The 72,089-nt window shown below is 42.5% G+C and overlaps 1 long non-coding RNA gene across 1 annotated transcript; it reads left to right on the top strand.

Moving 5' to 3' along the window:
- The first annotated feature begins 25,498 nt into the window (after positions 1-25,498).
- On the top strand, positions 25,499-47,543 carry LOC149448803 (uncharacterized). The gene is made up of 2 exons (XR_016315486.1): positions 25,499-25,593; positions 47,140-47,543. It is a non-coding gene; the product is annotated as an uncharacterized LOC149448803 (long non-coding RNA).
- Positions 47,544-72,089: the final 24,546 nt, after the last annotated feature.

Genomic DNA, 72,089 nt, shown 5'->3' on the forward strand with positions numbered 1-72,089 from the left:
TAGGGTTTATTCTGGATTTTCCACAGGTGTCTTGGCAAAATGCCTATAAATTGCACCAAATTGCCCAAGAATTGTCAACAAGCCAGCAAGTGGATCAAGCCTGCCTTTTTCATTACCTAAAGCACAGGTTTTTATTGTGCGGCATTACAACCTTGGGCACCATGTATGCCAGTTGCTGGCATCCTAATAACCAATGACATCACCACTTGATAAGGAGAACTTTGGGCACTTGAGGATGTCCTTGTTTGCCCCTCCCCTGCCCCACTCCATCGGCTTTGGGGTCATATTAGCTGAATGAGTGTGAGAAACTTAGAGAGAAAAGAAATGATTGAATGCTAATCAATACCAGTGTGTAAATATGTATTTGTATTCTAGGAATAAATCCCATCTAATGTTGGTTGTCCTATGTGTAGATGCTGTGTTATGTAAAACTATTAGTTTAGTTTGTTACATTTTAGAATTGGGTGCCTAGAGATTGTGAATAGTTTTTAAAGGGTGCCTTGAATGAAAAAAAGAAACACTGGTCTAATATACAAAAGAAATTTTAGTACATAAAGTCAATGATAAGTCTGCCCATCTTATCCCTTACTAATGGTGGATATACATGATGGGTGGGTTCACTAACCAATATCAAGGTTTAAGAGGTTGGAGGGGTGGGCCAGTTATCAAAACAAAGAAAGTATTTACATAGCGGAGTTCCTCACTGTTCTGTGGCTTTTACATTTGCGCAGTCCAAATCCATTTCTGATTTAGATCTATGTAGGGGAAAGTTTGCTCTAATTGGATTCAGTTAGTACTGTTTCAAACTAGCAATCTATCATCGATTAAAATATCAACTGATGCAACACACTTGATATTATTTTGTATCTTGTGATCAACTGAAAATATATCCAAAATGATCTATCAGTTGTATATGTAATCAATTTATTAAAACCATAAATAAAACCTCTTCCAGTACACATGTGGATATTTATTAATATATCAGGAGTGATCAACGAAATCCCACCATGGCTGATCAACTTGCCAGAGTCAAAGCCAACAAAAGCTTACTAATTTGAATAAATGAAGGATCTTTGGTTTGTGATTTTTCAAGTCATTTTAGTGATAATAAAGGATAATTTGTATGGTTGCATCAATATATGTGTACACTTAAAAGAGTAGGGAGACTGGGTGCCACTTAAATTATATAGTTAAAAAGCAGCTATATTTCTAAATTTGTAAAAATGTAGGCATTCAACTCGTTGCAAGGCTTACAATCATGATCTTTAGGAGATGCAATTATTTACATAGGCTGTACAGGGAGCAGACAATGGGATTTGAGAGGGATTTACCGGTTTCCACACATCTACACAGGGGGGTTTATCACTACAGTTTTAAGCCTCTTGAAAACACTATTAAAAGTAAATAGCTGCTTTATGTTTAATACAGTGATTTTCCACCTATTAAGAACAGCTGGTCCCTCTCAGCAGTCCTTTTATTTGCCCAGACGTCTAGCGTCTTTCAGTGCTCTAAATACTATGAGTTAACTAAAATAATAACATTACACCACACGCATTCCCTCTTTTGTAGTGTGAAAAAAAAAATCATATTTAGTGAGGGAGTATAATAATAGCCAAACAACAAAAAAGTCTAAAAACAAAATCATTAGGTTTTAAATAAAATAAATGAATCTTTTTTCCTCACATTAGATCACATCGTTTTACAGAATTTTCATTTATAGAATTATTCAAGCCCCATCCAAAACCTGCTGAGATTTAAAAGAACAAAAAAAAACAGTCCACCCAAATGTGAAATTTAAATAAAGTGATATTAAAGGCATTTTTTTAAATAACAAATGTATTATACTTACCTAGTCTGTGCAATGGTTTTGCACAGAGCAGCTCTGATCCTCCTCTTCTCGGGTCCCCCATCAACATTCCTGGCCCTTCTCTTCTGCTGTGTGCTCCTAGAACAAGCAGCTTGCTATGGGGTCACCCAAGCAAGGCTCGCTCCTGAGCCTCTGTCCATTCACACACAGAGCCACTGATCTGCCCAATACCCTCTCTCTCCTCCTTGACTCACTGGCTGTGATTGACAGCAGTGGGAGCCAATAGCTCCTGCTGCTGTCTTAGCCAATGCAGAGGAAGAGACCCAGGAGAGCCAAGACTCTCGAGCACATCGCTGGATTGCGATGGGGCTTAGGTAAGTATTAAGGAAGGCTGAGGGCACTGCTACACACAGAATGCATGAAGGTGAAAAAAACCTTGAGCCTTTACAACCACTTTAACCTCTTTAGCGGTATTCCCGAGTGTAGCTCGGGGTAAAATTTCTATACCAAGAGCGGTAACCCCGAGCTACACTCGGGCTTACCATGCGGCGTTGCTTAGGGGGTCCCTGCAGCACTTACCTTGTCCTTCACTCCCGCGATGTGTCCCCTGCAGCGTCCCTGGCCATCTCCACCGGCCGATGCCGGCATCCGGCTTCCGTGTTCCGGTCCCTGTGACGTCGGGACGTACGGGCGCCGGAACCGGCGGCAAATTTGAAATTTTTAAAAAATTTCATTTTTGCTGTCATTGCTGTTTCAATGCATTTCACATATATTTTGTCCCTACTGCTTTGTCCTGTGCCCTGCCTGCATTTTGACTGTTCTTTCTGCCTGGAAACTTAGAAAGGTCCATGGCGTCCAAAAAGCGTCCCTTTACGTCAAAAGCGGTTTTAGAACAGCGATAGTAAATCAGAACCATTTGCAGAATTGAGTGATAATGATTTGTGGGGAAAATCGTCATCAGACACTGAAAACGATTTTGCGACTTTGCTCAGCGATGTGCGAATTTGCCTCTGTATTTCAAATTTCAGTGTTTTTGGTTTGATTATATTATTGAATTAAATGTATTATTATGATATTATTATTTTTTATGATTATTTATTAAATTATAATTTATGATTTCGTGTTTCAAATTTTATCATATCCGGAATGTTTAATAGACTCTTGTTCGGACAGATTTCAGTGAGTTATTCCTATAAATTACAGCCTACAATAAAAAACTACATATTTCCATGCAAAAAAATGGTACCGCTTTCAGCACAAAAAATCGGAAAGAATCATACCGCCAAGGAGGTTAAGTTGGATTCTGGTGAGCAGAGTCACCTGCTGACTTTTTATGTGTTAAGGATTTCTAGCATGAGACCTTCTCATCATAGTTCCTGGCTCTTTACCCTTCAATACTTAATGTTCCTGCTCACCTCGGGGTGTTCCAACTTCTAATTTTTGTTTTATCATTGATAGAGAATACATAAAAAAACCTCTTGTACTGGCTGTTGTGGGTATGCAGAGATCTCACCAAGGAAAAAACCAAAATGCATTATTTTGTTTAACTGATCAGCATCTACCAAACACTGGAATATCAGTTTTCGGTGGGCTTTACTCTTAAATGATAAGGTTCCTATTCTTTATATGAAACAGACAAACTAAATTTTTTTCTTTTCTTCTGCACAGTTGTAGGTGGGCCGTTTGAGCCCTGCATCTTTTGTATAATGGTCCTTCAGAGACTCGATTCATTCGGCATCCTAAGAACCTGCAAGCTAGAAAAATGTTATTTTTTCATTAGATTATATTCTGTTAGTTCTCAGTTTCACAGATAAGTAAATAATCAATGAGTGACTTCATAGCTGTAAAACATCACATATTTATAGACTAGAGAGGTAGGGTTTAGCAGAATCAACTAGATTACATTAAAGACACCAGATATCAATCAACCCACTCGGTAAATAAACTTTAAAATGTTACATTTTCAATGTATTTTAAATCTGAAGATTTAACTAAAGTGGGCCTTACAGTAAAATTCAAGGTCTGTTAGTATATCACGGTCTCCCTCCCTCTGTAAGAACTGCGGCATGATAGTAAAAAAATACACTTGTAAGGAAAAATGTTACAATAAAAAAGTACACTTACTTTGCCACCTTCGCCAGCGAGCCTGATGTTGAGGTCCTTATGTTTAGATCCTGGAAAGGATGAAGATGCCAAATCATGAGAAGTTGCTCTTACAACAAGAGAAAGAACCCCCCTCTCTCCCTCTCAGGGGCGGACTGAAAACTCATGGGGCCCCTGGGCAATTGGGGATTATGGGGCCCCTGTGTCCTTGCCCACACTCAAAACACACCCAAAAAAGCCTGTAAAAGGTACCAGGGGCATTTTATGGGGCCCCCTACTGACCCCGGGCCCTCAGGCAGTGCCCGAGTGCTCGAATGGTCAGTCCGCCCCTGCTCCCTCTCTATGGGATCCACAATACCTGGGCACATACAGACAATTTTTGGACACGTATACAGGGGATTTCCAAGATGATTAAATCCTTCCAACATGAAGGCTTAATAACCTGATGCCCTTTCTATGCTCCTTCTTTGCATTTTTTATGTGGGGATGGCGGCCTTCTCTGCTTTCCCCCATTAGCATCTTAGGTCTGCATGACTCCTCGTGGGTTCCTTTTTGGGTAATCTGGTCTGTTTTGGCACTTAGTGGTCCGGAGGGAGCGTCTGTTTTTTTAATTGGTTTGGTCACGTTCATTCATTATACAGGTGAAACTCAAAAAATTAGAATATCGTGCAAAAGTTCATTTATTTCAGTAATGCAACTTAAAAGGTGAAACTAATATATGAGATAGACTCATTACATGCAAAGCAAGATAGTTCAAGCCGTGATTTGTCATCATTGTGATGATTATGGCTTACAGCTCATGAAAACCCCAAATCCACAATCTCAGAAAATTAGAATATTGTGAAAAGGTGCAATATTCTAGGCTCAAAGTGTTCCACTCTAATCAGCTAATTAAGCCATAACACCTGCAAAGGGTTCCTGAGCCTTTAAATGGTCTCTCAGTCTGGTTCAGTAGGAATCACAATTATAGGAAAGACTGCTGACCTGACAGTTGTGCAGAAAACCATCATTGACACCCTCCATAAGGAGGGAAAGCCTCAAAAGGTAATTGCAAAAGAAGTTGGATGTTCCCAAAGCGCTGTATCAAAGCACATTAATAGAAAGTTATGTGGAAGGGAAAAGTGTGGAAGAAAAAGGTGCACAAGCAGCAGGGATGACCGCAGCCTGGAGAGGATTGTCAGGAAAAGGCCATTCAAAAGTGTTGGGGACTTTCACAAGGAGTGGACTGAGGCTGGAGTCAGTGCATCAAGAGCCACCACACACAGACGGATCCTGGACATGGGCTTCAAATGTCGTATTCCTCTTGTCAAGCCGCTCCTGAACAACAACAGTCAGAAGCGTCTTACCTGGGCTAAAGAAAAACAGACCTGGTCTGTTGCTCAGTGGTCCAAAGTCCTCTTTTCTGATGAGAGCAACTTTTGCATCTCATTTGGAAACCAAAGACCCAGAGTATGGAGGACGAATGGAGAGGCACACACTGCAAGATGCTTGAAGTCCAGTGTGAAGTTTCCACAGTCTGTGTTGATTTGGGGAGCCATGTCATCTGCTGGTGTTGGTCCACTGTGCTTCATTAAGTCCAGGGTCAACGCAGCCGTCTACCAGGAGATTTTGGAGCACTTCATGCTTCCTTCCGCAGACGAGCTTTATGGGGATGCTGCCAAAAGCACCAAAACCTGGTTCAATGACCGTGGGATTACTGTGCTTGATTGGCCAGCAAACTCGCCTGACCTGAACCCCATAGAGAATCTATGAGAGCTTCCATGCCACGCCGCATTGAGGCAGTAATTGCTGCAAAAGGGGCCCAAACCAAGTACTGAGTACATATGCATGCTTATACTTTCAGAGGTCTGATATTGTTCTATGTACAATCCTTGTTTTATTGATTGCATGTAATATTCTAATTTTCTGAGATTGTGGATGTGGGGTTTTCATGAGCTGTAAGCCATAATCATCACAATTATGACAAATCACGGCTTGAACTATCTTGCTTTGCATGTAATGAGTCTCTCTCATATATTAGTTTCACCTTTTAAGTTGTAATACTGAAATAAATGAACTTTTGCACGATATTCAAATTTTTCGAGTTTCACCTGTATATGTGGATTGGAACTGGTTTTTCAAAATATGGTGGTTGTCACAAACAAAGAAGAGAGTCCTTCGAACAAGAGCAAAAGAAACACATGATAGATACTTTAGTAGAATCAGAGCACATGAAATCTTCCGGGGACCCCTCAGTCCCACCCCACGGGGGGGCTGTGCAGAAGATGATGTCCGGCTATGCCGTCTGAAGAAGATCTAGACTTTTTTTTATTAAAACATGTTGGGGCTCTCGTCTGGATACTGTATGAGAACTATTTGTGAATTCATGATCAACAATATTTTATAAAAATTGATGTATACTGTACAGTGAATATACTGTATCATGCTGGAACCACATATTTCAGGGTATCCAATGATGATTGTTTTTAACTATCTATAAATAAAGCTATACTTTGTTTAAGGATGTTTAATGCTTGGTTGCAGCATTAAAGTTACAAGGGGTATCAGTAGCTTTGTAGTCAGTAGAATAGGATATTGTCACCCCCTGCAGTGCAGCAGATTGAGGTTAGGTAAGTAGTTATTCTAACTTTTTTTTGTAGGCACATTTTTTCAATTGCTATTTTGCAGTATTTTTTTACACTTTGTTCCTGTCCCCCAGCTGTGTTCCTTTGTTGTTACTTTGTCAAAGGGACTGGCCAGAAACCTTGATGCAGTTTGCAAGTTTGAACATATTTTACAATATGTAGTATGTGAACCAAAAATTCCTGTTTTTAATGCAAAAGTTTAGAAAATTATAAGGGTGTAGAGCAGAGTATAAATGGTTCATTCATAGTTTTCATTGTTTTGTCCTTGCCCCTCCGGTGTGCTCCTTTGTTGTCACCAAGTCACAGGGGCTTCTGATGGAGACTACAGGTGGCTGGTTTGACGCTCATCAATTGACTACTTTTGTCACCATCAGGAAATCTGCCCTGAGAAATGCCATGCAGCTATCGAAATCACTTCATTCTGTTTAAATTAAATTTATTCTAACCAACTGGTTTGCTGTTTAAATTGGACATAGGTTCCTTGGCCTGGTGAAAAATGGATACTCTTCTGTAATCTAGGCCTCTATGTACATCATATCATAGGAAAAAGGAAACATCATGTATAAGTGGAAGTATAAATTCTGCATTATTCTATAGTATCTTGTTAAGGCCTGGTTCTCACTAATGTGATTTCAGACCCGGCTTGATCTGCACAGAATTGCATGACAAGAGAAATCACATTGTTTTTAATAGTGCCCATTTACATCAATGCAACTTTGCAAGTTTCCTATACCACTTTGGTGCAATTCCAGCGTGATTTTGGCCCCGTAGAATATACAAATTTTATCAAATTTGCAGCAAAGTTGCATCCAAGAAGCACGATATAAACGTACTGAAAATTCAAGCATCAAAGATGGATCACAGCGATGTGAACGTATTAAAAAATTCTAGCTAAGACCATACTTTTTTAATACTGTATACAATATGCTGTATTGCTTTTATTGAAATTAGGATAGAAAGAGCTATATGATACATTGAAAGTAAGCCAAAACTGAATGACATTTAGTTTGCTAAAGCATTGCAAATCATAAATAACTGACATTTTTTCCAAATAAAATAACTGTTTTCATCTGTTTACTCCTATGTAATATGTGTTGAAACCACCACGTGTAACCCCAATCAGAGGTCAAAATAGGGTGACAACAGTGGAGCATAACTTGGAGACAGTGATACCTCTGAAACAGAAACTTTGTTAAAACAGTCCTGTGTATGGTGAGCACACAGTTCAAAAGGTGGGGGTCACATGCAGTCATTTAAAAATCTGAAACCACAATCTGTAATTTAGTGATTGGGTGAGCAGCAGGTTTGGTGTAACTGACAGCTATAGAAGTAGCCAGGCAGCACTGTAATGTTGTCACCCATATAACAAGAAGCGCCTAAAAAAAATCACCATTTATTATTTTAATGAATGCTGCATATTTTAAAATATTGAGAATTACTTTTATTTATTTCAGGTACTTATAGAGTGCTGTAAATATATGCAGTGCTTTACATATATATATTGAACATTCACATCAGTCCCTGACCCTCAAGGGGCGTGCAATATAAAGTCCCTAACTCACATTCATACATAGACCTACTAGGGCCAGTTTAGACAGGATCCAAGTAACCTACCAGCATGTCTTTGGAATGTAGGAGGAAAGTGGAGTACCTGCAAAGTGGAGAACATGCAAACTCCAGGCAGGTGGTGCCGTGGCTGGGATTGGAACCAACAACCCTAGTACTGCCAGTCGAAAGTGCTAACCATTTAGCCACTGTGCTGCCCACTACTTTTGAAATTACATTAACATATTCAAGCTTATATGAGATTTTATTGATTGGTTTTATATAACATTTTACCTGTTCCCACCTAGCCAATAGCAGAATGACAACTGAGTGGGACTCTCGTCGATCTGGGTGGGCATCATATGATGTCCTTCCTGGGTCACACCTCGCACATGCCCGCGGGGCCACGCTGTACCTTGGACACAGCCGATGACAGATCTGTATACCAGCCTGTTGCCAGTATCATGTAACCTGCTGTGACAAATGACAGCAGGTCACATGACAATTGTAAACAATGGATAGCTTCCTTTCATGCCATTCATTGTGTACAATTGTGTCACTAGCTGTGATTGGGCACAGTGATCACATGTACAGACCTGGCCAATCACAGCTCATCTGTGCCATGGCCAATCACAGCTATTCACAACAAAAAAACCTTGATTGAATTGATTTCAGTTAAATGCTTGCTTATAGCAAAGGAATTCTTGGCTATAAGCAATCATAATGTGTAAAAAAAAAAATTTAAAATACTGATCACTTCCCCAAGGTAGTACAATGTTACTATGGTAACATTATACTACTCTAGTCACAGTATATTAAAGAAAAAATGTAATAAAAATAAATAAATAAAAAATTGTAAATTATTATTATTATTTTCGTACTGTCACCAGTCAGTGTCCCTGACCACCACCACACCAGTTATATGATGACGCTGTACTGCAGTGGTGACAGTAAAAAAAACGTGAAAAAAACATTTTTTAAATTTCTTCATTTTCAAAAAAATATGACAAAAAAATTACAACTTCAAAAATCTCGCCATGCCTCTTACTAAATACCTCGCAATAAGGGGTCATTTGGGGGATTTCTGTACTGTTCTGACATTTTTGGGCCTCAAGAAATTTGACTGGCCGTCAGTATTCCAGGAGTGATCATTTTTCTGATATATCCCATAGTTTGTGAACTCTATAACTTTCCTACAGAATAAATAATAAATACTGATTTGGGTTAATTTCACCAAAGACATGTAGCAGAATACATCTTGGCCTAAATTTATGAAGAACAATTATTTATTTGCAAAATTTTATAACAGAAACAAAGAAAAACGTGTTTTTTTTATGTTATCGTTAATTTAGCAAAAAAAAAAATAAACCCAGTGGTGATTAAATACCACCAAAAGAAAACTCTAGTTGTCATTCAAAGTGTGAGAGTGCTGAAAGCTGAAAATTGTCCTGGGGAAGAGGGTGTAAAAGTGCCCGGTATAGAAGTGGTGTTAATACACTGTACATGTATCATATGGGAAGAAGCCCTAACCTAGAACTCTTTATTTATTTAAACAACTGCAACTATTAAATATTAGAGGTGTGTAAAAAGTAGTTTACAATCTAATTTGCTGTGAGGCGAAAAAAACCTTAACTTTGCTTTTAGGAAGAAACATTGTAAAAAATTGTAATCTTATAATGCACATTGTAAATACTATATTATGTTTAATTACGCAAACAGAATCCTTTGTTCAGATTATCAAACATTGATTCTACAATTATAGACATGTGCAAAATATTTTATTATGTTGATTTATCCATAATATGGCAGCAGTAAAAAGGTGAGAATTAGCAGAACACAAACAAATGGATATGAGACAGTGGAGGTTCTTAGTATAGAACATTTGCTGCAAATGAATTGTGGTATGCTGCCACCTGGTGGTCTGTGATGGGATTTCAGTGAGGAGAGTAGGGGTACCTGTGCTTCTCAGTGGTATGAGGCACTGCTTAATTTAAAGCCATGAAGTCCAGCATTTTAAGTAAAATTTTGGGAGCTAGGGACAAAACAATAACAAAGAAGAAGTTTATTTTAAAATCATGTAAACAAATGATTTACACGGAAGAGGGCATATGTACTGTACATGTTCATAGTGTGTGTCGTACATACAGGGGCCACAATTGCAACCCGGATACACGTGGATAAGAGGGGTGGTGGGAAGCAGCATATAGAGGAACTGATCCCCTCCATTTTTCTCCTAAATCCTTTCAGAGGCTGCAGGAGGAAAATGGAAGGGATCAGTTCCTTTACATATTACCTCTCCACCCCTCCGATCCCCACCCTGCTGTGGTCAGGTGCCTATATACTGCCTTGGCCCCTCTCATCCCCAGCAGCCCTGCTGGGTTCCCAAATCCCCTCTCACACCGGCTGCTGCGGGGCTTGTGTCAGGATGAGGAGCAGGGGAGGGGCTGGTAAATGTTTCATTTACTTGCCCTTTCCTTGTCTTAATGAATAGAGTCAGTAATCTGTACCGATCACTGACTCTATTCATCCATAACTGAAGCATAGTAAACTGTGTTTACTGTGCTTCAATTTGTGAATAATCTGAAAGTTCTGTACAGAGCTATTCCTGTCCATTCATTCTGAGGGTTGTGCCCTCAATCTCCTTTTTCTGTGTCAAAGGTGAAATATCAGAGGTCTGTTTAGACACCTGATATTTCACCAAAGCCCCCCAACGGGGCTCCAAAAAAATTAAATTGTAAATGAATAAATAAAATGGTAAACAATAATAAAAAATAAAATACTAAAAAAACTACTGACACCAGTGAGGAACTACCAGGATCGCAAAGGTTGCACTTGCGATTGGGGCCTGGAGGTCCCCCACCATGGGGGGGCCCCGGACAGGGGTCAGGAGGAGCCTTTATGGTTTCTTGCATCAAGGTCCTAAAGGTTCTAGTTACACCTCTGTTCATAGTACAGCATTACTGTACAACTTTATTCATAACCGCTTGCCAACCGCGCTATAGGCAAAAGACGGCTACAGCACAGTTGTCTAGCTCTGGAAGGGCATCCATTGATGTCCTTCTAGAACCCCACTCCTTGCATGGTCACTCTGTGACCTATGTGACCTTTGGACACAACTGATCACAGATCGGGGCACAGAGCCAATCTTAGTGGCCCTTTACCATATGATCAGCTGTGTCCAATCACAGCTGATCACATGTAAACAGACTTGCAGGCTATAGGCGTTCCTTTCCTCATACCTTGTGTCTGTGTGAGGAAAGGAAAGTCAATAACTGGCAAGGCTGTCAGTACATGGTTTACACTGATAATCAGTTCCTATAAGTGCTGCCTTTCAGTGCCCATAAGTGCTGCGTCATCAATGCCTCCTTATCAGTGCTTATCAGTGCAACTTACCAGTGCCCATCAGTGCAGCCTATCAGGGCCCATCAGTTCAGCCTCATCAGTGCCCATCAGTGCAGCCTATCAGGGCCCATCAGTGCAGCCTCATCAGTGCCCATCAGTAAAGAAGAAAAATTACTTATTTGCAAAGTTTTATAATGGGAAAAAATAATTTTCAGTCTTTTTTAATTTGTTTAGCAAAAAATAAAAAACCCATTGGTGATTAAATGCCACCAAAGGAAAGCTCTGTCTGTCTAAAAAAAATTATAAAAATTTCATATGGGTACAATGTTGCATGACCACGCAGTTGTCATTCAAAGTGCAAAGGGGGTGAAAGAACCCAGTATTGAAGTGGTTAATTACAACTAAACTCCACAAATGGAGTTTCTTTTACATTGTCCCAGCTTGGTTACATTTATTTCTTCATTCCGCACAACCACAGAGCCTCTGGGAATGCACAAATTCACTGTAGTAGCCTGTGCTACTTACTCTTAGCACTGGTCTGTTCCAGGTGCTGTATACTGAATGCAAGGGCGTTGCTTGCTTAGCACTTCCACCTGGGGATGTCTTTGATATTTGATATTATGTTCTGCAAACACACTAATGTTTATAGGGTGTTTGGTGGGCTATTGCCCCCCCCCTTCACGCCCCATAATGTGAAGCTGAGAATCCCATCAAATAAATTACAATTCAATCACACATTACAATTGAATCAAATAAATTTTATCCCTTCCAAAGTTTAAGGGTGGAGCTGGAGTACCAGGCCTTTCTTTATATCATGCTGCTGCAGTTTTGACCAGAGTGGTCAACTGGTTTCACAGCAGCTCTGTTAAGCAGTGGGTCTCTATAGAGCAGATTATCTCCCCATGCTACCTCTGAGCACTTCCCTGGATTGAACCTGCCTTAAGAGGGGGTTCTCTCCCATTTCCCCTTCTTACATTTCAACTTCTCCATGTCTGGGATAGATACATGAACAGGCTCTCCCTATCATCTTCTGTGGGGTCTATGACCCCCTCTTTTTGCGACCCTAAAGTTTCCACTGGCTTTATCCCACAGTCCCGCAGGCATAAGACTCATACAGGAGCAGGAGAATTTATTTTGGATTGTTCTTTGGTGGTAAGTTATGGTGATAGCAAGAAATACACAGATACATTTACAAAAAACATTTGTTTATTTTACTATTGTGGTCCAGCTTTCCTTTGATAATTAAAAAAATCAGGGGATATCCATTATCATTTACCACCAAAATAAAGCCCAATTTGTCCTTTAACAATGTATAATCCACCTGGATACACTAAGTAGTTGAGATGATATGTACATTTGCACTAAGACATGTCAAAGTTGCAAAACTGTGTTCAGGCCAGGGGCGGACTGACCATTTGGAAACCCGGACACTGCCTGAGGGCCCGGGGTCAGTAGGGGGCCCCATGAGGCGCCCCTGGTACCTTTTTCATAGGCTTTTTTGAGTTTGGGCAAGGACACAGGGGCCCCATGATCCCCTATTGCCCGGGGGCCCCATGAGTTGTCAGTCCGCCCCTGGTTCAGGCACTAAGTTTTGTTTTATCCTCCATCACTTGGACCCCTTATTATTTCACTCAGTAAGCTTTGTAATCCAATGCAGTTTGTTGGTTCCCAATGAGTGGGACTCACAGGGGGCCCTAGTTTTCCTAACATGCAATAAATACAGCAGATTTTGAGATGAGATTTTTCATCCAATCAACAATGTCATTGCCCTAATTAGGAATTTGTTTAAATTGTCAGTTGGTTGCTCAGTTTAGGGCAAGAGTTCCTTTATATGGGGAACAGAAAGTGAACTGTTAAAGAGTCTGAAGGACCCCTTTACCACTTTAGATAATTCCTGGAGTCCAGATTAATCATAAGAGTATGCAACAGTCATAGCTTTGAGGGCCTGTTACTGTATGAAATATCTTTGTTGATCACCATATAATAATGGTAGAAATGAAGAAGTGTCTGTGCGTAAATCCAAATAGCTTGTGTCTATGTACGTTTATGTTTGTATGTACATATACCGTATATAACACAACTGAGGTGCTAGGGTGTGCTCTACATAAATTTCTAGCAAACTTTTGCTGTCTGAGCTTAAAGTGATATTAAAGGCAGATTTAAAAAACAAATAAACATGTTATATTTACCTGCTCTGAGCAATGGTTTTGCACAGAGCAGCCCCAATTCTCCTCTACTGGGATCCCCCGCTGATCTTTCTGGCTCCTCCTCTTCTCCTAGTGCCCCCATAGTAAACCGCTTGCTATGGGGGCACTCATGCATGCTTGCTCCCAAGGCCTACTCTGTAAGACACACAGAGTGGGGCTCGCCCCTCCCCCGCCCCCGCCCCCCGGCTCCCTGCTCCCTGCTCCCTACTTACTGGCTATGATTGGCAGCAGTGGGAGCTCAAAAACGGGAATGGTTTTACAGGTGGAGACCAATGACATTTTTTCCCTACTCATCTTTTCTGACTGTTTTTCACTAGTTTTGCATTTGGCTAGGGCCACTGTCACTACTAGTAGCATGAGGCAATACCTGGACCCTACAGAGGTTGCACAGGCAGTCCTTCTCCTCCAGGATGGCACATCAATACGTATCATTGCCAGAAGGTTTGCTGTGTCTCCCAGCACAGTCTCAAGAGCATGGAGGAGATTCCAGGAGACAGGCAGTTACTCTAGGAGAGCTAGACAGGGCTGTAGAAGGTCCTTAACCACTTGAGCCCCAGAGGATTTACCCCCCTTAATGACCAGGCCTTTTTTTGCTGTTTGGCGCTGCACTAATTCAAATGATAATTGCGCGGTCATGCAATGCTGTACCCAAAAGAAATTTATGTCCTTTTTTCACACAAATAGAGCTTTCTTTTGGTGGTATTTGATCACCTGTGCGCTTTTTATTTTTTGCGCTATAAACAAAAAAACCACGAAAATTTTGAAAAAAATATATCGTAAACTCAAAGTTAGTCATAAATTTAAGCCAAAATGTATTCTGCTACATGTTTTTGGTAAAAAAAATCCCGTGCATTAGCGGGCAAACTGGCGCTATCTAGGAGGGGCGCTAACACTATCGGAAGTCACCAGTGACACTAATACAGTGATCAGTAAAAATCTGTTCACTGTAATCAATGACACTGGTGACAGGGCAGTGAAGGGGTTAACTGGGGGGGGGAGGGGGGCGATCAAGGGGTTAAATGGGATTTCTGGCGGGCAAACTGGCGCTATCTGGGAGGGGCGCTAACACTATCGGAAGTCGCCAGCGACACTGATACAGTGATCAGTAAAAATCTGTTCACTGATCAATGACACTGGTGACAGGGCAGTGAAGGGGTCAACTCAGGGGGGGGGCGATCAAGGGGTTAGACAGGATTATTGGTGTATTAGCGGGCAATGGGGCGCTAACACTATCGGAAGTCGCCAGCGACACTGATACAGTGATCAGTAAAAATCGGTTCACTGATCAGTGACATTGGTGACAGGGCAGTGAAGGGGTTAACTGGGGGGGGAGATTAAGGGGTTAAATGGGATTACTGGTGTACTAGCGGGCAATCTGGCGCTATCTGGGAGGGGCGCTAACACTATCGGAAGTCTCCAGCGACACTGATACAGTCATCAGTAAAATTTGGTTCACTGATCAGTGACACTGGTGACAGGGCAGTGAAGGGGTTAACTAGGGGGGGCAATCAAGGGGTTAAACGGGATTACTGGTGTACTGGCGGGCAAACTGGCGCTATATGGGAGGGGCGCTAACACTATCGGAAGTCGCCAGCGACACTGATACAGTGATCAGTAAAAATTGGTTCACTGATCAGTGACACTGGTGACAGGGCAGTGAAGGGGTTAACTGGGGGGACGATCAAGGGGTTAAACGGGATTACTGGTGTACTAGCGGGCAATCTGGCGCTATCTGGGAGGGGGCGCTAACTCTATCGGAAGTCGCCAGCGACACTGATACAGTGATCAGTAAAAATTGGTTCACTGATCAGTGACACTGGTGACAGGGCAGTGAAGGGGTTAACTGGAGGGGGCAATCAAGGGGTTAAACGGGATTACTGGTGTACTGGCGGGCAAACTGGCGTTATCTGGTAGGGGCGCTAACTCTATCGGAAGTCGCCAGCGACACTGATACAGTGATCAGTAAAAATTGGTTCACTGATCAGTGACACTGGTGACAGGGCAGTGAAGGGGTTAACTGGGGGGGGGGGGGCGATCAAGGGGTTAAACGGGATTACTGGTGTACTGGCGGGCAATCTGGCGCTATCTGGGAGGGGCGCTAACTCTATCGGAAGTCGCCAGCGACACTGATCAGTAAAAATTGGTTCACTGATCAGTGACACTGGTGACAGGGCAGTGAAGGGGTTAACTGGGGGGGGGCGATCAGGGGGTTAAATGTGTCCTAGAGTGTTCTAACTGTAGTGTAGTGCTTGTGTACTCACTTTTTGGATGTCTTCTTCTCTGGCTGGAACGGAATGTGTCCAGGCAGAGAAGAATGACATCATATCCTGCCCTGTGTATATGTCAACACAGGACAGGATAGGACAGGGACCGATCATGTGATTTCAGCCAGAAATCACTGGCTGAAATCTAATGATTGATCCCTCCTGGATCAAATCGTGTCACCCGCGGGTCGGCGGGAGCGCGCGCGCGCCCCCTGCCGGCGAAAGTGTCGGGAGCGCGGAACCCGTTTTAAAACGTGGTTTTGCGCTCCACTGCCGTCTGCGCACGTATATACACAGTGGCAGGGCGGCAAGCGGTTAACCCATCACAGGACCGGTATCTGCTCCTTTGTGCAAGGCAGAACAGGATGAGCACTGCCAGAGCCCTACAAAATGACCTCCAGCAGGCCACTGGTGTGAATGTCTCTGACCAAACAATCAGAAACAGTCTACAGGTCTACAATTTTGTTTCTGCTGTCCTTCGACAGCTCTTTGGTCTTCACCATAGTGGAGTTTGGAGTGTGACTGTTTGAGGTTGTGGACAGGTGTCTTTTATAACTGATAACAAGTTCAAACAGGTGCCATTGATACAGGTAATGAGTGCAGGACAGAGGAGCCTCTTAAAGAAGAAGGTTCAGGTCTGTGAGAGCCAGAAATCTTGCTTGTTTGCAGGTGACCAAATACTTATTTTCCACCATAATTTGCAAATAAATTCTTTCCAAATCAGCCAATGTGATTGTCTGGATTTGTTTTCTCATTTTGTCTCTCATAGTTGAGGTCTACCTATGATGCCAATTACAGGCCTCTCTCATCTTTTTAAGTGGAAGAACTTGCACAATTGGTGGCTGACTAAATACTTTTTTGCCCCACTGTATATATCCAGTATATATATATATATTTGGTGTTTTTGGTTGATTATTCATTCAAGGTTATTAACAGTTGGGTGGTGGTGACAACGCTGTGTAAGGAATAATTAACACATGTAGTTAACCTAGCGTAGGTTAATAATGAACAGCGGCAGTCTTTATTGTATAAGGATCACTATTATTAATCCCTTTTATTCCTTATATTTATTACTGATTCGATAGTTGCATCCTACGGATTTTCATATATAGACCATGGATGTGCAGTTACCTTCCATAGACATACATGAGGTTGTACTGGGGATAGAAAACAGAAGACCACAGAAGATATAAATAAAGCCATGGCGTGGAAGGTTAGGGCCCTTGTGCTCTACCTGTGCCCCTTTTGGTACTCATTGTATGCTCCCTAGTTGCAGCAGCAGGAAGTAATTTTTTTCTCTACTTAGAGGGCTGCTACTGGAAATCAAGGGGCCTGCTGCAGCCTACCTTACAGGCCTCTGCAAATATCAATTTATATTTTTGGTAAATTGCCACAGCCACGATGCTATGCTTTGCAGCCATGACAGAAATGATACCCTTGTTGAACAAGACCCATTCAAGTGAATAACACTGCTCTGCAAGTCCCCCATGCGGTTGTGGTGCATTAGTGTGGGGTTAAAGCAGGTGATGAGAAGGTAATATGCCTCCTAGCTGCCTGTCAAATGCTGTCTGAAGAGCAATCCAAATGCTGACTGCTCTTCAGAGAGCAAAGCACACATGAATGAGCCCTTATTTTGTTTTAAAATAAATTTGTATCATTTTAATTTTTCTTCCTTTTTTTTAGAATTTTATATATTAATTTATGTTAACATTTTTTTAACTGCCCTGTTGGGGCAAACAGACCCCTGATGTCTCACATTTGAGACAGAGAAAGGTAATGAAGACATAGATTCTTCAGTCCCTTTCTCTGCAGCCTCAGCTGCACATGAATAAATAGAAAGTCCTCTGAGGCTACCTGTTCATTCACAAACTGAAGCATAGTAAAGCAGTTTAGTTAGCTAACCTAGAGATGAATGGACAACAATCTCCCACTGTGTTCATTCAGGAAATGAATGTCATATTTACTGGTCCCCTGCTCTCCATCCTGAAACAACCCCCTGTGTGCTGCCAGCGGGAGAGGAGGGAAGCCAAGAAACACAGGGGGAACTTGACAGCAGGTGGAAGGGGGTGCAGATGCAAGAATTGATCACCCAGCACCATAGCCGGTGGGAGAGAGCCAGCAGTGCTGTAGGAGGATCCACAAGGGTAACAAGGCATCACAGCTGGCCTTGCTGCTTGGCAGGTGCCCGGGCCCCTCTTCTTAATTGATGGGGCCAGGGCCCAGTACAAGAGGGTTGGCTGTACTGCCTTATTAACAGCCCTGTAGGGGTAAAAACTACCACATGAAACTACAATGTTTGCAATGCCAGAGACAGAACTCAGGTCAATGAAGCAGCAATATGAATTAGATTGACTTTAACTGCTAGTTACATGGTTTAGTTTTGCTGAAGAGAAAATCAAATGTGGCAACAGTAATATTCAAGGAGGCTGTATAGCTGTAGGACGCACATATTGGGATTTGTAAAGGGGCTGTAAAGGCAGTGATCACTACCAGTCTCACAAAGCATGTTCCCAGTATCTGATTGTCTTCTGTGGCATGCTCATGGTCTCAAACCACACTTGTATCATGTCTGCACTTCCCAACAGTGTTATGTTGCAAAATAAAACTGAAAGTGTATATAAAAACCTTAGCCCTAAAATCCAGGTCTTGGCTCTTATTTGTGACCACATAACTGAAGCTTGAGATCTTGAGGTCACATTTAAACCAGGTCTGCTGGAGGTTTAAAGCCATCAACCTTCCTAGTGCAGAGATTCACCTTCCAGTAGAACAAAGACACAAAACACAGAGCCATAACCACCATGGAGTAGCTTCAAACCAAGAATATGATTCATACAATGACCTAGGCAAAGCCCAACCTCAATTCAGTTGCGGACTATAGGGGAAAGCTTAGCTGTTTACCAATAGTAAATGGATAAATAATGTGGGATCCAGATGTGCAGAACTAGCTGGGGATTAAACCAAAGGATTTCCAGCTGTTTATACAGCACTATGCTGTGTAAGTCACAAGGAAAAAACCTCTTTTAAATACCATTTAATTCCAAAATCTAACACTACAAGATGTGGAAAAGTCCAAGTGGATGAATATTCATGCAATGTACTGTAGATGCAAAGTAATATTTCAAGAAGGTGAACTTTATTCTCGCTGTTTTACATCTCTGTTTTTTTTTTTTATTCCATCTTATTAGTATTAATCAGAAGTCCTCCTGACCCATTTTCTTTCACATCATTAAAGAGAAGATGCAAATCTCAATGCCTAACACCTTCCATATTATAAATCAAGCACTAATTTACCCTAACACAAGAGTGCACAGGCTGCATATACTCCCGGCACTGTATGCATTTATCTTATGTATAATTTAGATTCATTTAATTACACCGCCAACAATAACAGTGGTAATTTATTTGTCAGGTAATAATGTTATTGCATTTATCACTCATTAGCGGTCTAACAAAGTGTCACTTTACTGCGCTTTACTTACTTTGTACATCATGCCTCTAATCTGTCTCTATGTGAAATTGCAATAATGCACCTTCCATTTTTCTCAGTGCACCATTACTGAATATGTAAATATCCTTAAAAGCCACCTTTAATTTGTGTATACTTTATATTAAAATTGTAAGTGCATCTAAAAGCCTTTTGGAATGGTTTACACAGTACCTGCTTTAACATGCAGATTGAATACGTGTGTGTTCTAACTTATGGACGCAAGGAGAGAGCACTGGCGTTGTGTCTAAAAGGTTTGTGCTGGAGCTTTTGCAGAACATTCTCTTTCTGCTATTTATTGCCTATTTTATTACACATTTCTAAAGTTTGACCTTCTGCAACTTTTTTTATAGGTTTCTTGTCATTTTAAATCTGAAGTCCAACCAGATATAAAAACACAATTCATCTCAGATTTGTAATCATTAAGGACCTGATTCAGTCTTACTATTTTCCTCCTGTGATCCCCTGCACAGCAACACACAGCCTAGGATAGGAAGCATCAGCACACAGGGTCATCAAAGGATAGGTTCACTTTTTAAACATGTTACATGTTACACCTGTATTTACGATGTAACATGTTCACACAGACCCTCCCCCCCTCTTGTCCTAACCCACCACTTCTTTGTGACAGCGACTGATGGTTCCTCTACCCCAAGACTCACTGTCACACAGAGATCTGTAAATGAGTACACGACAAACCTTGAATGCCACAGCAGCAGATGGCTTGTATTGAAATAAATATTCTTCACCTGCACTTGTAGCTTTTTGCTTGGAGTTAAGCTTTAACCTCCCTGGCGGTATGATTATTTCCGATTTTTGGTGCTGAAAGCGGTACCATTTTTTTACATGGAAATATGTAGTTTTTTATTGTAGGCTGTCATTTTTAGGAATAACTCACTGAAATCTGTCCGAACAAGAGTCTAGTAAACATTCCGGATATGATAAAACTTGAAACACGAAATCATAAATTATAATTTAATTAATAATCATAAAAAATAATAATAGAATAATAATAAATTTAATTCAATAATATAATCAAACCAAAAACACTGAAATTTGAAATACAGAGGCAAATTCGCACATCGCTGAGCAAAGTCACAAAATCGTTTTCAGTGTCTGATAACGAATTTCCCCACGAATCATTATCACTCAATTCTGCAAGTGGTTCTGATTTACTATCGCTGTTCTCTAGCTGGTCTAAAACCGCTTTTGACATAAAGGGACGCTTTTTGGACGCCATGGACTTTTCTAAGTTTCCAGGCAGAAAGAACAGTCAAAATGTAGGCAGGGCACAGGAAAAAGCAGTAGGGACAAAATATATGTGAAATGCATTGAAACAGCAATGTTTTACTATATAATAAGCATTTAAAAAAAATGAAATTTTTTAAAAATTTCAAATTTGCAGCCGGTTCCGGCGCCCGTACGTCCCGAAGTCACAGGGACCGGAACACGGAAGCCGGATGACGGCATCGGCCGGAGGAGATGGCCGGGGATGCTGCAGGGGACACATCGCGGGAGCGAAGGACAAGGTAAGCGCTGCAGGGATCCCCTGAGCAACGCCACATGGTAAGCCCGAGTGTAGCTCGGGGTTACCGCTCTTGGTACTGAAATTTTATCCCGAGCTACACTCGGGAATACCTCCAGGGAGGTTAAGGTTTCTACATTTTACCCCATATTTACCAAGAGGACCAAATGTCCATGGGTGGATCTAATGAATGCTGAATTTCCACCAGGGAGGGGCAGCAAGAGGATGGAACCATATGGAGAAGACAGAATTTGCTTGTTTCCAGGACACGGTCCAGGTGTCTGTTGGTAATCCCTGATGCAAACTCCATATCTCTCAGTATTGGGGTGTGGCGAGATGGCCCGCAGATAAACCGTGGAGGAGATCACCTTAAGTGTGACTCAGATGGTCGGGTGTGCTAGAAGAAACAATGAAAGCTAAAGAACACAGAACAATGAAACCAGGGAATGTTCCTGCTCAACCATGATCCACATTTTAGTCTGCACCTGTGCATACCAACTGACTACGTGGGCCAAATGAAGAGCTTTGTAATACATAAATGTATCAGGTAATCCCACGCCGCCCTGCAGTTTAGGAAGGCAGAAGAGCGAGATAGAGACCAGGGGTCTGTCCCCCTAAGTGAATTTAAGTAGCAGGGTCTGCAACTGGGAAAACAATGTAGGATTTAGATAGGGAGAGTCTGGATCAGATGGGAATCTACATCTTCTAGGTAGCTAGGTATTAAGTGATATATTTTGCCATTGTTTACTTTTCAATATACTTGTATATGGTCCAGAAATACAGAAGATAACCTTACAGAAGAGATGACTTTTTGAAGAGCACAAAAAACTTCCATTTGAAAAGTATATTAAAGCTGATTAATTGTGCCTTGTGCTAATGCTGACCTGCGCTTGGCCTCACTGTTGTGCTAATAATATTTGAAGTTTACCTCTATAAAAATTACCATCTGGTTAGTGCTGCCCACATGCCCCAGCTATCAATCTTAAATAGCAGCTTCCCATAAGCAAGGTAATCAGTGGTGTTTGCAGTGTCAATGTAATTGACTCCTAGCTTGCTACCTGAGGTGTAATTTCATGTGACAGCCACAGTCTTGCATTAATTGCTGTTTTCTGCTTGTATTTGGTGCTGCATAGAGTTCATTTGCTAAATATAAAGATGTACTGTATGTTTGTTATTATTATATAATGTATTTATATAGTAGAAACGTATTACATAGAGCCTACTAAAGTATGTGCTCACCATTCACATAGGTCCCTGCCTCTGTTGGAACTTACAGTCTAATGGCTATACCACTACCACAATCACACACATTCCAGGGTCAACATAGGCAAAAGCCAGGTATCCTGCCAGAATGTTTTTGAACAATTGAATTAAATCAGAGCATTTCAATCACACACATGCAGGGGAACATGCTGCACAAATTCTATGGAGATAGTGTGCCTAATGGGATCCTGGTCATCTCTTGCCTTGACTCCTGCAACTCCCTCCTCATTGGCTTACCTTTACATAGGCAATCCCCCCTCCAGTCCATCACGAATACTGCTGCCAGACCCATCCACCTTACCAACCGTTCAGTGTCTGCTACCCCTCTCTACCAATCCCTCCACTGGCTTTAACAACAACTTACAAAGCCATCCACAACTCTGCCCCCAGCTACATCACCACCCTGGTCTCAAAATATCAACCAGACCGCTCTCTTCGATCCTCCCAAGACCTTCTGCTCTCTAGTTCCTGTGTCACCTCCTCCCATGCTCACCTCCAGGACTTCTCCTGAGCTTCTCCCATCCTATGGAACTCCCTACCCCAATCTGTCCAACTGTCTCCTAATCTATCCACCTTTAGACGATCCCTGAAAACCTTTCTTTTTAAAGAAGCCTGTCCTGCCTCTAACTGGTAAACCTCCATTTATTCCTCCATCAGCTCATCCCCCCATAGCTATTACCTTTTGTATCACTTAACCCTTCCTCCTAGATTGTAAGCTCTAACAAGCAGGGCCCTCTGTTTCCTCTTGTACCAAATTGTATTGTAACTGTAATCTCTGCCTTCATTTTGTAAAGCGCTGCGCAAACTGTTGGTGCTATATAAATCCTGTATAATAATTTGGATTCAGAATCTCAGTACTGCGAGGTATCGGAGCTAGCCTTGGCATCATCATTTTCTGTAGATGAATTTCAACAACCAAATTAAATAAATTAACTTTTTTTTTCACAATACATCTGTTTATGACTCAACCAATATCATAAATCATATGCCATAACTGATATTTCACCATAAATAAAAGGGCTGTCTTTCCCTCCAGATGCCACACACACTATTGCATATTTTGAAGTGATGAATCCCTTACATTACTTCTGTTGGAATACTGTGTTCATGTATTTTGTGCAATAATGACATTAGCCAGTAGATGGTGTCACGGTCGCCTGATCGCCACCCTCAACATGCGACAATCGCACGACCGCGACCAACAATAATACGTCACGCCCGCGGCGTCAGACCCCAGACCTTCTCACCAAACTCGTGACCAAAGGACCGGCCGATCTAAAACCGCGATGTGACGTGCGTAACAATGACACCCTCAGCTGCGCCCTGCACAACGATTGTCCAGCTAATGGAACGCAATCGACGCACCGGCAGCCTGAATGCGCTTGTTACTGGGTCGGATTAATTACGCAAATAACCCTTCACTGCCACCACCCCTTTTTGTACAGAGAAAGGGGAAACTCTCTTTATCAAATATACACTGTAATGGTTGAAAAGTCGCCTGTCCAATACGGTCACTGCAGGCCGATTGGGCAGAGGATTAAACAACCGCAGTAGCGTCTCTTCAAAAGGCAGGAATTCGTGAATTGCAAGTAAGCGCTTAGACACAGTTTAACACTTTCAGAAAGAAAGATTTATTACTAATAGAGTCAAACAGGTGCAATAAAATATTTACAAAGAAAATTTAACTAGATATATATATTTATATATAAAAACAGCATATCACAGCCAAGAGATAACAGGAAGAAGTTAAAAGGTTAAGTTACTTGCCATGTTAAGCCTTAAGGTAAGCAGATCCAAGTTGCAGAGCGAAGGGTCTTTGATCTCCTGCTGTTACGATGTTAAAATTAGGAGATCTCTTTAGCTTAAACTTCAGGCTTGCCAGCCTGTCTTTTAAAGTCCCCCTGCAGGGGGAATGGCTCTGAATAGTTGCCAATACCCTGTTTTTGGGAGGGGCCAGACGGGCGAACTCTGAATTAGAGCCAACATCTGTCATAATCCATGACATGAAACATAGGGAAAAAACCTGACTTGAGGAATGTTCATTTCATTCTGTCACCTTTAACTGTTAGGTTTTATGAGGTTACAATCTCTTTCAATTTCTGGGAGAAGCTGCCTTATCTGTTTTATGATGTGTGAGCCTACACAGGGTCTAGGGTCAGTGCTTCCCAATTCTCTGAAGAACACTAGCCTTATCATGACTTAGGTGAGGAAGGCTACACTTTCGCAGACTGCTCGGCACCGAACTAAGGATGCCTTAACCTGCTGTTGACCCATACCAGCCCATCATGTGTCACTGTGCCTCTCAGGAAGGGAGGGGGGAAGAAGAATAAAGGATTGAGGAATACTTCTAATAGAAAAAAGGGGAACTCCGCATCCAACTCTGATGAGCAAGTTTGCTACAGATGGCAGTGTTTATAGGTTTGTACTTGATCTCTATGGTAAAACACTATATCTTTTCTCTGAATAAAGTTCCTGTCTCCTGTTTGCAGAGGAACAGTAGATAAATACATGTGGACTGTGCACTGTCTTTTCTGTAGGGCTATATACAGAATCTCTAACAGCTTATATCTGGCTCCTATCATCCTGCATTGCACTTCTGTCACAATTTAATGGAGAATTGGATTAACACCACACAGGGACATGGGCAATACAGGAATTCAAGGCTCCCAAACCACAATCCAAAATAGTTGGTGGCTCTACCATCTGTATTCTGTCATTATACCATGATAGACCTTAAAATCTTCTACCTCCTATATCCTCCACCATACTGTATTATATGTATCCATCCCTTATACATCAATAAACTATTCTCTTCCAATTTCTATATTTTCTTCTGATCTCTGTAATAAATGAATGCTCAAGCGCTAAACGCATCTAGTGTTTAGGCACATCAGGTGTTATTTCTGCCCAAAAGCTCCTCTTCTGAACGCTCTGGTAATGTTTTTTTTTTTCCAGTCTGTAAACGATCCTCTTCTAATACATCTGTAAATGTCTATCTGTGTATGGACACATAGGCTAACATAGAGGGTCTTTAGCTGAAAAAAAAGTTAAAAAGGCCTGAAAAGAGGCCCTGTGTGCATGAACCCTACTAGATTGTATGCTTGTAGATTCAGAGCGAGAAGAAGAGTTCCTACTTCACCCATAAATGTGTAAGATAAAAATAATTATCCACCTTATTCTTCCTGTATTGTTTTTCTTTATTGTTCTACATGGGATTGAGGTTCTCTAATCATGTATAATGTATTACTGGTTTTTAATTCTGTAGGTTGCACATTTACTTGTGCATGTCCCTTTAACTATATTTCCCACAACTCCGAGATCCTTGACATGCCCAGGAAAGATGGGTGTTTCTGCTTCTCTCCCCCTCAGCAGCTCCGAGAGGCCACACTTGATAAGAAAGAGGTAGCTGGGCAAGTGATCTGCTGCCAGGTGAGAGGCCCTCCACTTTTATTACAGAATCTTATAGAGACTATACAATGCAGTCATATCAGATATTGTTGTGAAGAGTCCATGTCTGTGCAGCTTTTATCATTTGTTTTTGGTTATTCTGCAGTGTACTCATTCCCTCTGCCATTCATATTGCTAACTTTGCACTTGTTTAGTAAATTGAAAACTAGTTAATCTGTATCCAATCAAATGGACGATTATCTATCCTGTTACAAAGCTCTTTTGACTATACTTTTACTATGGATCACAGGAGTGCAGTTAGTTCTGCACTCCTGTGACCCGTTTTCAGCCGACAGCATTGGCTCTGAAAAGATCCCGAGCATATGGTCAGGAACCAACCAGAAGCATAAACCGACACTTGCAACAGCCCAGAGCTCCAGTGAGTGCTGGAGGGGCAGAGCAGAGAGTTGGGGACTGACAGTCTCTCTGCTCAGAGCGACGGGGGAGAACTGAGCGATTGTGGTCTTTGATCACTCAGTTCGCTATGCAGTGGGGAGAGATGCAGCATCACATTGATGCTACATCCACCTAGGTGACTATAATGGGTTTTTTTTAAAATCAGCCTTGTATTAAAAGAGGTATAGACTTCAGAGAGAGAGATATTTTACCCCTGTAAAAATCATTAGTAATACCTCATCTGGAATATGCAGTTCAGTTTTGGGCACCAATTCACAAAAAGGACATTGGGGAACTGGAGAAAGTACAGAGAAGGGCAACTAAACTGATAAGAGGCATGGAGGAGCTCAGCTATGAGGAAAGATTAGAGGAACTGAATTTATTCTCTCTTGAGAAGAGGAGATTAAGGGGGGGATATGATCAACATGTATAAATACATCAGTGGTTCATATAGTGAACTCGGTGTAGAGCTATTCACCCTGAGGTCATCACAGAGGACAAGGAGGCACTCTTTACGTCTGGAGGAAAATAAATTTAATCTCCAAACATGGAAAGGTTTCTTCACAGTGAGAGCTGTGAAAATGTGGAATAGACTATCTCAAGAGTTGGTTCTGGCCAGTTCAGTGGATTGCTTTAAAAAAGGCCAGGATTCTTTCTTAGATACACAGAATATAACTGGTTACTAACATTTATAGGTAAAGTTGATCTAGGGAATATATGATTGCCTCTCGGGGGATCAGGGAGGAACTTTGCTGGGTTTTTTTTGCCTTCCTCTGGATCAACTGTGGGTATAGGATTATAACTTTTTTTTTAATGGTTGAACTGGATGTACTTTTGTCTTTTTTCAGCCAGACTAACTACTGTATGTAACTATGTAACTTCTCTTTTAATAGAATTGATGGTCAGATATTTTATTACGTAATGAAATATGTAAAAGAAATGGGGATCAGTAACCATAGGTAAGATTTCCATAGTTTCCTTTTTATGTTTAACCACCTAATGCCCTTGGGATGTACCTGTATATGGCTATACCAGGATATATATAAGTGGCTATACCAGAATCATGGCTGCTGGTGTAGAAGGACAATGGGGTCCTTTTACACCAGACTACCCAGAGAGCAGAGAGGGCTAAGTCTGTGTCCGCTGTGCATAAACGGAGTGGACACGGACCTGTCATCTGCCCACTCTGCTCTGCTTAGCAGGAGATCAGATCCCCTGCTGAGCAATGTAGATTTCGCCCCATGTGAAAGGGGCCTGTGTCTGTTCCTAAGACCAAATATGTTCATAGTGCTTTGCATCTATGCTTTGGTTAGAGTATGTTTACTACGCAGCAACAATATACACAGGTACTACGACACTGGTTTGCAACTGTTCTAGCTGTCCCTGCCAGCACTGTCCTCTCCTCCCTCCTCTGGGTGCTTCCTCAGCAAGCCAAGTGCTAAAGAGGCACCATGCATGTGTGCTCCCAAGCTGGGCTATGTGTGTATATAGACACACACAGCACCTTTAAGCCATGCCCCCGCCCTCTCCTCACAGGAGCTTGACTGATAGCAGAAGCAGGCTATGGCTCCCGCTGCTCTCAATTTCTCCTGTGAAAGCAGCAAGTGAGGGGTGCTGGAACCAAGTGTTTAGGGAAAGGAATGATACTTACATCTAAATAATATATTGATCATTTTTTTCAAAGGACTGCTCACTAATAGACAGCATTGTTAGTATTTAAAATGTATATCCATCTTTGGTTGTTTATAGTCTTGTAAAGTGTACTGTGAGGGTGATATAATCCAAGAAGCACTTTGATATAGTGATAGTGGTCATACATGGGAGTTACCTAAGAGTATTTTTGGGGATTTTTATAAACATTACCCCATAATGAGGGCAGGAACAAAGGAACTCTGTATAGAATAGGAGCAAAAAGGGTTGAAGATAGCAATCAGTAAGGAGATTTATTTATTAAGGGAAAACAAGCTTGGTTTCCACTTGGGTTATATCTATATGAATATTATTTCTCTCACATAAGATTTGAACTCAGACTGCATTCTTAAAGTGGTTGTAAAGGCAGCAGGTTTTTTACCTTACTGTATTCTATGCAGTAAGGTAAAAAAAAACCTTCTGCATGCAGCTTCCCCCCCAGCTCCCCTAAATACATACCTGAGCCTCATCTCGGTCCAGCAATATGCATGAGAGCTGAGGCTATCTTGGCTATTCCACTCCTCATTGGCTCAGATACTGTAGCAGAAGCCATTGCATAAAATAATCAATAACACAAATGTAATTAATATAAAGAAAGTCCACAACCCTAAATAATCCGTGATTAGGTGCTCCAATAAAAGAAATCCATGCCAAAAGAAGAAAATCCAAAGAAATATATATTCTATATCTCCCATTCCTCAAAGACCTCAGGATAATAACTCCACAGAGTTCTCAGTGATCCCTCCCTTGTGTATTCCGCACTCACCAGATATGATGGACTCCTAGCTTTTAGGGTTTAAGAGTCAAAAACGCTTATTACTGGTGAGATGTGCTCACAGAGATATTCAGGGTTCAATGGAGTATAGGTGCAATTCATCAATGTATTCCACGATTCATCATGGGGGCAGAAGGGAAGCAGAAAGGACACTAATAGTGCAATATTGTTGGGCTTACTTATTCCAATAAAACAGCGATACATATTGAACTCACAATAACTTAGCAATATATGAGCCTTAAGATAGTATATTTTCCATAGCCTTCAACATCAATACAGCGCTAGGTGAAATGGCTCCGAGTGTGCGCTCCACTCACCAGACGTGACGTCACACAGACTTGCTGGAACCGGAAATTGCATCAATGCGTTTCGCCCCTCCTCCAGGACGTCCTCACAGATGCAGCAGGAGCCATTGGCCCAGCCCCATTCTGTGTGTCTTATGGACACACAGAGCAGGGCTCAGGAGTGAGCACACATAAGTGCCCCCAGAGCAAGCGGTCTGATATGCGGTACTCGGCAGTGGAGCCCAACGAGGGCCACTAGACAAGATAACTGGGGCTGTTTTGTGCAAAAAAACGATATACAGAGCAGGTAAGTATGACATGTTTGTTATTTTAATAAAAAAAAACAAGCTTACAATAACTTACCACTTGAAGACCAGCCCATTGTACATTAACTGTTACAAGGCAGCCGCACTGCGCAGAATCATGTATATATACATGATTCTACATTTTCGGGTGGAGGGGGCGCGCACGCACACCTGCCCGGCTGTGTTGTGATTCATCTCAGCACATGCCATTCGCTGGGTGTTGGCCAGTGATTGGTCGCCGGCATCCGGCGACTGGCTCTGAGACTCCTAGAACACAGCTCTGTCAGTGTAAACATCACAGAGCTGTGTTCAGTTACAGCGATCTAGTTGATTTTTCCTTCCCTGCTAAGCAGGGAATGAAAAGAACTACATCCACAGTAAAAGTAACACACAATACACACATAAACACATGTTAAGCACATATTGAACCCCTTGATCACCCTAGATGTTAACATCTTCCTGCCCTTGTGTGATTAGAACAGTAACAGTGCATATTGTTAGCACTTGTGATGTCAGTGGCAGTTAGTTAGTTCCCCCCAGCATCAGTTGGTGTCAGACTGACCACCACAGTGTCACAGTCCCGTTATAACTTGATGATCGCCGCCATTACTAGTGTAAAAATAAATAAATAAAAATTCTAGTACATATCCAAGAGTTTGTAGAAGCTGAAACTTTTACACAAACCTATCAATATACATTTATAGGGATTTTTTTTTTTTTTTTACCAAAGCAGAATACAGTTTGCATAAAAGGATTTAAACAGTGCTCCCCAACACCCTTATAGTATGCTTATCTCAATATACCAAAATGTTTTGTGTATGCAAACCGTAAAAAAATGCTAAAGTGCAAAAAAACGCTAAAGTGCAAAACAAAAAAGGTGCTAAATGCAAACAACCCCTACAAGAGTGTTATATATATATATAAAAAAAGTCCACATATTCTAATAAATATAAATCATAGAACACCCCCCATCATAAAACATATAACATTGATGTGCCAATTTGTGCAAGAAATATATATAATACAGTATTGTACAGAACCCCTTAGGAAACACAAGAATCAAAAATATATGAATTGACTATATTGTATTACGATTTGTTATGGATTATTAAGATAAATACACATTGTTTTTGCACATAGCTTATATGAGATTTTATTGATTAGGTTTATATAACATTTTACCTGTTCCCGCCCAGCCAATAGCAGAATGACAACTGAGTGGGACTCTCGTTGATCTGGGTGGGTATCATATGATGTCCTTCCTGGGTCACGCCTTGCACATGCCCGCAGGGCCACGCTGTACCTCGGATACAGCCGATGACAGATCTGTGTATGCTTCACTGTAATAGGTTATATTATGTACACTTTAACCACTTGCTCTCCAGAGGATTTACGCCCCTGCCTGACCAGGCCATTTTTTGCGTTACGCGCTGCATTATTATAACTGACAATTGCGTGGTCATGCAATGCCTCAACCAGATGAAATTTACGTCCTTTTTTTTCACACAAATTGAGCTTTCTTTCAGTGGTATTTGATCGCCTGTGCATTTTTAATTTTTTGCACTATAAGCCAAAAAAGGCCGACAATTTTTGGAAAAAACAATATTTTGGACTTTTGCCTTTAAACATGTCCAGTAAAAAAATTTAAAAAATCTAATTTCGCCATAAATTTAGGGTAAAATGCATTCTGCTACATGTCTTTGCTAAAAAAAATCCCAATATGTGTAAATTAATTGGTTTACATGAAAGTTATAGCATTTACAAATGGCGGTATAGATACTGGGATTTTTTTTCTACTAGTAATGGTGGTGATTAGCAACTTTTAGTGGGATTGCGGGACTGCAGTGGGCATTCTGACACTGGGGGGAACTAACTTGGTGTCACTGACATCCCCAGTGACACCAATACAGTGATCAGTGCTACAAAACAGCACTGACCAGGGGCAGACTGACCATTTGGAAACTCGGGCACTGCCCGAGGGCCCGGGGTCAGTAGGGGGCCCCATGAGATGCCCCTGGTACCTTTTTTCATAGTCTTTTTTGAGTTTGGGCAAGGACACAAGGGCCCCATGATCCCCTATTGCCCGGGGCCCCATGAGTTGTCAGTCTGCCCCTGGCACTGACACTGTACTAATGACACTGTGCAGGAAGAGGTTAATGTGAGGTGTGATCAAAGGGTTAACTGTGTGTAGGAAGTGTTTTATTAGGGGGCGGGGGGTGTGCTTCACTGTAAGCACATTGATTCCGAGCACTGTGCCCAAGCTGACAGGGAGGAAGACTGTTTTACCATCAAACCAGTCTTCCTCCTCGTCAGTGATTGTCAGTAATCACCGGCCACGAATGGTGGCGTAGGTAGGGCGCACGCACAGTTCACACGTGCCCCCTACCTGGAAATGCAAAATCAAGTATATATACATGATTTTGCGCACGCATGCCACCGTGTAGCAGTATATCTGCTATACGGCGGCAGGTAAGTGGTAAAAGTTTGAGCTTATCATTGTTCATATACACATTTGTTCATCTGTACGTATATACACTCTTCTATGTTTGTCTTTATTTTGAAAGTAGAGTATTGTATTACACATGCTTTAATGTTTGAATGCTTTTTAAGTATACAGAAGAATTTTATTTGAGTTTATATTATTGCATTTTTAATACTCTAATTGCACGTATTGAGTTTACACTATTATTATTTCCATGTAAAATAATATAGTTTGATATAGTTATATTGTATGCACAATTGCACTTTGGAATTTTTAAGACATTGTGTGCCCTCTTTTCTTGAATTATTATATGTAAGTGTGAAAATGCTAAAGAAATGTGGGAAGGATTACAAAAGGTGCATGAAAGAGCTAATCTTAGCAATAAACTGTATTTGATTAGAAAGCTGATTAAAGGCCAGTATATGCAGGATTACCAAAAACACACCTTAGAAATGGTTGAATGCGTGAGACGTATAGGAGAAGAAATAAAAGATTTTCATGTCTCAGCACTATTAGTGGTTTACCAGAAACGCTTGTCACAGGACTTGATGCACGTCCAGATGATGAACTTGCATTGGAATATGTTAAGGGCAAGCTTGTGGATGAATATAAGTGTAAAACAGAAAGCACTAATAGTGATGGTGCTTCTGTTGCAGAGTATGCTTTAAAAACAAAAAATAGGGATAAAAACAGTAGCATGCAACAAGAAACATATGAATGCTTTGTGTGCAAGAAACAAGGCCATTTAAAAGCAGACTGTAGAATCTAAAGCGATGGAAGCCCTTCACTGGCGATCTGTGTTAAAATTCTCCCTCCCAGATTCTCCAGCCCAGAGGTGGAGAATCGGGGAGAGAAGGGAGAATCGCTGGAGTTCTGAGGAGGAAGCAGGAAGTTTTTGGACTTTCTTCTCCTTCCTTCAGAACCTCCAAGACAGTGGGAAAGCCCCCCTGCCTTTCACAACACCCCCAAAACCCTAGAGCTGTTTATAAATATATTTGTTTGTGTGTGTGAGAGAGAGAGAGAGAGATGTATGTGTGTATTATTTGTGTGTGTGTATATATATATATATATATATATATATATATATATATATATATATATATACACAGTATATATAGATATATAAAAACGTTTTTTATTATTGTGTACATGAGGAGAGCTGCCACCTCAGCGGTAATTTACCACTGCTTAATAAACTGGCATCTGTGTGTTTTGCTGATATCTCATTGCTGTAATCTCGCTAGATCTAACGCGATTACAGCAACAATAGCCGTTTTACAGAGCCCAAAGTGTTTGTAGATCGCTTCTTTCCTCATCAGGAGAAGCGATCTACATCGCTTCATAAACAGGCACTAAGAGGAGAGCTATCTCCTCTGAGAATGCCAGAGAACATAGCAGCGGTTATTTACCACTGCATGATAAATGTACACCTATATCTGTTACACAACAAAAGTGAAGTACCAGAGAAACTTCAGTAACCAGTATGTGGCTGAACCATTCCGCCTGGGCTTGCTCGTGCGGAGCGATGCGTCTCAGCCAATGGTCCCCTATTCCGGCAAGTTTTCCTGCGCTCTGCCAAGGCAGGTATTAGAGCTCAAAAACAATCCTTCCCTGATATCCCAAACCACGAGTCGGAACTTCATGTAGGGTGAAATGAATCAATATTTATTGAACACAACTCAGTATATACAGCTTCACCCCCACCAGACAGCCTGGCACCGGGCTTTCCCCACCCACAACAAACCCTACAACCCAACAATACAGTATGAACTCTATAGAAGTGAAAGACTACAAGGACACATTACCCTAAACAAACAGTGTAGAATGCCTGTCTACATAACAGCTGCTAAACATATACAGCTTTACAAAGGGGAGAAAACAGAAAGGGCAAAATGTTATCACAAAGGGAAGGTTCATCACATAGTATAACTTTTGATTAAACAAAGACAATCAGCGCTCAAACCCTGCAGCCCTATCAGTCCATCCAGATTGTGGTGAGCTGTAAATTGCACCACCACCCTGACACCTGGAGCAGTCTACAGGTCTTTCAGATGTAAGTGAGAAATGGAATTAAAGTGTTGTTTTTAACCATACACTAATCTGGCGCCCTGCTCTGTTTCCTTTGTATACCAGAGAAACTTGAACAGATATATTTGGTGCAAAAACAACACTGCACATCACCAAAAGAACACCATACAAACAGTGAAGCATGGTGGTGGCAGCATCATGCTTTGGGGCTGTTTTTCTTCAGCTGGAACTGGGGCCTTAGTCAAGGTAGAGGGAATTATGAACAGTTCTATATACCAGTCAATATTGGCACAAAAGCTAAACATGAAGAGGAACTTCATCTTTCAGCATGACAACGACCCAAAGCATACAACCAAATCAACAAAGGAATGACTTCACCAGAAGAGGATTAAAATTTTGGAATGGCCCACCCAGAGCCCAGACCTGAATCCGATCGAAAATCTGTGGGGTGTTCTGTGCAGAGGAGATGCCCTCGCAATCTGACAGATTTGTAAAGTTTTTGCAAGGAAGAATGGCCAAATATTTCCAAGTCAAGATGTGCCATGCTGATAGACTCATACCCAAAAAGACTGAGTGCTGGAATAAAATCAAAAGGTGCCTCAACAAAGTATTAGTTTAAGGGTGTGCACAGTTATGCAACCATATTGTTTTAGTTTTTTATTTTTACTTCCCTCCACCTAAAAGATTTCAGTTTGTTGTTCAACTGATTTGTACAATTTATAGGTCACATTAACTACTTGCCAATCGCAGATAGCCGAATGACGGCTACACTGCTGCCGGCCAGTTCTGGGAGGGCGTCATATGACGTCCTCCCAGAACGCGCTCTTCTGTGCGCCCCCGGGGGCGCACACCCGGTGATCTACGTGATCGCTGTGTCCTACGGACACAGCTGATCACGTGATGTGGTAAAACGCCAATCACAGCGTCCTTTTACCACGTGATCAGCCGTGTCCAATGACACGCTGATCTCCGGGATATGCAATTGCCGGTTCTCAGCTGCACTTTCCTCACGTTGTCAGAGGGGGAGGAAAATACTGCCGAGAATCGGCAGTTGTCAGAGCAGGAATAGGCACCGATCATCAGGGCACTGATGATCAGTGCCCTGATGATCGGTGCCCAGCAGTGCCACCCACCAGTTCTGCCCACCTGTGCCCAGCAGTGCACTCACCTGTGCTCAGCAGTGCCACCCAGCAGTACCTCCTACCTGTGTCCACCAGTACCACCCACCAGTGCCCATCAATGCAGTGCTGCCACTCAGTGCCCAGCGGTTGTGCCAGTCAATGCCTATCAGTGCCCAGCAGTGATGCCAGTCAGTGCCACTTATCAGTGCTATCTATCAGTACCCATCATCAGTGCCGCCTATCAGTGCCACCTATCAGTGCTGCCTATCCGTGACACCTCATTAGTGCTGCCTATCAGTGCCGCCTATCTGTGCCACCTCATTAGTGCTGCCTATCAGTGCCGCCTATCAGTGCCCTTCAGAGCTTCCTATCAGTGCCCATCAGTGCCGCCTCATCAACGCACATCAGTGAAGGAGAAAAATGACCTGTGTGAAAATTTTTATAATAAAAATAAAGAAAATTTTTTTTTTCAAATTTTTTGCGTTTTTTGTTTATAGCGCAAAAAGTAAAGCACCCAGCGGCGATTAAATACCACCAAAATAAAGCTCTATTTGTGAGAAAAAAATGATAAAAATTTCATATGGGTACAATCTTGCATGACCGCGCAATTGTCAATCGAATTGCAACAGTGCTGAAAGCTGAAAATTGGTAAAGAAGGGGGTATAAGTGCCCGGTAGGCAAGTGGTTACAGGTGGAAAAAGTTCTGAAATGATTTATCTTTGTCTCATTTTTTTACATCACAGAAACCTGACATTTTAACAGGGGTGTGTAGACTTTTTATATCCACTGTATCTAAAAACTGAGGTGGATGAGGATCTTCTTCCTACTAATGATCAGTACAGACAATCAGTGGGGGCTTTGCTATATATTGCAATCACTACATGTCCAGACATTGCAGCCACCATGTCGCTTCTATGTAGATGCATGAGTGAACCGTGTCACTGGACATCAATCAAGAGAGTCATGAGATATCTCAAACAAACGAAGGACTTGAGTCTGAAGTCTGTAGTTGATGATTTGAACCTCATAGGATAGGATATGTGGACTCTGAATTGGCAGGTGACCTAAGCACTCACAAAACCACAAGTGGTTCTTGTTCATATTAGGAAACAATCCTATATCTTAGTCTAGCAAGAAGCAGACCTCAGTAACTCCAACTTCTACAGAGGCAAAATACATTGCTGCTGCCTATGCCAGTCAAGAAGCGTGGTTATGTTAACTGCTTGAAGATCTTGGAAAGCCAATGTCCCTATCTACAATCCTTTATTAGGACACTCAAGGATGTATCAAACTTGCCACCAGTGAGAACATCAATGCAAGAACAAAGCATATTGATGTCAGACATTATTACATTCATAATCTGGTTGAACAAAATGTAACTGTGTTTACACATTGTGAAACTAATAACGTGATTGCAGATGCTTTGACAAAACTGCTTACAAGACACACATTTATAGAAATGAGATCCAAAATGGGGCTAATATAAGGAGTAGTTGTTGAGTGGGGGTGTTGGTATACAGTATTCATGTATTTTGTGCAACAACTACTTCAGTATTCAGTAGAGGTATATTCTTCAACCAGTCAAAGGCAGTAGTTCTAAATTTGTAGCTGCATCTATGGTAAACTCTATGTCTTTTCTCTGAATAAAGTTTCCTGTTTCCTGTTTGCAGTGAAGCAGAAAAGCACATGTGGACTGTGTTCTGTAGGGATATATACAGAATTTATAACACCAGCAGACAGGCAGAACTCACAACATGAAAGGAGATTTTTCAAGTAATCTTATATTGGATTGTCAAAAAGGTATTGTTTGTGATGTTATAAAATTAAAACGTATGCTGTAACCATAGATTTCCCTTATGGCAGTCTTTTAGCATGGGCTAATAATAGAATACATTGTTTGTTTTTATATCTAATACATTATATATTTTCTAAAAACATATACCCACCTGTGCCTCCCGGGTGGGTGAACAATGGCTTCTGCAGGAGTGTACTGATAAATGCTCCTGTACGAATGAGGCCTTAAACGAAAGCTCTGACCAAACTATGGACATTTAAGTATGTGCATATCCTTAAAGTGGTTGTAAAGGCTGAAGGTTTTTTACCTTCATGCATTCTTTGCATGAAGGTAAAAACCTTCTGTGTGCAGCTCCCCCACAGGCCCCCCCCCCAATATTTACCTTAGCCCCCTCTCAATTCAGCAATGTGCACTGGAGCTTCGGCTGTCCCATGTCTCTCTCTCCTCATTGACTGAGACACAGCAGCATGAGCCATTGGTTCCCACTGCTGGCAATCACAGCCAGTGAGCCAATGAGGGGGGAAGTGAACCGCGGCTCTATATGTCTTATGGATGCATAGAGCATGGCTTGGGAGAGAACATGCACCAGTGCCCCCACAGCAAGCGGCTTGCTATTGCGGGCACTGGTCAAGCAGCCAGGAGTGCTGGCAAGGAATCCAAGAAGAAGAGGTTTGGGGCTGCCCTGTTCAAAACCACTGCACAGAGCAGGTATGTATGACATGTTTGTTATTAAAAAAACAAGCCTTTAACCTGTTCACACTGACAGTATGCAAATATGTGGCCTCTCAGTGGCTGGGCCTTGAAGCAGAGCGGCCACATATTTGCATACCAAAGGTAAACAAACATGTGCCAAGAGCCTCACAGAAAGGTTCTGATCACTACTTGCATTCGAGACCTTTCCGATCATGTGACCACTGTGACAGCCAATCATGACAGTCACATAACCCTAAACCCCGCCCCGCCTTCTGGCATCACAAACCCCTTAAAAGGCGGGAAGCTCTGGCGCCAACGGGGTTAATACCACTTTAACATGCAATAAATTAGATTTGAAATTCCACAATGACCTTTGTAGCTACAGCCACAGTGAGGCAATTCATCTTTAAAGTTCACAGCATAAGCACAGAAGTCTTTATCTCCAAGCAGCTCGGCTCTCTTCCTGTTCATTCCTCCAGAGTACTTGCTCTGTTTTTTCCTTAGAAATTAGAAGGCTGGGTTACTGCTGGCAGTGGAGCTGAGTCAGCCTAGATAAGGACTTAATTTCTTTTGAGGATGAATTGCTATACAGTGCTTGCAACTAGAGGTCAGTGAGGGCTTATTTTAAAACTCCTTACTGCATGATAAAATATATAAATATTTAAATATATATTGCCTGGTTGGGGGAAGGGTATGTTCAGGCATTACCCAAATGTATCCCTAACTTCCCTCCCCCCCTTCAAAGCATGACCCAGTATTCCTTTTTTCTTTTCGTTTCGATAAGAAATTGTATTTCTCCCTGTGACATCACTGGATTTGAGCCATTCTTGCAGGGACAACTGCTGAGAGCTTTCCACATAATGTAGGGCAGCCTCTTGAAGGCAAGACAGCAGCATTGTTTTTCTGGGAAAAAGAACAATGTGAAGGACAGAGAGGTGTGGTGGTAGGACTGACAAAGCTGGTTGGGATTTGAGTCCAGAAAAGGCACTGTGTTGTCAGACCAAACAAGAAATGAGAAGCACAATGTACTTGCAGCAATAGGGATACAGCATGGAGAAATATATTTGTACAGTATTGCAGAGGTGTACTGAATATGTTTATTGAATTTTGTTCTGATTTACATGTTTGCTAAAGCTACCCAAAGATATTAGATTTCCAGCCCTAATATGATGACAAGCAGGATGTCTATAGGTTCTTTGACATCAGCAACCAAAAGCAAATGATGGGAATAAAATGGTCATCGGGAGAGTGTACTTTACACACTGACATAAACACATACTGTATATGATACTATCACATGTCAGCCTGGGTTCACACTGATGCGGTCCAGAATTCGCAGTGTTTTCTGTGAATTCCGCACCACATCAGAATCGCGCCCCGTTCATGCAAACTGCTGCTGGTGCGTATGTTAACATAACCCCAAAATTGGTCCGCAAAACTTGGTGCAATGTGCAGAATCGGATTGAATATCCCTACTTAACTTCCTCCAAGCTCTCACTCATGGACGGATGGATAAGGGTAATTTGTGACCAGCTTGTAACTCCCAAGCCTTCGCTAATGATTCCTTCACTAATTTACCCTGAATTCACTCTCATGGATGGATAGATGAAAAATGCAAAAGAAAAGATACCAAAATAGCATAATACTGTTAACTTCCTTAGCAGTCGGATTATGTCCATATTTCTATGCTCAAAGCAGTACATTTTTTTGCATGGAAATATGTCATTTTTTTATTGTAGGCCTGTAAGTTTTAGGAATAACTCACTGAAATCTGTCCGAACAAGAGTCTAGTAAACATCCCGGGTATGTTAAAATTTGAAACACAAAATCATAAATTATAATTTAACAAATAATCATAAAAAATAATAATATAATAATAATACATATAATTCAATAATATAATCAAACCAAAAACACTGAAATTTGAAATATAGCGCCAAGTTTGCACATCACTGAGCAAAGTCGCAAAATCGTTTTCAGTGTTTGATGACGAATTTCCCCACGAATCATTATCACTCAATTCTGCAAGTGGTTCTAATTTACTATCGCTGTTCTCTAGCTGGTCTAAAACCGATTTTGATCTAAAGGGACGCTTTTTGGACACCATGGACATTTCTCAGTTTCCAGGCAGAAAGAACAGTAAAAATGCAGGCAGGGCACAGAACAAAGCACTAGGGATAAAATGTATGTGAAATGGTTTGATACAGGAATGTTATACTATGTGATTTTAGTGAATTTAGTGAATGCCACTTTTTGTCATTTTCAAATTTCCCGCCGTTCCATCCCCATACGTCCCGACGCTCGCAGGGAACGGAACCCAGAAGACAGATGCCGCATCGGCCGGAGGACATTGCTGGGGACACTGCAGGGGGGACTACGCGGGAGCGCAGGACAAGGTAAGTGAAGAAGAGATCCCGGAGCAATGCTGCAGGGTATTCCCAAGTGTAGCTCGGGGTTACCGCTTGTGGTGCTGAAACTTTACCCCCAGCTACACTCGGGAATACCGCCAGGGAGGTTAAAAACGTTTAATACTCAAGTGATGCTCCAAATGCACTCACATTTTAAAACTGAATATAAAGCCTTTTTGTAAATAAATCAGGACTCCTTAAACTTGTTCCAAAAGCCCTTCTGACAATTCCACCTAGGCAGGCACAACTGATCAGCACTGGCAGTTTATCCATCCATCCATGAATGTGACCTTGGAGGAAGTTAAGTAGGGATCATCATCGGGAAGCATATGATTCCATGAAAATTGGTGTTTAAACCACCTTATGTGAGTGTAAGGAAGGTTTTTTCTTGGTATTTTTTATTTTTGATCATCATACAGTATTATACCATTGGCATTTTTTCTTTTATATTTTATATTGCCCTATGTGGAAATATCTGGGAAGGAGAGTCAGTGAGAAATCGTTTAAGAGTATTACAACATCTGAGGATACCACACCCCACTGGCATGCTTGTCTTTTTGTCTCTTAAAGCTATATTAGCTCGAAAATTCACAGTATTTGGTGAGAGTGGAACAAATGTTTTTTTTCACTGAAGATTTGAGCACGCTGGAAAATTTATGAAGTTTGTGTTAGAGTTCTATATATTTTTTTTCGTCACAAATTTTTGGGACATTGGACTTTAATTTGGGACTTTTGTTTGTTGGACTTTAATACATAATTTTTCACAATTTGTATTATTTGTATTATTTGCGCTGTGTCACTTTATTAGTATATTTTGATGTTCAGTCATTTTTTGAACAGCAGCATTTTTTTTAATTTATTGTTTATTCCTTTGGTGCAAGATTTCCATATACTTCATACATAATGTATGGTTCAAATCGCACCGCACACAATTCGCATGTGATTTGCTCAGGAATGCGGTGCGTTTCCCATGCGATACACATGCGATGTACTGTCCCGCATGAGTGTGAACTCAGCCTCAATGTGCAAATCAGTAAGAATTAAAAAAAAAGATACAGACATTTGACCACCATCCACCATGTAATGTCTAAGGGCCACTTTTGACCTCACTATTATATTCTGCAAAGCACTACATAAAAGGAATGTTTACTTTGACATGCCTCCAGTCATTTACAAACACTACATGAATTTCTTTCTGTTCTGTTTAAGCCGTAATTTAATTGCAACAATAGAGTTAGATTGCATTTAGAGAGAAAAAAAATTAAATATTTCCTGCGCTTTAATATGCATTTCAAATTTAATTATCATACCTATTATTTCACCAGTAAAGTGAATACAATAATGTCCAAAGTGTTGGTTAACCAATGTCAATTACTCTACTTATCCAGTAATTGACTGCCGTAATATGAGAGACTAGAAGTGTTTGCTGTGTAGAAGAGCTTGATGGGCATAATATTCGTCATGTAGATTTGGTTAGGACTGTAAATGTATTAGATTTCATTGCATTATGCACAATGATAATACATAATTAGTTATACACCTGCTGTATGGGTCATGATTATTTTTGCTGTCTAATAATTTAGTACAAACAGACCATTTTTCTTAGCATCAATTACTTGCTAAGTGTCTTCCAGTCTTTTAACTATTTCACTGCCAGCATAGCCTTTTGCATAGAAAAGTGTATCCCAAATGAATGGGACATGTGCCACTTGTGATTTACATCACCAACAGAGGTGTTACATAACTGGACTCAAGGTTTATTGGCAGGACAGGTTTGTGGGAGAAGTTATTACCTCCAATCAGCTGTTAGGCACATGTACAACATATTGATTTAAGGTGGATCTTCTGTCTGGCACCCCGGATCCCCTTCTTGCCTAGGCAAGAATGTCATCTCCTCTACTCTGAAGCCCCCTGGGATATGCATGTCACATATCCCAGCAGAGGCATCCCTAGGGTTGGTGTCACCCGGTGCGGTAACACGTGGTGTCACCCCTCCAGAGAGGAAGGAGTGGTGCCGGTGTAACAGTAAAATGAGTATCCCGACCCGTGAAGATATGTATCCCCTGAAGCAGCTGCGCATTACAGTTTCCAGCCATTCTACAATAATCTGTGCACTTGTTTCCAAACAAATCTTATTGCCCTTGAATTGAATGACAAACATCACATTGCCCACATTTTCTCACCTTTTTTACAATTCCTTTAGGGCTTTTTTAAACTTAAATTCACTAAATTTCTAACTCTTCAAAAATGCTGCTGCTATTGTGTTTGTACAGGCATTAATGAGCTTTAGTATGGGCGTTTTACAAGTGTTGAAAATTATCCCAAATGCCCTATGTGCGGTTTTGAGGCGATTTATTGGAGTTTTACAAGTGTTAAAACTGCATAACAAACTCTTAATGGTATTAACGCCCCGAAAAAAGGCCTGCCAGGGTATTTGAGGAGTGTCACAATAGACTTGAATCAGAGGCGTTGAAAGGCTTTAACTCATTCTTGACTCGACATGAGGCTTCAATTTTGAAGCGAGGTGAGGCTAACACTTCATGTTTTGATATTGTGAACAGCACTGTGTGCTGCCCATAGTATAATTTCCATAGGCATTTGAGGGGCGTTAAAATTGCCCCCCCTCAAACGCCTGCTTTCAAAGTTAGTGTGAACTAGACCTTATACTGTTTCTCATCCTTATCAAATCAACTCTTTACCAAGAGGTCCATCAGCTAGGTCATACATCTGTATGTACTACTGGAATACCTATCCACAAACTTTGTTGTTTCAGAATCCTTTTGCATAGGAAAGCTGTCACTCTTCCCTCTGTTGATCTGAAGGTTCTTCTGATATCCATACAACTTGTTTTGGAGCCTCTTTATATGCTTATTGAGACATCTACTTACATTATTTGCTATGCTCTTTATTGTGGAATGACGGTTCCATCTAGCTGGCGGCCACAGATACTTTTGACTGAGGGGTCCCCTTCCATCCATTCTTGAACCAATTGCTCGGGTTGTCTTTCATTGGCCTTATGTGCAGTCATCAATATTACCAACCAAAACTTATACTTTGTTTCCCTGAAGAAGCGAGCCTTGTCCCGTGAAACGCGGTGGAGTAACGAACAAGCGTTCAGCTGTATCAAATATGTTGGAGCAACCTACAAGTACTACTTTGTACCAACGATGTTGAGCTTCAATCTGTTTCATGTGTTAGTGTATGTATTAGTAGGCTACACTTTGTAGAATTGTTTGTTTTTGTATTCGGGCCCAATATGCCCTATGTGTCCTAATACTATGTTCCACCATTATGGTGGCTTTTTTAATTAATTTAATTAATAAAAGTAATCTTATATTTTGCTGAGTTTTTTCTAATGTATGGTATGGTACTTTTTAAACCCCATTAGCTTTCTTGGTTAGGGTCATATTCACTTTATTTACAATTTCTTTAACTTTTTTATTAGCATACGTACGTTGAAGGGTGAGGCTATACACCCTTAATCCTTCTTCTTTCCTATGTTAACAAGTCATTTCTTCTGCAAAGTTTCCTTTGCTTTTACTATATACTTTAGCCAAACATTTGGTATTGTACCCTTTATGTTAAAACCTATTCTTTAACCTCAGGGCCTGAAACTTAAAATCCTCATTACTTGAACAGTTTCTGTGAGATATTGACCAACCAGCATCCTGTCAATTAATAACCTTAGATTAAAACTACTCGCTGCTGGTTATTAGATGTGGTGGGTTTTAAGTAAAGATGTGTTTTCATGCTCCCAATTTCTGTAGCTTATATCTCCAGATCCAAGAAGACAACTTTCATGCATTCAATGTGGGCATGACCTTTTTATTCTGGTTATAAGAATTTAGGATCTTAATGAAATCTTTAAGTACCTGCTCTGCCTCTTTAAAAAAGCAACAAATTATCAATACTTACCTGTAGCAGGTAAGTACATGGCATAGGTAATGCCTCAATCCATCATCTAAAAAATAAAATTGCCATTCCCAGTCCCTCAGATTCAGGTTTGCATAGGCAGAAGCAACATTTAGTGCTCATAGTGAAACTCTGAATCTGGAGGAAATGGGATCGAGCGAACATGAACTTATCATAAGTAAGAAAAAACTCCAATAAATCTAACTCAATCTTGTTGAACAGTTAGACAGCACTCCCTTTATTGGGGATTTACGCAAATAGAGTTCTTTCTCTGTGTATCCTCAGGTACATCTATTTCATATACCAATGTCAATAAACTTACATAGATAAGGTGCGTAAAGGCAGTGTAAACATTTAAAATTCCCGCGGTGTCAGACTACCGGCCGGAACGAGGTGACATCAGAGAAAGCTCTGCCCGATGCGTGTTTCTCCAAAAATGGCGTCCTCTGGGATTGGAGAACAGACTGTTCTCCAATCCCAGAGGATGCCATTTTTGGAGAAACACACGTCGGGCACAGCTTTCTGTGATATCAACTCGTTCTGGCCAGTGGTCTGACACCGCAGGAATTTTTAAATGTCTACACTGCCTTTATGCACCTTATCTATGTAAGTGCAATACTTTAATAAATTCTTTGTGGTTTATCGGGTCGCACTATGAAGTTTCCTTCTTCTGTTTTAAACCTTTCCTTACATGATGTGGAGAGCTGTCTGATGTGATGGATTCCTTCAAGAGAACCTACAGTTGTCCATTCATTTCCTATTCATCTCTTTGATACAGCTAACAGGGGTGTCAGTGTGGGATCTGAACACCATCTGCTTGTTTGATCTCTTGATTGGAGATCAAAGTGTCTGGTAGGAGGCTGATTTTTTCTTTTGTGTCAAGCATTTGTGGACACCTATGCACTTTCCCTTGGAGGATTCTTTAGCACACAGCACTGTGTTATTGGATTTTGGGACTTTTCACTATTTAATATATGAATGTGGATTTATATAATTTCAATTAATTTATGCACATTTTTTATGTAGCAGTATTTATTTTATTTATTATTGTTTATGATTTTTTTAGTGTACAGTGCACTCATTTTTTATATGTTTTGTATTTTCTGGAGTTCAGGGAAAGAGTAGCAGCAGTTCACTAATTTTTTCACTGTTGTTTTCAGAATATATATAATTTTTTTCACACATTTACTCACATATTGTATTGTCTGCGGTGTAGCACAGTTTTTTCCCCCCTTTATTTTGTATCTGAGTAATGACAAGGTTGGACTGTGTTCGTAAACTGTTTTGGTTTGGGGGTGGTGGTGGGTGCCTCCATTTTGGGGAGTTTGTTAAACCTGTAGCGGGGTCAAGAAATGTGTCTGCACCAATCACTGACTCTGTCCATTCATAACTGAAACATAGTAAGCTGTGTTTACTGTGCTTCAGTTTGTGAATGAACGGGAAGCTCTGTGCAGAACTATTCCTGTCCATTCATTCTGTGCAGCTGAGGCTGAAGAGATGGAGACTGACACGACCAAAATCTCCTTTCACTGCCTTAAAGTGAAACATCAGAGTTCTGTGTAAATCCCTGATATCTCACTAAAGCTCCGCAATGGGGCTCTTAAAAGAATAAAAAACTCCTCCCACAGTTTTTACACTATATAGACAGTAATATACCGAAACGTGCAGATTGTTCCCGATTGGTGTGCTATTACTTTGTGGAACGTTTCGCCGAATGGTTCACGAAATATTGGCGTTTTTGTGGTAAAATTGGTCCCATAGTAATGAATGGCGGAATGTTCAAAACTAGAGCGGGAGCTGACAGTTACTCCAGCCACTCCAACCACACAACAGTTACTCAAGCCACTCCACCCAGTTACTCCGCCCACTCCAATTGTAGACTGCTGGTGGAGGCAAGAACACTTCACACAATTTCCCCAGAAATTGTAGCTTTTCTAGTGTCTATATACAAGGAAAGGGTTTGTTATTTTTTGTGCATGCATGCACTGAATATTTTGGAAACGAGCTTCAGAGGGGCTGTAACTATCCGTTTGGGGTGTTGGATGCTGTTAAATGTTTTTTTCTGTTTTATTGAGTTTTAAAATATAAAAAGGAAAAAGAAAGCAAACGACAAAAAACAGTGTACAATACACCATTAACAGAGACAGCCATATACAGTTGCAAGAAAAAGTATGTGAACCCCTTGGGATTACATGGAGTTTTGCATGAATTGGGCATAAAATGTGCTCTGAACGTCATCTAAGTCACAACAATAGAAAAACACAGTCTGCAGAACATAATACTACACAAACATTAGATGTTGCCATGGTTTAATTGCACATAACATGTAAACATTCACAGTGCAGGGAGAAAAAAGTATGTGAAACTTTGGACCTTTGGAACCTTTGGCATTAGTTCCAGTATCAGAATTCTTAAGCCATGAAGATTTTCTCAAATTTTGAGGAATAGTCTGTTGTATGAATAAAACAAGGTTTTCCACCTACTTAGTAATGGTGGTACAGGAGACCTCCAATAAACCCCAATAGGCTTTCTGGAACAATATGGCAATATACCACGTAATGTTCTAGCCACTCTTTTAGGGGCTAAAGGTTCCACATGACCCAGCAAACAGAAAACAATTTCTTGGGGTACCCAAATTGCGGTAATATCGGAGATACGTAGATTACAGAACCTGGAACCAATATGTGCTCATACCAGGGGCGGACTGACCATTTGGAAACTCGGGCACTGCCCGAGGGCCTGGGGTCAGTACGGGGCCCCAATCGATGCCCCTGGTACCTTTTTCATAGGCTTTTTTGAGTTTGGGCAAGGACACAGGGACCCCATGATCCCCTATTGCCCGGAGGCCCCATGAGTTGTCAGTCCGCCCCTGGCTCAAACCTGTACAAAACCAAAATATATGAATGAAATCTAAGTTGGAGCTGGAGCACCACCACTATGCAGTAGAATGATCAACTAAAAATTTTCCCAGTTTCACTTGTGGGTGGGTGCAGCGTGGTGCGGTGGCAGTAAAACAGACAGAGTCCAGGTGCAAATAACAGAACTTTGAAGTCATGGCCCAAAGATACAAACAGCCGAGTGGTAAGTTAGAGAGGAGTAGAGAGGAGCAGGTCCTGTTGTGCCAACAGCGTTTGTCTTTGAGGGTGGAATGCAACCTGGCCGGCCTGTGCCCTATTGGGAAGATTCCTGGAAAGGATACCATGTCTCTATCCTGTCCCTACTCATTCAGAAGCTATCTTTACTGCTATACACTTTCCCTAACAGACAGGTATCCTGTCCCTGTACTGTCCACTCGCAAAATGCGCATCAAACCCAGGAGCCAAGATTCTAAATAGACTCTGCAAAAAAGTGACCACTGCCCCAGTCTATAACTGTCTTTTTCAGCAAGGACAAATGAACAGGCGACGCATGTCAAAAGAAAAAGGCACATGTATTTAATAGATAGATCAAGGGCAGGTTAGGACCACAGAATATCAAGGTGCTGTGACGTGGCTCTGTGGCTTATGTATGTATTTGCAAATGTGTGCTAGCTAAACCCCTGTTTTTAACGCATACTGTTAGGTTAATTCGGTTGTTGGCAAGCTGGCTGGTAAGTTGACCAGGAACATTTTTTTCTCCCATTTTCTTTTGTCCTAAATAGACTCTGCCTGACCCAAGATGGCCACCAGGGTCAAAGGATTGCTTCCCCAATGACCCAGGAAACCATAAAGGAACAGGTTCCTCCTGACTTTCTCTGCTCCTGCAATGCCACTACGGTTGAGGGCCACCTACAATGGAGAAAGGAGACTGCACCTACCTACACACTGTTGTGAAATAATAACGATAGACAATTTTAAATTATACAAGCCTATCTCATCAATTGTCCAAACGGATAACCCCTGAAGTCATCATTATCCGGAGATGGCAGTCCATTTTGTTAAGGATGTGGACTGTGGGAGAGCCTTATATATAGTCGAGTGAGTTTTGGATAGGGACATTCTTAAATATTTCTACCAAATGTTTTTATTTCTTGAGTCACTCAACAATAAAGGAAATACTTGTAAAGTTCTGTCTTTGGCGTTTACAGTTTTTCATTTAAACATGCAAGTCTGTGCATATGCAGATTTTTCGGGAGGTATTTTGCATTTGTTTGTTTAATCAGTTACTCCTGATCTTCTGTTTGGGAGCATTGCAGTCTTCATTGTTGTTCTAACGGTTTTACTGAAAGCTTAAAAATGCAGGTCAAATGCTTTGTGCTCACCTTAGTGCAAGTCTAATTAAAACTATCTGCTGCGGAATTCAGCTGTAACCATGGTAACCTCCGGTTGCAGAATTTTAATTGGAAGTATAAACAGAAGTTTAACTAGAGATGAATTAACATAAAGAAGGCGAAGGAGCCTCCGAGTGCTGACATAACCAGGTGTGACACAGCATTTACATGATATGTCAAGAAGTGGAAATTAAAGAAGAATGTTGAGGCAATCTTATTCTGTCACAAAAGGTGCTAAGTAATTTTAGAGAAAGGCATTTGTTGTCATGTCACTGCAAGGGCTGGGTAGCTAGGTTGACATTTGCTCTAAAAGAGACATTGAATGTAAAAGATTTTAAGGGGTTGTCCACAAAATGGACAAAATACTGTATATAAGTAAGGCCACATCATTTTAATCATTTAAGAGTTTATCCATAAGCACAGTAGTTATTGGTTCACTTGAAAGGGTTATGGTGTACTAACATCATACACCCACGGTCGGGACAAGATGCCAAATGGAGCCCCCCCAAAATTTATGAGTATTGTGTGTCAGCAAAAATCCCCCCCCCACACCAGAAAAATAATGTTGAAGCAGTAATTCTCACACTTAGGCCGGCCATAAATGGGTCAATTTTTGAACGATATTTCATTCGAAAACCAGACCTAATAATAATCGGCTGATTTTCACTCTGTTAGTGGGGCAATGGCCAATTTTCATGGTTCCTCCCCATTTTGTTTATCGGCCATGCTGGAAAATTTGTGAAAAACAAACAATTTTCAAAATCATTGGTGGCACCATCGGATTACAGAACGAACAAGGTTTTCGATTTTCAATCGAAACATTGTTCGGAATTCAACCCATGTATGGCTTGCTTAACCCAAAGCAAAAATTGCTTTTGAAAGTCAAATTCCCCCTAAACAAAAAATGTACCCTCTTCCAAAACAAATCCCCCTCTCCTAGCTCAGATCCGCTCCCTCTCACAAACTCCCCTCCTAACACAAATCCTCTACCACTCAACATTTCCCTCTGAGCAAAAATCCTCTTCTCCCTCTAAATCCCCCTCTCCCACCATAAACCCCTCCCCCAAATCCACTCTCCTAGCACTAATATCACCCTAATTTCCCCTTCAAGCATAAATCCCTCCAATCATCGCTACTACCACAAATCATCCCCCCCTCCTAACACAAATCCACCCTTCTAGTACGAATACCTTTCCAAATCACACCTTCTAGCACAGCCCTCCAAATCTCCAACCTCTGCCAGGGCAGCCGCCCCTCCTGCCCACCCCTTGTCGCAGCCCTGCATACACCCTTCCCACCCCCCCGTGATCCCCGCTGTACTTACCTCCAGCAATACTGAGCTGTTGTGACTTCAGCTCCTGGGCTTTTTCACACCAGCCTACAAAGGTTATGCTCTGCATGACACATGTACGCCGTGTGCATTGGGAAGGGCATTGTGATGCATTCTTACAAAGCATGCACTGTTTATTTATTTATTTTTTTAAACTTGAAATGGCAAAGAATTACATTTACCTCTATGCTCCACAGGGCGTTGCAATTTGCTGTGGTGACATATTGTAATGGCAACTTTGGTAATTCCAGGAAAACTCCGGACATGAACTTGAGGAAAACAAGCTTTTTATTTACCAGCTGGTTGACTCGTGTCTGCAAGCTAAGTGCCTTGAAAAGCATCTTACATGGTGTATATATCAACAATTATGTCACAATGCATATATTACCTCTTTACGTTTTGTACCTTTAAAAGGGCCCTTCCCTCCTCCTACCACTCCATCCCCCACAGCCGTTTCCTCCTGTGCCTCTACCCCCTCCCTCCTAGATTGTAAGCTCGAAAGAGTAGGGCCCTCTTACCCCTTGTGTACTGTTTGATGTTACTGTTCTGTTTCATGTATTGTCCCCCCTCTATTGTACAGCGCTGAGCAAACCCTTTGGCGCTATATAAACTCGATAGATAAATAAATAAATAAATAAAATACATTCTGAGCTGTTCAGGATATAGCTTTGCACATTTAGATAAAATATCACCAACTGAAAGTTAGGGTGTCAGCTGCTAGACTGGAACACATTGTTCCAAAGGAAATGAGGGGAAGGACGTGAGCTGATGACCTGGTTCTGCAAACAGATGCTTTTAGAAATGTTAAAGCTTAAAGGGGAACTCTGCTATATTTGGGTGCTGCCACAATATGGTCAGTGGGTTGCACTTTGTGAAAATACAAACTGCATATATGGTGTGAATGGTTGTTTTCTATGTGCCCTGTGATGAGTCTGTGTTGACCAATGCTGATCAATGCAGCTCAACGCACCTAGTGTGAACGAGACCTTAAAGAAAGCATGTTAGCATCATAAAAAAACAGTAAAAAAACTAAAGAAAGATTAAAATGTGAATGAAATGTAGAGGTATGTTTACAGTTTGTATATATGGATACATGTAAATTTGAATATGCATATAGATATTCTATACACTTTCTTTTATTACCCACAGACACACTCACATATTTGCTGTTAATTTGTTTCTGTCGACCTTCCCCAGCATAATATCAAGTGACATGCATTGCATATTCATCTGTTCCTTTGTCCATATATCTAAGATACATCATGCCACAGATCACTTAGGGAAAAAAATAGCAAAAAAACAGAGAGTCAAAATTCATATAGAACAAATTGATTGAAAAGGAGCTATGTAAATTGATCTGTTTTAAATACAAGGACAATTAAAATAAGTGTTCTGGAAGATTTGCCCTGGGACCCATTCCTTCTTATCATGCATTGTATTAATGACCTTCCAAATATCTGCACCTTCACAAAAGTCTATCTATATGCAGATGACATTCTTCTAATAAATGTGGACAGATATGTCAAAGTAGTAGAAAATAGCTTAAATGATGACAAATGTTTCCATGTGCTTTTCTAAAAACAGTTTATCTTAAGTGTTGCAAAGCAAAACCATTATTTTGAAATGTCATTATGAAATTTAAATGAGCAAAGAACTGTATAATGGTGATATCCCAATACGGAGATGTGACACCGAATTATAATATGAAATAGCTCCGAGGTAATACTATTAAACACTAGAGAAGTCACTTTAATTATTTTGAATGCAGCATTATGTTAAAGAGGCTGCCATTATACTATAGTCATTTTAATTTCACGTATTTCACAGTTTGCAATAAAAATCTACTAATGTGGCATTTTAGGACATGTTGCATTCTTGAAAAGAAGAAATTGTAAACAATGTCAGAATCTCATCTAGGGTGGTCATACATGAGCAGATTTCTTGTTAAGAAAGGTGAGTTGAAAGCAAGCTGCCATTGCTGGCTATATTACCATATTTTTGGGAACTGGACGACTGTTTATCCTTTTAATGTTCTATTGAGTTACAATCATGATAGAAATGTGCTCCCTTTTTTGTATAAGAAGCATTTCGCTTTTTTTGTATCAGCCCTCATGTACACTACAGCTCCTAAACTCACGTTTGTGGAGCTTTTGCCATTTTTAACCAAAGCCCCTGAACTCAACTCAAGAAAAGCCTATGGGGTTTATTTACTAAAGCTGGAGAGTCCAAAATCAGACTCCCTTCTGCATAGAAACCAATCAGCTTCCAGGTTTCATTGCCAAAACTTCATTGAACAAGCTGAGGTTAGAAGCTGATTGGTTTCTATGCAGAAGGGAGTCTGATTTTGGACTCTCCAGCTTTAGTAAATAAACCCCTATGTGTCCATGCACACATAGGCTTTTACCAGAGTTTAGGAGCAGCAGAGTTTAGAGGCAGTAGAATGATCCTCTACTGAACACAGAAGAATTGCGTTAAGGAGAGGAGTGTTGTGGCAGAAAAATGCTAAACGTTGCAAAAACACATGTACACGTATGCAAAATGCAAGTTAACGCTAGGCGCCTTTAGCAATTGGGCATTTTTTTTTATTTCAATGGCCAGAATAAATGATTTATTCTGGCCAATGAAATGAATAAGTGCCCAAGCGTTTGACACGGGTAAATGCAGGTAAGCACAGTACACACGTTTACCAGCGTCAAATACTTTTTTGGTTCCAGAGGAAAAACGTCCAGGGCAGTTGTTATCAGCGTCCTGTGTGCATGTACCCTAAGCCCTGGTTGACACATATGCAATTTTGGATGCATTTTCAAAGACACAGATACATATGACAGGCTAGATATTATGTGTTCCTTTTGAGGTGGTTCACACTGATGCAATCCACAGGCACTGCATTTTGGGTATGATTCTAAAAAGGGTCCTGTGCAAGTTTGTAGCTGTGCGTTGCAGACTTGCAAGTGATAGAGTATAGTGGCATGCAGAGGTCAGTGTTCACATAGGATTGAGATTTACAGGCATTTTTTTTAAGCTAATGGAAGGCGTTTTTGCGTTGAAGTTAATGGAGGACAATTTTGCATTGAAGGCAATGGAGGACGATTTTGCATTGAAGGCAATGGAAGGCGATTTTGCATTGAAGGCAATGAAAATGCAGACGCCAAGATCGCACCTCTGGTGAAACTGCACTCAAACTGCAATGCTATTCACACATATGCGCTATGCATAAATTAGAAGGTGATTTTAGCATACATCTGTGTGAACCCAGGGTAACTCTTGTAAAATGCTAGAAAATTAATGGAAGGCAGGTAAAAAAATATACGATTTTTTTTTCCCTACACCACGGGTTTCAGGAAAGAAAATCACCCAATTCCCCCATCAATGCAGGCAGCGTTGATGGGGAAATCCCTCCCACGGAGAAACCATTCCTGCCGGGAAACATGATTATTGCTAGCAACTAAAGCCATTGACAATATTCCAATGCTAAAAAACAAACATGTTGGTTAGATCGACTTGTGTACAATCAGCTTGCCCATAGATGGATCGAATCTCAGTCAGCCCCTGCTAAACCAGCCCGTTTACTGACTGGATTCGATTCAACTATGGCCGGCTTAAGAAGAAGTCCATCTTATGATCAAAACCAATAAGTTTGACTATCATCAACAATCTGTTCTCTGTTTGATCATATTGTGTGCAAATATCAGGCCATGTGTGGCTGATCTTAAAGTATAACTAGAGGCATTTATTTTATTGTAGAAAAAGTGGAGAAGGATTAGAACACTTGTCAGGTTTTTATTGCTGTCATGCCCCCGTTAGAGAGATTCACATTCTCTATTTGTCCTGTTATTACTGAGAGTGCAAGCAAAAGAAAATCCCAAATTTTGGGTTGTCACCAGAACAGGATGAAAAATTTTCTCTCACTTTCTGTTTTGGCTATAGAACAGGAAGTGAAGGTAAGTCTCCCTGATGGGACACCAATGGCAGAAAAGAAACTACAGGGCTTATAACCCTCCCTTAGGCTTCCTTCACACCAATGCATTTTTTGTGCTTTTTGCAGAAACGCACTACAGTCCATTTGAAGTTGTTTCTTAAGGAACATGTTCACATCTATGCTTTTTTGAGCTGCTACATATTTAGAAAGGGACAGGGACTTTTTTAAAAGCAAAAGAAGCTTTTTTTCTACAATAGAGTTCAATGGAGAAGTTGCTGAAAATCATGGTAATGTGTTTTTGCAGCAATTTGCATTTTGCATTTTTATTCTGCCCCGCAACAAAAAAAAATTTCATTTTAAGAAAAAAAAAAGAGTTGAACAAAACGCAGTAAAAACACGTGTAGAAAATGCAAAACAAACTGCAAAAAGCACTGGAGAAAGCATCAAACACAAAATGAATATATGTGAACCCAGCCTTACACTATCCAAAAATAAAAAAAAAACTATGACTTTAGTTCTACTTTTACATTTACTTCCACTTTTTAAAAAACAAATGCTTTCTGAATAAATCAACGTACCTTTTTTTTGTGCAATATTTTTGGGCTTCCTGATAGCTTAATAGCAGACATAGTAGCAGCAGTACATCTCATTGGTTTGGAAGCTGTTTATAAAACTCCATGAAATGTAAGTTGAAATGTCACCTACTTCTGCTTCAATAAATAAAGGACGGAAACAGACATTCAACAGAGTGGCTTTCTGCACTAAATGGCAAGCTCTCTAGTTCTAGCAGAGCTTTCCACCAGGAGCTTATTTTAAAAAGTATAAGTAATCCATAGGAAAAGGAGTTTCTAATATCTCACAACTGCTTTTTGAATAAATCAATACACTTTATTTGGGTTTCCTGCCAGCTTAGTATGAGTAGCATTCTGCACTAAATGACAAGCTTTCAATGCCAAAGTCATTGTTCTAGCAAAATAGCACAGTGGCTTAAGCTGGCCATAGATAGATCAAAGTTTGGACAGGTGAGCAGGGAACAGCCAAAATTCAATCTATCTATAGCTGTTTCCATTGTTGAGAAGCCGATCTAATGGTCGAATGAATCATGGGCTTGTTGAAAAATTTGTGTTTAATTAGTGCAGAGAAATCGGCTGCAGTGATGATCAGTGTATTTTGATAGTGGGGAGTCCCCGACTCCCCACTGTCAGAATAAAATAGTGCAGTGGGAGGCTTCAACTGATCAATGTATGGCCAGCTTAAGTAGTTAAACTTGCAGTCCTCAGTTTGAATTCTAACCTGGACACTATGGTGTCCTTTTATGACACAGAGAATAGCTGCGATTCAACGGATCTCAGCTATTCTCTGGTCATTCACAGTTTATGACACTCAGGAGATCATGTCAGCCCTTCTCTGGAGATCTGTGTTCTCCCTCCAGATTCTCCAGCCCAGAGCTGGAGAATCGGAGGGACCGAAAACTAAGCAGAGATAATTTACCTCTGTTTAGTAAACTGATCTTTTACTGTAATCTGGCGAGATTATAGTAAAATGAGCTGTTTTTCAGAGTTTGTAGAGCGTTCTCCAGCGTTTGGAGACCGTTCTCCCTTCATTCGGAGAACTGCTTCATAAACTGCATTCACAGGAGAACTGTGTTCTCCGAGAATGCCGGAGAACTGAGCAGCGATCTATTACCACTGGTCCATAAATGGACACCTATATAGTTTGCATGTTCTCCTTCTGTTTATGTTGGTTTCTTCCAGGTACTTAGATTTTATTCCACAATTCAAAGACATGCTGATAGACCAATTAGGCTTTTGTCTAAATTGACCCTAAGCCCCTGTTCACACCGGTGTGACTTGTCATGCAATTTGACATTTCAAATCACATGACAAGACGTGCCCTATTGTCAAAACCATTCAAATTGTTGTGCATCCAACTTTGTGGTGCCGCACCGATTTGAAAAAAGGTTGCTGCACTAATTTCTTGCAATTTCAAGTACGACTTGCATAGACATCTGTGCATGAAGTCACACAGATGTCTTACAAGTCACACCTGAAGTCGCACTGACATGTGACTTTGAAATTGTGCGACTTCAAAGTTGTATTCAGTGTGAACCAAATACCTAATATATGTATGTACAGTATGTGAAATAGGGACCTTAAACTGTAAGCTCCTTGAAAGCACAGACTGATGTTATGGGACAGTATGTAAAAGTAATGTTAATAGTTGGCTATGTATGAAAGAGTCTAATAAAATAAGTAGAGTTGCAGAGGATTAAAAGGCTGGTATTCCATTTCTAGGCGTCCATATTTCAGGTATTTTAATGGTTCCTTCAAAAACAGTTAAACAACCATCATTTATTTCTTTCAAAAAATACATTTTTATTGAAATTTCAACATAACATGTAGCCATCAATAGTGTCAAATTAGGCTGGTACATGAGAAAAAGTGATAATGAACACATAATTTCAAGTTCCAAAGCAACTCAATTCACACCCAAACACACGTAGAATTACGGAAGGCGGTACTCAATATATCCAAAACTTTTTTTATCTGACGTGCATCTACTAGATAGCACATAATGGATCTTTTTCATAGAATTATGTGTGCAACACCACTTTATCTCTGCTGAACCTCTGGCAGAAATAAATGCAGATTCATGCAGCATAAATACACAGATATGACACTTGTACTCTACTGTAAAGGTTTTAGAATTTTATCAAGAAAAGTTAGCAAACCCAGAAAAAAGGAAAAACCCTGACACCAAAACAAAAATTGAAAATAGTATAAAGAAAGAGAACTTTGGGTATTTCTCCACTGATTCAATCAACAGTCAGGAATCCATAAATGATCAAACAGACTTGATAAACAAAAAATATATATACAATGTACACAACTGTGCAAAAGTTTTAGGCAGGAGTGAAAAAATGTATATTGACAATGCTTTCAAAAAGTAGTAATAGTTTATTTAGTTTATTTATATCAGTTAACAAAATGGAAAGTATATGAACAGATGAAAAATCCAAATCAAAACAATTTTTGGCGTGGTCATCCTTTGCCTTCAAAACAGCATCAATTCTTCTACAGTAGGTACACTTGCACACAGTTTTTAAAGGAACTTGGCAGGTACCGTATTTTTCGCCGTATAAGACGCACCTGACCATAAGCGGCAGGGCAGAGTAGGACTGGCCATAGAGGGATTACTTTGACGCAGTTGGCCAGCTTAAACATGTATTGCAATATGTGTGAACCAAATATCCCTATTTGTTGCATAGTTTGCTTGAAAGGGTATATACCAGTGTGCAGAGGGTCCTTCAGACTTTCTAGAGTTAATGTGGTTACACCCCTTTAGCACCTGATGGATAAATGCATGCACTAGCTGTATGGATTTGAGCACAGGGATCTCTTGTTTGTTGTATTGTTGGGTCAGTAGCCAGACCTGAACCTTGTAGCTCTCCCCATTGTGTCTTTTCCCCTATGTTAGCATTGTGTCCACAGTAGCACTTGCGTAGGCAGGGCAGAGTAGGACTGCCCATAGAGGGATTACTTTGACGCAGTTGGCCAGCTTAAACATGTATTGCAATATGTGTGAACCAAATATCCCTATTTGTTGCATAGTTTGCTTGAAAGGGTATATACCAGTGTGCAGAGGGTCCTTCAGACTTTCTAGAGTTAATGTGGTTACACCCCTTTAGCACCTGATGGATAAATGCATGCACTAGCTGTATGGATTTGAGCACAGGGATCTCTTGTTTGTTGCACCTGACCATAAGACGCACCTAGGTTTTAGAGGCAGAAAACAGGAAAAAAAAATTCTGAACTAATGGACTGCAGACACAGTACAGGGATGACCAGAGACTGCGGACAGCACAGGGATAACCAGAGACTGCGGACAGTACAGATGACTGCTGACCTTTGGGGAGGTGGGGAGCGGGTACCTGAATTTGACAGGTACCCGCTCTTACTTCCGCAGAGTTTTTGTTTGATCTTACCTGTTCCTCGATCCAGCCGCGCGCTGTCTTCCCGGCTTCTGTAATGGCGCTCGGCATGACAGCCGGGTGCCCAGTGCGCATAAGCGAGAAGCACTTGCGCTTTGTGATTGGTCCGGCGGCTTCTGGGATCTGTCATGTGTCCCAGGTACCGCCTTACCATTCACAAAAAGCACCGCTTCTTGCGCATGCGCACTTGGCACCCGGCTGTCATGCCCAGTGCCCACACTACAGAAGCCGGGAAGACAGCACGCCGCTGGATAAAGGAACAGGTAAGGTCCCGCTGCAGAGCTGAGCGGCCGGCCCGGTATTTTGACACGGCCGCGGTGGAAATACCGGACCGGCCGCTCCATATTCACTCCATAAGACACACTGACATTTCCCCCCCAGTTTTGGGGAAGAAAAAGTGCGTCTTATACGGCGAAAAATACGGTAGCTTGTTCCAAACATTGGAAAACTAAACACAGATCTTCTGTGGATGTAGGCTGCCTCAAATCCTTCTGTCTCTTCATGTGATCCCAGACAGACTGGATAATGTTGAGATCAGGGCTGTGGGAGCCAAACCATCACTTCCAGGACTCCTTGTTCTTCTTTACACTGAGATAGTTCTTAATGAAATTGGCTATATATTTGGGGTTATTGTCCTGCTGCAGAATACATTTGGGGCCAATCACATGCCTCCCTGATGGTATAGTATGATTGATAAGTATCTGCCTGTATTTCTCAGCATTGAGGATACCCTGGATCTTGACCAAATCACCAACTCTATTTGCAGAAATGCAGCCCCACATTTGCAAGAAACTTCCACCATGTTGCAAGGAATCACCTGTTGCCTGCAGATACTCATTACTGTACCACTCTCCAACCCTTTGGCAAACAAACTGCCTCCTACTACAGCAAAATATTTCCCATTTTGACACATCAATCCAGAGCACCTGCTGCCATTTGTCTGTACCCTAGATCCTATGTTTTCATTCTTAGTTGAGTTGCTTAGCCTTTTTTGCATGTCAGGTATGGCTTTTTGTGTGCATTTCTTTCATGAATACCACTTCTGACCAGACTTCTCCAGACAGTAGATGGGTGTACCTGGATCCCACTGGTTTCCACTAGTTCTGAACTCATGGCACTGCTGGACATCTTCTGATGTCAAAGGGAAGTAATCATGATGTGTCTTTCATCTGCTGCAATAGGATTCCATGGTTGACCACTGTATTTACAGTCCTCAACGTTGCCCGCCGCTTTGTTCTTTGAGCTGGAACAGCACATCTTGAAACCTCAGTTTGTTTTGAAATCTTTGCCTGGGAGATACCTTGCTGATGCAGTATAATTACTTTGTGTCTTGTTGCTGTGCCCAGTCTTGCCATGGTACTGTATATATCACGTACCTAGTGATGGAGGCCAATGGAGAGAGGGCTTCCATTGTGGCTAAGTTCTGGACTCCCATGAGAGTGGGACAGCGGGAGTCAAGCCCAAAGTTGCACAGGTCGCCTGTAGGAGTGCTGATTGGTGGTCCACTCAGAAGCACAGCTGGTGCACGGAGATAGGTCTGCAGACTGGAGGCGCCTGTGCATGGTATGCAAGCACTTCCGGGATTTAGATGTTTACTGGGTAGTCAGTTCAAGCCAAGGTCAGGTACCAAATGGGAATCAGAGCAGACATAGTCAGATGGGATAGCCAGGCCGAGGTCAGATCAGGGGTAAGGCAGAGTAGACAGGTCTAGGAGCAAGCCAAGTCAGTAACAGGAAATCACGGGTCAAAGTCACAGGAAACAGGAACAGGGCACGGGGAGCTAGAGATCATCCAGCAACTTGAGGAAGTGATGAGCCTCCTTATAAAGGCCGTCTGGCACCAAACTGAGGCTGATGTGTCCTTCTGCAACCATGCAGAGCACTGGCAGAAATGCCAGATCTTCCAGAACTTCTGCCGTGGACAGGACCTTGACAGTATATGACCTGTGACATGAAACTGTCTTCCACAAATGTTACTAAATTATGCATTTTACCGATCCAAGTTTCAGACACAACCCTCAAACGACTTAAACTAAAGTTCCCATTCCAATGGGTCACAAATACTTTACAATATTTAGGAGTCACTTTGGTGTATCCTATCTCTGCCATTTATGAATTTAACTATCCTAAGTTACTCTTAATAATTAAGAAAGATATAAAATACATCTCTACACATGAACTTTCTTGGCTGGGCAAAATAGCAATATTGAAAATGACGTTACTCCCCAAACTCATTTATAATTTTAGAATAATTCCTATAAAATTACCAGATTTTATAGGAACATCTGTACATACTAGATGTTCCCAGATCAACAGAGGGAGGGAGAATTAGATTATAATGGGGTAGACAGGTCAGAAAGGGGTCAGTCCTTATTGCTGGGTGGAGTGGGGAAAGATGGGGGGAGGGCTATGGGAGATGATAAGAAGGTTCCCATGTTACAAACAACCACTGGAATCGGTACCATTTGTATGAAAATAAAAAATAATGCAAAATACACGTGCAAAAGGTGTCAATTAATTAAAGTGTTTGTTCACCAATGCCAGAAGTCTGCCAAGCAAAATAGGTGAGTTGGAAGCTTTGGTGCATGAACAGAACTATGATTTAATTGGTATTGCTGAATCTTGGCTTCATTCTTCACATGACTGGGCCATTAATATTCCTGGCTATGTTCTCTTTCAGAGAGACAGGGTAAAAAGGAAAGGTGGTTGTGTCTGTCTCTATGTCAGAAGTGATCTCAGAGCAAGTGTGAAAGAGGATCTAGTTGATGGAGAGTGTGATGAGGCTGAAGCATTATGGGTGGAACTGCTCATGGGGGTGCTTACTACAAAGGTAATCATTGGAGTTTGTTATAGGCCTCCCAGTGTTAATGAGGATGTGGAGACTCAGCTCCTTGCACAGATCAAAAGGGCTGCAAGGGCTGGGACAGTGATAATAATGGGGGATTTTAACTACCCGGACATTGACTGGAGTAATGGTACTGCAGAAACAGTTAAAGGGCAAAAATATATAAACCTACCGCAGGCCAATTTTATGGTACAGTTCATAGAGGCCCCAACTAAGAATGATGCTCTGCTGGACTATGCAATTTCAAACCATGCAGAGCTTATTACGAATGTCCATATAAAGAACATCTGGGTAGCAGTGACTATAACATGATTTCATTTATTGTTAGCTGTAGACAGCAAGCACATACGGGAAAAATAAAAATGCTCAACTTTAAGACAGCTAAGTTTTCAAGGCTGAGAGCTGCTCTCCAAGACTAAAACTGGGAGGGAATATTGGCATCAATGAACACAACATAGAAATGGGAGTTCTTCAAAAAGACTGTATGTGAACACACTGCGAAATATATTCCCATGGGCAACAAGTTTAAAAGGCTACAAATCAAACCTACTGTATGTGGCTTACGGCCAAAGTTAAAAAAAAAACTATAGATAATAAGAAAAGAGCTTTTATTAAATATAAAAATTAAGGAACGCTATCATTGTTTAAACATTACACAGAATATAACAAAATATGCAAAAAGGAATTAAAGGCCGCAAAAATTGAAAACGAACGACAGATTGCAAAAGATAGCAGGATAAACCCCCAAAAATTCTTCAAATATATTAATAGTAAAAAGATCAGGTCCGAGCATATAGGTCCTTTACAAAATAATCTAGAGTGGGTGACTGGGGACAAAGAGAAGGAAAATTTATTAAATACCTTCTTCAGCTCTGTTTATGCAAAGGAGCATGGGGGAGCTCTTGTCCATAATGGGCATGGTAATGACACAGCCCCAAATTATTCCGCATTGGCTCACAATTGATATGATCCAGAAATATTTTGACAGAATAAAGGTGAATAAAGCGCCTGGACTGGATGGCATACACCCACGGGTCCTTACAGAAATTAGCTCTGTCATTTTAAAGCCATTGTTTCTCAATTTTAGGAACTCTTTAATGACTGGCATTGTACCACTGGACTGGCGTAAGGCCAATGTGGTGCCAATATTTAAAAAGGGGTCAAAATCTTTACCAAGTAATTATAGACCTGTTAGTTTAACTTCTATTGTTGGGAAGATACTGGAGAGTTTAACCCCGTCACACCTAAGGGTAAAACAAATCTAAATGCCTAAGCACAATTCTGCAACGTTGACATGTGATAGTAAAACTGTACATATCATCACAACTACTTTGTACAGCCAGGTGAATTATACCTTGTTTTTTTCAGGACAAATTGGGCTTTCATTTGGTGGTACATGGTAATGGATAGCTCCTAATTTTTTTTATTCTCAAAGGAAAACTGGCCCAAAATAGTAAAAAAAAACTTTTTTCTATTTAGCTGTGTGTTTCTTGTTACGACCATAACCTACCTCCATAGAACAACCCAAACCCAACAACCCAAAATAAATTCTCCAGCTATTGATGATCGCAGCGATACCATATATGTGTATGTTATTTGTTGTTTGTATCCGTAGTACAGCCCAGAAACAATAGTGCACATTTTGTTTTTGTCTTTTTTTTTTTTACCTAAAACACACTGACACTGATACCAATTTTTTTTTAAATCCTGACCTTTGACCCTGACCTTGACCCAAACACTAATCCTGGTACTGAACTAGATCAAACCTTGATCTAGCCATTTTTCTTTTATTTTTTAATATTTATCGACTTTTTTTTTTTTTTACAAACTTTTTTTTATTTCTCTATGTCAGGAGTTAGAGAGATACAATGTATCTCTCTTCTCCATACATAGAGAGAGAAAAAACAAGGGGGCCAGGCTGCACAGTGACTGATCACGGTGATAGCCAATCAGAGGCTATCACAGCAATCACGTGACCCAGAATAGGGAGTCCCGGGTCCCGATCGTTAGAACGGGACCAGGGGCTTTCAGTGACACCACGGTCTCTGTGCTGGGAGCTCGCTGAGTGGCGCACTCCCAGCACGAAGACAGGTACGCAAATACGTGGCCCCACGGAAAAAAAGCCCAGTTCCGTGAGGCCGCATATTTATGTGCCGTCGGCGTCAAGGGGTTAATGAAAGGCCACATAGATGAATTCTTGCTGGAAAAAAATATTTTAAGCAACAGACAGCATGGATTCATGAAAGACAGAAGTTGTCAAACAAATCTGATTTCTTTTTATGAGGAGGTGAGCAAAATCTTGGACAGAAGGGTGGCAGTGGACGTGGAATACTTGGATTTTGCAAAAGCATTTGACAAAGTTCCCCACACACGGCTAATGTGTAAGGTAAAGTCTACGGGTTTGGAAAACTCTGTACGTAAATGGATAGAGAACTGGCTAAAAGATCGTATTTAGAGAGTAGTGGTTAATGATTCATTCTCTGAATGGTCTAGGGTTGTCAGTGGTGTACCCCAACGTTCAGTGTTGGGACCCTTACTTTTTAATATATTTATAAACGATATAGGATCTGGATTAAAAATAAAATTTCAGTCTTTGCAGATGACACCAAGCTGTGCAGTGGAATAACGTCCTTACAGGATGTCTCCAACTTAGAAGCCAACCTCAATGCACTGTTTAATTGGGCAACTATGTGTCGAATGAGGTTTAATGTTGATAAATGTATGGTTATGCACTTGGGGGCTAAGAATATGCATGCATCATACATACTAGGGGGGGTACAACTGGGGGAATCAATGGCGGAGAAGGATCTGGGAGTTCTGGTAGATCACAAGCTTAATAATGGCATGCAATGCCAAGCTGCGGTTTCTAAAGTGAGCAAAATCCTCTCTTGTATTAAAACAGGTATAGACTCTGGAGAGAGAGATATCATATTACCCCGGTACAAATCATTAGTAAGACCTCATCTGGAATATGCAGTTCAGTTTTGGCCACCAATTCACAAAAAGAACATTGGGGAACTGGAGAAAGTACAGAGAAGGGCAACCAAACTGATAAGAGGCATGGAGGAGCTCAGCTATGAGGAACGATTAGAGGAACTGCATTTATTCTCTCTTGAGAAGAGGAGATTCAGGGGGGATATGATCAACATGTATAATACATCAGTGGTTCATATAGTGAACTTAGTGTAAAGTTATTCACCTTAAGGTCATCACAGTAGACAAGGGGCACTCTTTATGTCGGAGGAAAAGAAATTTAATCTCCAAACACTGAAAGGTTTCTTCACAGTAAGAGCTATGAAAATGTGAAATATACTCTCTCAAGAGCTGGTTCTGGCCAGCTCAGTGGATTGCTTTAAAAAGGCCTGGATTCTTTCTTGGATACACAGAATATAACTGGATATAACATTTATAAGTAAAGTAGATCCAGGGAATATCTAACTGCCTCTTGGGGGGATCAGGAAGGAATTTTTTCCCCTGCAGGAGCAAATTGGATCTTGCTTTGCTGGGTTTTTTCCTTCGTCTGGATCAACTGTGGGTGTAGGATTATAACTAGAGATGAGCGAATCGAAGTAGGCGAAGTGGAATTCGTTTCGAATATTGGAAAATTTTCGATTCGCGCCGAATCCGAAAAATATCATACTTCGGATGCGCGAATCGAAATTTTTCCTAAAATGGCGGCGACATGTGCGGCGACGGAGCGGGGATGTCTGGGAAGGCGCGCAGACAAGGTGCGCTGACCCATAATGCATTCATTAATGACATGTGATCGCATTAGCCAATCAGCAGCCAGCCAGCCAGCACTGTGTAATGGTCGAGCTATAAATGGCGGCCATTTTAGAATTCTCCATTTGCCTCCAGTCATTCAACAGAGGCAGACCGCTCTGTATTAGGGACAGAGTTAGGGCCACAGAAACGTTACTTAGGGACAGAGAAACGTTACTTAGGGACAGAGAAACGTTACTTAGGGACAGAGAAACATTACTCAGGGACACAGAATTGTTACTGAGGGCCACAGAATCGTTACTTAGGGACACAGAAACGTTAGTTAGGGCCACAGAATTGTTACTCAGGGACAGACACAGAATTGTTACTGAGGGCCACAGAATTGTTACTGAGGGCAACAGAAACGTTACTCAGGGACACAGAATTGTTACTGAGGGCCACAGAACTGTTACTTAGGGCCACAGAAACGTTAGTTAGGGCCACAGAATTGTTACTCAGGGACAGACACAGAATTGTTACTGAGGGCCACAGAAACGGTACTTAGGGCCACAGAAACGTTACTCAGGGACACAGAATTGTTACTGAGGGCCACAGAACTGTTACTTAGGGCCACAGAAACGTTAGTTAGGGCCACAGAATTGTTACTCAGGGACAGACACAGAATTGTTACTGAGGGCCACAGAAACGGTACTTAGGGCTACAGAAACGTTACTCAGGGACACAGAATTGTTACTGAGGGCCACAGAACTGTTACTTAGGGCCACAGAAACGTTAGTTAGGGCCACAGAATTGTTACTCAGGGACAGACACAGAATTGTTACTGAGGGCCACAGAATTGTTACTGAGGGCCACAGAACCGTTACTTAGGGCCACAGAATTGTTACTCAGGGACACAGAAATGTTACTGAGGGCCACAGAACCGTTACTTAGGGCCACAGAATTGTTACTCAGGGACAGACACAGAATTGTTACTGAGGGCCACAGAATTGTTACTGAGGGCCATAGAACCGTTACTTAGGGCCACAGAAACGTTACTCAGGGACACAGAATTGTTACTCAGGGCCACAGAACCGTTACTTAGGGCCACAGAATTGTTACTCAGGGACAGACACAGAATTGTTACTGAGGGCCACAGAATTGTTACTGAGGGCCACAGAACCGTTACTTAGGGCCACAGAAACGTTACTCAGGGACACAGAATTGTTACTAAGGGCCACAGAACTGTTACTTAGGGCCACAGAAACGTTAGTTAGGGCCACAGAATTGTTACTCAGGGACAGACACAGAATTGTTACTGAGGGCCACAGAATTGTTACTGAGGGCCACAGAACCGTTACTTAGGGCCACAGAATTGTTACTCAGGGACACAGAATTGTTACTGAGGGCCACAGAACCGTTACTTAGGGCCACAAAATTGTTACTCAGGGACAGACACAGAATTGTTACTGAGGGCCACAGAATTGTTACTGAGGGCCATAGAACCGTTACTTAGGGCCACAGAATTGTTACTCAGGGACACAGAATTGTTACTGAGGGCCACAGAACCGTTACTTAGGGCCACAGAATTGTTACTCAGGGACAGACACCGAATTGTTACTGAGGGCCACAGAATTGTTACTGAGGGCCACAGAACCGTTACTTAGGGCCACAGAAACGTTACTCAGGGACACAGAATTGTTACTGAGGGCCACAGAACCGTTACTTAGGGCCACAGAAACGTTACTCAGGGACACAGAATTGTTACTGAGGGCCACAGAACTGTTACTTAGGGCCACAGAAACGTTAGTTAGGACCACAGAATTGTTACTCAGGGACAGACACAGAATTGTTACTGAGGGACACAGAATTGTTACTGAGGGCCACAGAACCGTTACTTAGGGCCACAGAATTGTTATTGAGGGCCACAGAATTGTTACTGAGGGCCACAGAACCGTTACTTAGGGCCACAGAATTGTTACTCAGGGACACAGAATTGTTACTGAGGGCCACAGAACCGTTACTTAGGGCCACAGAATTGTTACTCAGGGACAGACATAGAATTGTTACTGAGGGCCACAGAATTGTTACTGAGGGCCACAGAACCGTTACTTAGGGCCACAGAAACGTTACTCAGGGACACAGAATTGTTACTGAGGGCCACAGAACTGTTACTTAGGGCCACAGAATTGTTACTCAGGGACAGACACAGAATTGTTACTGAGGGACACAGAATTGTTACTGAGGGCCACAGAACCGTTACTTAGGGCCACAGAATTGTTACTCAGGGACACAGAATTGTTACTGAGGGCCACAGAACCGTTACTTAGGGCCACAGAATTGTTACTCAGGGACAGACACAGAATTGTTACTGAGGGACACAGAATTGTTACTCAGGGCCACAGAATTGTTACTCAGGGACAGACACAGAATTGTTACTCAGGGACAGACACAGAATTGTTACTGAGGGACACAGAATTGTTACTGAGGGCCACAGAACCGTTACTTAGGGCCACAGAATTGTTACTCAGGGACACAGAATTGTTACTGAGGGCCACAGAACCGTTACTTAGGGCCACAGAATTGTTACTCAGGGACAGACACAGAATTGTTACTGAGGGACACAGAATTGTTACTCAGGGCCACAGAATTGTTACTCAGGGACAGACACAGAATTGTTACTCAGGGACACAGAATTGTTACTCAGGGCCACAGAATTGTTACTCAGGGACAGACACAGAATTGTTACTCAGGGACACAGAATTGTTACTCAGGGCCACAGAATTGTTACTCAGGGACAGACACAGAATTGTTACTCAGGGACACAGAATCGTTGAATTAAAGAGTATGTCAGACAACATGCAGAGGAGTGGCAGAGGAGGCAATGTTTTAGGAGCGAGCAGACGTGGCAGCAGAGGAAGGGGTCGAGGCAGCACTATTCGCAGCCAGAGGCCAGTGCTCCCGGTGTCATCCAGCGGTCGTGTCTCCACCGACAACCCTGCCGTCATCGATTGGTTGGCTCGGTCGTCTTCCTTTTCCCAGGTCACCTCTGACACCTACAGCCAACGGTCGGTGGGTACGTCAGACACAACCGTTAGTTGGCATGGCCCGGGACCAAGCCCACTGAAATCACGTGTCCTCTACCTGCCCCTGTCCTTTGGTGTTCCCTCACCAAGCGAAGTATCGCATGCTGTGGGCTCAGCCCCACTGTACAGTGAGGAAGAGCTAACAGAGGGCGGTCAGGAACGTGGGGAGACATCCGCCTTTTCAGCAGCCAGGCAAAGAAGTACTGGCGAGGAGAGTGGCTCGGTAGCCGGTCTAGAGACAGGTCTGTCTCCTGACCCAGACGCAGCCGAGGGGGCTAGTAGTGAGGCGGAGACCCTACTTGATGATGAGGAGGTTGATCGCACTTGGCAGCCTCGTCGTCATCAGGCAATTTCTTCCGCATCATCAGGAGAAGAGGGTGGCAGCTTGGCAGCGAGCGAAACAGTCGGTGGGTTGCCCAGGAGGCAGCAGGGTCGCAGCAGTGTCAGTGGAGCCAAACGGCCACGGAGTAGAGCACCAGCTCCACTGCAGCCTACCACCACGGCCAGTAGTGGTGCCGGTGTGCACGGAGGAAGCAGCAGTCAGCCAGTGAGGAGTATCGGGGGCAAAGTTTCCTACTCGGCGGTGTGGCAATTTTTCGTCAAGCCGCCCGAGGAAGTAAACGTAGCCGTATGTCGACTATGTGGCCAGAAAGTCAAGCGTGGCCAGGGGGCCCATGTTGGGACTACAGCGTTGCGGCAGCATATGCAGCGTCGCCATTTGGTGGCCTGGGAAAACCGTGATAAAGATACGGCGGTTCTGCCCGCCCCAGCCCCCACTCCATCACCCGCTCCGTTACTTGCTCCGTCACCCGACGTCAATCGCCCTCCATCAGCCAGTCAAGGCTCCAACACCTCTGCTGAGGGGAGTTGTCGCTCGTTGGCATCTTCCGCTCGTTCAGATGCTCCTTCTCCTGCTACTCCTCTTCACGGATTCCGTCAGCAGTCTTTCTTGGAATCCGTTTCCAAGAGACAACAGTTTGCGAGCACGCACCCGACGGTGCAAAAGCTGAACGTCCTCCTGTCCAAGTTGCTGGTGCTGCAGTCCCTCCCTTTCCAAGTGGTGGACTCAGCACCTTTCCGAGAAATGATGGCTTGTGCCGCGCCGCGGTGGAGAGTGCCAAGCCGTCATTTCTTTGCCAAAAAGGCAGTGCCAGCCCTGCATTCACATGTAGAAGAGATGGTGGGCCAGTGTTTGAGCATGTCGGTCTCTGCCAAAGTGCACGGCAGCGCCGACGTGTGGAGCTGTAACTACGGTCAGGGACAGTACATGTCATTTACGGCCCACTGGGTGAACGTGGTGCCGTCACAGCCGCACCAGCAACTTGGACAGGTCACGCCGCTTTTGCCTCCACGTTTGCACGTCCTTGGTCCACAAAAGATGTCCGCCTCTACCACCTCTTCTTCCGCCGTGTCCTCAGCCTCCACCCCCGTGCCAAGTCCCATTACCCGACCGGCATATCACATGTGCAGGGCGCAACGGTGTCACGCTGTGCTGCACCTGGTATGCCTTGGCGAACGTAGTCACACAGGGGAGGAACTTCTCAGTGTAATGAACAGAGAAATCGACAGATGGCTGTCTCCGCGCAAACTGAAAATCGGAACCATGTTGACCGACAACGGAAAGAACATGGTGTCTGCTCTGCGTCAAGGAAGGTTGTGCCATGCGCCATGCATGGCTCACGTGTTCAATCTGGTTGTCAAGCGGTTCCTAAAATCCACCATCCCACTGCAAGACATCCTTAAAATGTCACGTAAACTTTGCATGCATTTCAGCCATTCCTACACACCGCAAAGCACACCCTCCTTGAGCTGCAGCGGCAGAACGGAATTGCACAGCATCGCCTGATCTGCGACGTTGCAACAAGGTGGAATTCAACCCTACACATGTTAGACCGCCTTTACGAACAGCGAAAGGCCATCACCGATTTCCTGATGTTACAAGCGGATAAAGGTACTCCCCTGTGTAACTTTGATGTCAGCCATTGGCAGCTCATGCGTGACACCTGCCGCTTGCTCAGGCCCTTTGAGGAGGCCACGCTATTCGTGAGTCGGCAGGACTATGGGATGAACGACGTCATTCCTCTGTTGCACGTCCTGGAACAAATGCTGTTAACAATGGCTGGTCAGGGTGCGGTAGACGTGGCGCACAGATCTCAACGCCACATGACCCCTGTGGGGGCAGGACAGGAAGAAGAGGAGGAGGTAGAGGAGGACATTTGTGCTCAGGAATTATTGAGTGAAATGGGTGGTTTTTCCACTCAGCGGACAGGAGTGGAGGAGCAGGAGCATCTGGTAGAGGAGGAGGAGGAGGAGACAGAGGACCCAGACGCACCGTGGCAGTATGCTGTGGAGATGGAGGCAGGGAGTCCCTCGCATTCCTTGGCACAAATGGCCCATAGCATGCTCGGTTGCTTGCGTAGCAACAGCCGAATAATAACCATCAGAGGGATGACTTTTGGCTGTCCACCTTGTTGGACCCTCGCTACCGTTCAAAAATGGTGGCCTTTTTCACACCTGCTGAGAGGGAGGCCAAAATAACGTACTATAAAAACCACCTATGTAGTCAGTTGGTCTCTGCCTTTGTGCGTCAACGTCCATCCTCAGACACTGTGGGCCCTGTGCGCTCGCATTCCGCTGCCATGGCAGCAGGGGAGGGGTGGGGTGGTAGGAGCAGTGGCAGCTCCACCAGCAGCGGCTGCCTCAGTCTGCAGTCGATGATGAGTAGCTTTCTTCACCAGCGCAGTGAGGAAACTACTAACCAGCCGCAGCAGCAGCAGCATCAGGTGGACCTGGAGCAGGACCTCAAACAACAGGCTTGGGCCTACTTGGACAGCACCCTGCCAACCGAGATAGACAATCCCCTTGACTACTGGGCAACGAAACTTGACCTTTGGCCCCAACTAGCTGAATTTGCCCTTGAAAGGCTGTCATGCCCGGCCAGTAGCGTGGCATCGGAGCGCGTGTTTAGTGCGGCAGGAGGTATTGTAACTCCGCGGAGGACACGACTGTCCACCCAAAGTGTGGAGAGACTCACGTTTGTGAAAATGAATCAGGCGTGGATTAGTCTGGATTTCAAACCACCAGTTCCTGACACAACTGACTAAATCCGCCATGAATCATGCCTCAAACATGTGCCACTTTCAGGTCTCCTCACACTGCTGGTGTGTTGAATTTTTTGACATAGGGTGCTGGCAGATTACGGGCCTCCCATAGCTGCTGCCAGGCCCCTAATCTGACATGGGCCCCTATATACCGCCTCCTCATGCTGCTGCCAGGTCCAGAGTCTCTCATGGGTCCCTGTACGGCCTCCCATTGCTGCTGTCTCCATCGCCACACTCTGCCATGTGCCACTTTCAGGTCTCTTCACACTGCTGGTGTGTTGAATTTTTTGACATAGGGTGCTGGCAGATTACGGGCCTCCCATAGCTGCTGCCAGGCCCCTAATCTGCCATGGGCCCCTATATACCGCCTCCTCATGCTGCTGCCAGGTCCAGAGTCTCTCATGGGTCCCTGTACGGCCTCCCATTGCTGCTGTCTCCATCGCCACACTCTGCCATGTGCCACTTTCAGGTCTCTTCACACTGCTGGTGTGTTGAATTTTTTGACATAGGGTGCTGGCAGATTACGGGCCTCCCATAGCTGCTGCCAGGCCCCTAATCTGCCATGGGCCCCTATACCGCCTCCTCATGCTGCTGCCAAGTCCAGAGTCTGTCATGGGTCCCTGTACGGCCTCCCATTGCTGCTGTCTCCATCGCCACACTCTGCCATGTGCCACTTTCAGGTCTCTTCACACTGCTGGTGTGTTGAATTTTTTGACATAGGGTGCTGGCAGATTACGGGCCTCCCATAGCTGCTGCCAGGCCCCTAATCTGCCATGGGCCCCTATATACCGCCTCCGCATGCTGCTGCCAGGTCCAGAGTCTCTCATGGGTCCCTGTACGGCCTCCCATTGCTGCTGTCTCCATCGCCACACTCTGCCATGTGCCACTTTCAGGTCTCCTCACACACTGCTGGTGTGTTGAATTTTTTGACATAGGGTGCTGGCAGATTACGGGCCTCCCATAGCTGCTGCCAGGCCCCTAATCTGCCATGGGCCCCTATATACCGCCTCCTCATGCTGCTGCCAGGTCCAGAGTCTCTCATGGGTCCCTGTACGGCCTCCCATTGCTGCTGTCTCCATCGCCACACTCTGCCATGTGCCACTTTCAGGTCTCCTCACACACTGCTGGTGTGTTGAATTTTTTGACATAGGGTGCTGGCAGATTACGGGCCTCCTATAGCTGCTGCCAGGCCCCTAATCTGCCATGGGCCCCTATACCGCCTCCTCATGCTGCTGCCAGGTCCAGAGTCTCTCATGGGTCCCTGTACGGCCTCCCATTGCTGCTGTCTCCATCACCACACTCTGCCATGTGCCACTTTCAGGTCTCTTCACACTGCTGGTGTGTTGAATTTTTTGACATAGGGTGCTGGCAGATTACGGGCCTCCCATAGCTGCTGCCAGGCCCCAAATCTGCCATGGGCCCCTATATACCGCCTCCTCATGCTGCTGCCAGGTCCAGAGTCTCTCATGGGTCCCTGTACGGCCTCCCATTGCTGCTGTCTCCATCGCCACACTCTGCCATGTGCCACTTTCAGGTCTCTTCACACTGCTGGTGTGTTGAATTTTTTGACATAGGGTGCTGGCAGATTACGGGCCTCCCATAGCTGCTGCCAGGCCCCTAATCTGCCATGGGCCCCTATATACCGCCTCCTCATGCTGCTGCCAGGTCCAGAGTCTCTCATGGGTCCCTGTACCGCCTCCCATTGCTGCTGTCTCCATCGCCACACTCTGCCATGTGCCACTTTCAGGTCTCTTCACACTGCTGGTGTGTTGAATTTTTTGACATAGGGTGCTGGCAGATTACGGGCCTCCCATAGCTGCTGCCAGGCCCCTAATCTGCCATGGGCCCCTATACTGCCTCCTCATGCTGCTGCCAAGTCCAGAGTCTGTCATGGGTCCCTGTACGGCCTCCCATTGCTGCTGTCTCCATCGCCACACTCTGCCATGTGCCACTTTCAGGTCTCCTCACACTGCTGGTGTGTTCCATTTTTTGTCATAGGGTGCTGGCAGATTACGGGCCTCCTATAGCTGCTGCCAGGCCCCTAATCTGCCATGGGCCCCTGTACCGCCTCCTCATGCTGCTGCCAGGTCCACAGTGTCTCATGCCATGTGCCACTTTCAGGTCTCCTCACACTGCTGGTGTGTTGAATATTTTGACATAGGGTGCTGGCAGATTACGGGCCTCCCATAGCTGCTGCCAGGCCCCTAATCTGCCATGGGCCCCTATACCGCCTCCTCATGCTGCTGCCAGGTCCAGAGTCTGTCATGGGTCCCTGTACGGCCTCCCATTGCTGCTGTCTCCATCGCCACACTCTGCCATGTGCCACTTTCAGGTCTCCTCACACTGCTGGTGTGTTCCATTTTTTGTCATA

The sequence above is a fragment of the Staurois parvus genome, unplaced genomic scaffold, assembly GCF_062004578.1.
Source record: "Staurois parvus isolate SC_StPar_1 unplaced genomic scaffold, SC_StPar_1.0 ptg000656l, whole genome shotgun sequence".
Lineage (NCBI taxonomy): Eukaryota > Metazoa > Chordata > Amphibia > Anura > Ranidae > Staurois > Staurois parvus.